At 40.2% G+C, this 72,089-nt stretch overlaps 1 protein-coding gene across 1 annotated transcript; it reads right to left on the minus strand.

Moving 5' to 3' along the window:
* Positions 1 to 48,245: 48,245 nt before the first annotated feature.
* On the minus strand, positions 48,246 to 53,628 carry LOC128068085 (protein NYNRIN-like). Its single transcript, XM_052661228.1, is given in 6 exon segments — positions 48,246 to 48,285; positions 48,779 to 49,845; positions 49,933 to 52,152; positions 52,672 to 52,785; positions 52,999 to 53,171; positions 53,283 to 53,628. Coding segments are annotated over 6 exon segments (3,960 nt in total).
* Positions 53,629 to 72,089: the final 18,461 nt, after the last annotated feature.

Below are 72,089 nucleotides of genomic sequence, written 5' to 3' on the forward strand. Positions count from 1 at the left end.
GGGCTACAGTACACGGGATAGCAAAGAGTTGAAAATGACTAAGCGAATAACCACAGCACAATGACGACTAATATTGAGCATCTTCTCACAAGTTTTTTGGCTATTTGTATATCTAGCATGGTGCTCTTGTTCAGTCACTCAGTTGTGCCCAATGCTTTGAGACTCTGTGGACTGCAGCACGCCAGTCTTCTCTGTCCTTCACCATCTCCCAGAGCTTGCTCAAACTCATGGCCATTGAGTCAGTGATGCCATCCAACCATTTCATCCTCTGTTGTCCACTTTTCCTTCTGCCTTCAATCTTTCCCCGCATCAGGGTCTTTTCAAATGAGTCAGTTCTTCACATCAGGTGGCCAAAGTATTGGAGTTTCAGCTTCAGCATCAGTGCCTTCAATGACTATTCAGGACTGATTTCCTTTAGGATGGACTGGTTGGATCTCCTTGCAGTCCAGGGGACTCTCAAGAGTCTTCTCCAACACCACAGTTCAAAAGCATCAATTCTTTGGTGCTCAACCTTCTTTATGATCCAACTCTCACATCCATACATGACTACTGGAAAAATCATAGCTTTGACTATACAGACCTTTGTTGGAAAAGTAATGTCTCTGTTCTCTGCTGTCTAGGTTGGTCATAACTTTTCTTTCAAGGAGTAAGTGTCTTTTAATTTCATGGCTGCAGTCACCATCTGCAGTGATTTTGGAGCCCAAGAAAATAAAGTCTGTCACTGTTTTCATTGTTTCCCCATCCATTTGCCATGAAATGATGGGACCAGATTCCATAATCTTAGTTTTCTGAATGTTGAGTTTTTTTTTTTTTTTATTTTTTTTTTTTGAGTCTGGAGATTGGGTTCTTTTATTTTATTTTTTTTTTATTATTATTATTTTTTTTTTTAATTTTAAAATCTTTAATTCTTACATGTGTTCCCAAACATGAACCCCCCTCCCACCTCCCTCCCCATAACATCTCTGTGGGTCATCCCCATGCACCAGCCCCAAGCATGCTGTATCCTGCGTCAGACATAGACTAGCGATTCAATTCTTACATGATAGTATACATGATAGAATGCCATTCTCCCATATCATCCCACCCTCTCCCTCTCCCTCTGAGTCCAAAAGTCCGTTATAGACAGCTGCGTCTTTTTCCTGTCTTGCATCCAGGGTCGTCATTGCCATCTTTCTAAATTCCGTATATATGTGTTAGTATACTGTATTGGTGTTTTTCTTTCTGGCTTACTTCACTCTGTATAATCGGCTCCAGTTTCGTCCATCTCATCAGAACTGATTCAAATGAATTCTTTTTAACGGCTGAGTAATACTCCATTGTGTATATGTACCACAGCTTTCTTATCCATTCATCTGCTGATGGACATCTAGGTTGTTTCCATGTCCTGGCTATTATAAACAGTGCTGCGATGAACATTGGGGTACATGTGTCTCTTAAAAATGGGCCAAAGAACTAAATAGACACATCTCCAAAGAAGACATACGGATGGCTAACAAACACATGAAAAGATGCTCAACATCACTCATTATCAGAGAAATGCAAATCAAAACCACAATGAGGTACCACTTCACACCAGTCAGAATGGCTGCGATCCAAAAATCTGCAAGCAATAAATGCTGGAGAGGGTGTGGAGAAAAGGGAACCCTCCTACACTGTTGGTGGGAATGCAAACTAGTACAGCCACTATGGAGAACAGTGTGGAGATTCCTTAAAAAATTGCAAATAGAACTCCCTTATGACCCAGCAATCCCACTGCTGGGCATACACACCGAGGAAACCAGAATTGAATGTTGAGTTTTAAGCCAGCTTTTTCATTCTCCTCTTTCACCATCATCAAGAAGCTCTTTAGTTGTTCACTTTCTGCCATAAGGGTGATGTCATCTGCATACCCGAGGTTATTGACATTTCTCCCAGCAGTCTTGATTCCAGCTTATGCTTCATCCAGCCCACCATTTCACATGATGTACTCTGCACAGAAGTTAAATAAGCAGGGTGACAATATACAGCCTTAACATACTCCTTTCCCAATTTGGAACCAGTCTATTGTTCCATGTCTGATTTTAACTGCTGTTCCTTGACCTGCATACAAGTTTCTTGACCTGCATATATGTTTCTCAGGCAGGTAAGGTGGTCTGGCATTCCCATCTCTTGAAGAATTTTCCACAGTTTATTGTGATCCTCAGAGCCAAAGGCTTTAGCATACTCAACGAAGCAGAAGTAAATGATTTTCTGGAACTCTCTTGCTTTATCTATGATTCAATGGATGTTAGGCAATTTGATCTCTGGTTCCTCTGCCTATTCTAAATCCAGACTGAACATCTGGAATTTCTCAATTCTTGTACTGTTGAATTATAGCTTGGAGAATTTTGAGCATTACTTTGCTAAAATGTGAAATGAGTGCAATTGTGTGGTAGTTTGAACATTCTTTGCTATTGCCTTTCCTTGGAATCGCACATGAAGGTATATCTATTCAAATCTATTGTTTATTTTCCATTTTTATATTGAGTTCTGTGTCTTTTCATCATTGAGTTATAAAGTGTTCTTTATATATTCTGGATTCAAGTACTTTATCATGCATATAATGCCTAAATATTTTCTCCCACACTGTTGCTTGTCCTTTCACATTTTATCAATAAAATTGGAGAATAAGTAAATTATATATATTATTATATTCTATTAATCTCTAGCCATAGGCTCAAATTACAGTTTCCTGCACCATCAGAAAATAGAGCATTTCTGTGGAACTTTCCATAAGCTGAAATGAATAAAGTGAAAAGTATACTCTACATTCTGAAAATTTACCACTTTGTTTTTACAAAGATCTGCCTTAGTATAGTAATGGCTTTTTTCATAAAATTGAAAATCCTCCTTGGCTTTATTTCAGGTAGCCAAAACAAGTAGTAAAGTATATATTCCTAAGAGTGAAGCAGCATTAAAGTGTGAACTTTTGGAAAGCAGGAAAATCTGTATTGGGAGAAAAAAATCATCCATTGTGTTGAAAGGAATGTCAGAAAATCTTTGTTCTAGTTCATTCTTCTATTGTCTGAAAAGGTGACTTTACATGATTAATTTCTCTGAAGCTTTATTTTCTCATTTGCAACATATGGGGACTAAAGGGAGTGATCCTCAAAATCCCATTCGGATAAAATTATGTTGGCTTCATATGTAGCAGAACAAAGTATGAATCCTGAAGTATAGCCATTTCACATACCAAATCCTAATGTAAACTAATTGCTCTAGAGTTGTAGATCATGCGTATGAGTCCTGACACCCGATACCATGCATTGTATACTTTCCTGTCTTCACTTCCTTTAGATTCTTTCCTGCATTCACTAGTTACTGAACTTTCTCTGTATGTACCAGCTCTACAGGAGATTTTAAAAATGAATCCAAAAAATAAAAAAATTAAAAAATAATAAAAATAAAAATGAATCCAATTTCTCTATTCCTATCTTCAGTAACAGGCTTTACTCCAGGGCCATAGTATTTGCCTTTTTAGAAGTTTCAAAGCCTAACCATTATAGCATTAACTAGGTAAACTATTTCCTGATCTTGCATACACAGCCTATTACATATTATGTAGATGACAGACTTATCTTCCTATAATGTAATCTTTTTAGAATAGAACATTGGACATAATGATACAACTAAATATACACTGAAGAAGAGCTGTTCTCTCTGGTGAATTTCCTCTTCCAATGAGGACTGATTTGGCTGTGCTTACTTCCCTGAAAACTTTTCTAGCCCTCAACCATATATTAACACTACCCATGCTAAATTGGTTTCCATGATGTATTACACCTGGATGTGAAAAAAAAGTCATTCTTCAGACAATATACTTTATACCACAGGTACTGCAGCTTTCACCAGCTTGTTCATTGGTTCAAGTCCATTAATAAAACAATGAGCAAATAAAAAGGCCTCAGGCATAAACACAACAGGAGCAAAAATCTAGATGATGGTTTGCACTCATTTGTAATATATTTTTCCAACATGTTGTAAGACTTTTACCTTAAGGAAGAAGTTGATGATTTTGTAATATAGTTTTCTTTCTAAATTTTTTCCTTTCTGCTTAAAAACTGCCAACTTTCACCGCAGGCTCTCATACAATTACTTCCCAACACACATCTCTAAATTGCAAAGCTACCTCAATAATGCTTAGTTAATTGTATGAGCACTTGGTGATAAGAAAAAGACACAAATTATTAACTGTGAAAAATACAGCATTTGAATGATATTACTCTTCTCAGTAAAATCTCATTTCAAAATTAAATGGTACTTCTTTAATTTCAATTACCTAAAAATAAATCATTTCATACCAATAGTGTCCTAGTAATTCAGAACAATTAAGAGCTTTCTGGTCTTATGTATCTAGATTCAAACTCTATCACTCTCACTCCCATTTTTAATCATGAGACTTTGTTTATGTTACTTAAAGTATTTAAGCGTGGATGCCCTTACCTTTAAAATGGAGAAGTAAAGTACATACCTCATAGGGTTATGGTGAAGTTTTCAAGATAGATCTTCAGGTGCTGTACAGGACAGATATAATAAAAACTTCACAAATTTGTGGATGGCACTTAGAAACAAGAGAGGTATAAGCCATGGTTGTGTGAAGTATGGCATGGATATTCTTGCTGTCCCCTTTATATCTGACTTTTTCTAGACTTTTGATTCTAGAAGTGACCCAAATAAAAGACAAAAAAATCTTGTTGTGTAAGATATATGATCAGATGAGATTGGGCACATTCAGGGAGGCCGTCATCAAAATGTCTACAAATAATAAATGCTTGGGAGGGTATAGAGAAAAGGGAACCCTCCTACACTGTTGGTGGGAATGTAAATTGGTGCAGCCACTATGGAAGACTGTAGAAATGTTTCTTAAGAAACTAAAAATGACATTATATGTGCTGTGCTGTGCTGTGCTTAGTTGTTCAATCATGTCCAACTCTTTGCAAGCCCATGAACAGTAGCCTCCCAGGCTCCTCTGTCCATGGAGATTCTCCAGGCAAGAATACTGGAGTGGGTTGCCCTGCCCTCCTCCAGGAGATCCTCTCAACCCAGGTTTTGAACTCGGGTCAAAGATGAAGTAATCCCACTCCTGGGCACATACCCAGAGAAAATCATCATTCAAAAGGCTTAATACATGCACCCTAATGTTCATATCAATGCTATTTACAGTAGCCTAGACATGGAAGCTAGCTAAATGTCTATTGACAGATGAACGGATAAAGAAGAAGTGGTACATATATGCAATGAGATGCTGCTCAGCCATTAAAAAGAATGAAATACTGCTTTTTGAAGCAACATGAATGAACCTGAAAATTATCATACTAAGTGAAGAGAAAAACAAATATCATATGATATCATTTATATGCAGAATCTAAAGAAAAGTGATACAAATGAAGTTATTTACAAAATAAAAACAGGCTCACAGACTTAGAAAGCAAACTTGTGTTTACCAGAGGGGGAGGAAAGGTAGAAGTGAGGGGTAGATTGGAAGTTTGGAACTGAAATATAAACCTACTGTATTTAAAATAGATAACCAAGAAGGAATTACTATATAGCACAGGGAACTCTGCTCAATATTCTGCAATAACCTGAGTAGGAAGAGAATTTTACAAAAAAAAAAAAAATATATATATATATGCATATGTTTAAGTGAATCACTTTGCTGTACACCTGAAACTAATACAACATTGTAAATCAGTTTAGTCCAGTATAAAATAAAAATTAAAAATACATGAAAATAAGTTAAAAGATATGATGTGATCAATTTGTTGTCTAGGTCCTTGCACTTGATCAGCCTCACACATAAACAGCCTTCTTGTGTTGCTAGGATCTCTCCCCACACCTTCGGGATATTGCTGTTGCTTTCTAACCCAGTTTCTTATTTCAGCTACTTAATAATCTTCCCTGCTGTCCTCTCTTTTCTGCTCATAGTCCAATCAAACACAGCCTTCATCCATCCACTTTTTTGAATCCTGGACAATACAATTTTTAAAATCCTTTATCTCACCAAAAATAAAAATGCTGGTTTTCACAATAAAAATTGGCAGTCACTGCATAACAAATATCAGTTTATTTTCCATCTAAGATTCAAGATGCATACCATGCTTCTGAAGCAGTCTTTGCATCATTTTAAGAATTAAAGTAGAGAAATGGTCATTATTGTCCAGAGAGAAAAACTTAATTTCTCTAAGAACCAGAGCTAGAGTCTTTTTTGGTGTAACGTTAGTTGCAGCAGAAGAGGACTGAGGAATAAAAATAAACAAATCCTTTTCACAGGTCAAAGGGATCAAACAAATAATGTTTACAAAAAGATGTGCCTGATTTTCATTTTGTGATGATGAAAATGAAAATGATGAGAAAGTAGAAAATTATTATAGGCATACTGTTAACTGTTTTCATAAAAACACATGCGTTTTCCCAACTCTAGGATAGAAGTCTGTCAGGATTTAAAACCCATTTTTTCTGGAAACAAATAGTCTCTAACTCTATCTGGAAAAGTTTGCATTTGTTCTTTAAAACCTGAAGTATATAAAACATTTGATAAATAGTGTATATATAATAGTAAGTTAATTAATCTCAAAGTCATAAAAACGCCCTGAGATGTCAACTAATCCAATTTCCTGACTCCACACAGAACAATAATACCTTCCTCTTTGAGTCTACCATAGTGTGTTAGAAAGTAATCAGGATCATTGAAAGGCTATGCTAAATGATAACTAGGTAAGGTATAGGATGTGTTAATTAACTTGATTGTGATCATGATTTTATACTTGTATATATATATAAAACATAATAGTTAATGTTATGTTAATAACATTAATATAATATTTATATATAACATAATAGTTCAGTTCAGTTCAGTCATTCAGTCGTGTCTGATTCTTTGTGACCCCATGAACCGCAGCACACCAGGCCTCCCTGTCCATCACCAACTCCCGGAGTTTACCCAAACTCATGTCCATTGAGTTGGTGATGCCAACCAACCATCTCATTCTCTGTCATCCCCTTCTCCTACTGCCCTCAATCTTTCCCAGCATCAGGGTCCTTTCAAATGAGTTAGCTCTTTGCATCAGGTGGCCAAAGTATTGGAGTTTCAAATATATCAGCTTCCCTAGTGGCTCAGATGGGAAAGAAACTGCTTGCAATGTGGGAGACTCAAGTTTGATCCCTGGGTCAGGGAAGATTCCCTGACCTATCCACTCCAGTATTCTTGCCTAGAGAATTCTGTGGACAGAGGAGCCTGGTGGGCTACAGTCCCCAGGTCACAAAGAGTCAGACATGACTGAGCAACTAATACTTTCACTTTTCCATATATATGAAAGGTATATATATATATAGATAGATAGATCTCAAACCAGTCATTCCTAAAGGAAATTAATTCTGAATATTCATTGGAAAGGCTGATACTGAAGGTGAAGTTCCGTTACTTTGGCCACCTGATACAAAGAGCAGACACATTGGAAAAGACCCTGATGCTGGGAAACATTGAAGGTAGGAGGAGAAGGGGGCGACAGAGGACGAGATGGTTAGATGGCATCACCAACTCAATGGGCATGAATTTGAGCAAACTCTGGGAGATAGATAGTGAAGGACAAGGAAGCCTGGAGTGCTGAAGTCCATGGGGACACAAAGAATCAGACACTACTTAGAGACTGAACAACAATATATATACATATACACACAAATCATCACATTGCATGCTTTAAATACACACCATTTTTCTTTGTTAACTGTGCCCTCAATAAAGCCAGGGAGGGAAGAAAGAAAGAGAGACAAAAAAAGAAACAAAGTCAGGAAGGAGAGGAAGGGGAGGAGAGAGGGAGGGAGGGAAGAAGAGAAGGAAGGAGGGAGGGATGGCAGAAGAAATGAAAAGAAAAGGAAAGAGAAAGAAAAGAAAGAAAGAAGGGAGGGAAGGCATGTTATGCTAACCCTTGACTTCAATCATCTGCTTCCAGAGGTTCCGCAGTTTTCAGTTTCTATTCTTCTGTGACTTGATTCTGACTTAAATCCTCCTCTGTCTGCTCAAATAAACATAACATGGCATAATAAAGTCTACTTTCCATGTGCACAAGGCCACTTATGTTAGAGATGGTCATTTAGAGGGTATGAATATTGGTTGACCAGCAGGCTGGACACAGGCAATTCAAAATTCCTTACCTCCTTTCTTGCCTTTGGAATGTGCATTCTGCTTAGCATTCCCACAGTGGGAACCATTTTCAAGGACACAGCCTTGAGAGAGCAAAGTGTTGTTGTGACCATCTGGGTAGTACACATGACTTAACCTAAGTAAGGCCTCTACTTGAACTATTGTGACTCTGGCAGGCATGGCAGAGAGCTACTCATATTGTGGCTGCCCAAATAAGCCTTGGATGTAAGTTCCCTTGCCTATTATACCTACCACATACCCATCTGGGTGGCCTGCCTCTTTCTTAGGTTCTCCTTGCCCTCTATGTAAGGAGGCCAGTTTCAGTTTTCACCCAATAAAATCCCAAGGTTTCAAACCAACAACGCAGCACCCTACATACAGATACCATTCCCCCACACACATACCAGCCCCCATGTCTGAAGACATTCCTCATCATTTTTTATTCCTCTGCATAGGAAAGTATTGAAATTTGTATTATACCCAAAAGGTGTTGGAAATTTAATTCCCTAAATTTTCAAAATTTCCAATTTTAATGAAAGTTTTAAAACTGGGCTTCCCTCATAGCTCAGTCGGTAAAGAATCTGCCTGCAGTGCAGGAGACCCAGGTTCGATCCCTGGATGGGGAAGATGCCCTAGAGAAGGAAATGGCAACCCACTCCAGTATCCTTGCCTGTAAAATCCCATGGACAGAGGAGCCTGAAAGTTTTTAAACTAGATTGATTTTAAATGAACTGCATCCTTTCTGTTTACTCTATTGGGATAAATGTAGTTTTGTTTTTTTTTTTTTTTTTTTTTTGTCTTTAGTTATGAAATGCTTTTCCCTTTCTCAGTGGCTGAATAGAGGTCAGAACTAAAGGAAGGGCTAATACCAACTGTTACTTAAAGGGCTAAGAAAACATATGCCCCATTTCCTTAGGAATGCTATTCTAGTGAATAATGTAGGAAGAAATTAGTAGAGATGCCCAGGTGCTACATTAAAATGTCAACTCTGACCTTTGAAGATCAGAATAGTCAAAGACAACTATGATTAATGGGCAAGGAGGCACATTTATAAATTACAACCCCTGGAATGAAAAGAAAGTCTGTGGTCACTGGACAGGATATAGAAAGCATTTAATTCCCGTGCTCTACCCTCCTATTAATTAATTGTGCCCATTTTAAAAAGCTGATTAAAATGTGGCTGGGTCATTTATTTATGTTTTTGCCACATTCACTTATTTTTGTTTATTCGATCTATTAATTTAACATATTTTTCTTCAATGCATTAGTGGTCATAGATCATCCATGTTTCAGAAAAAGAAAGCTAGGCAAGGATCCAGACAACTCAGCATGCACTTCTTGTTTTTATCTGAAAACCTATCAACATCCCTTCCCATCCAATTCCCAAAACAAGTTCAAAGGGATGAGGCAGGTGGTTGTGGACGTGTCAAGCACCTTTCCTTCTGTTACTGAGTCCAAGCTCGCTTCGCTTGCAGCACGACAGGCAATGAATCAGGAGACTTGATGTTGAAGCAAGGAATAATGACTTTGTTCAGAAAGCTGGCAGATGGAGAAGATGGCTAGAGTAGGCAAAAAAAATCTTATTGGGGTCTGGATGCCATTTTCTTTTATACTGAGGGAGAGGAGGTAAGGAAGTGAAATAAAAAGGCCTTTATCTTGTAAAATAAAAGCAGATGTGTTAATTTCTTCTTTTCTGCAGCCATTCACAGATACACAGAGTCAGATTGTCTCCCTGTGAGCCGAATAAAGCCACTTTGGCTTAACAGTCAGAGGGCAGGTTTCCCTAAGGCAGGCCCTTATGTATGATTATAATAACAAAAACAAAAATTAAAGTTAAAAAAAAAACAGATCCAACATGGAGTCAAAATTGGCTCTTCCCTGTTACACTCCAACACACACACACACACACACACTGGAAGCCAGAGCTTTGGTTCAAATTCTCGACTGAGTAACAGAACTGAACTGAACTGAACTGAAAGGACATGGAGTCCAAACTGGTTCCTCCCTATTACATTCCAACACACACACACACACACACACACACACACTGGAAGTCAGGGCTTTGGTACAAAGTAAAGGACAACCAATAAGTCCAAGGGTCAAAAGCAAACAAAAGAGCAACAGCAAACCTACGTCAACCACCAGGCTGATCTCATTTTCTCCTCCTTCATGATGAAAGCTCATAAGCTCATTTCTAAGGAAAGGTAATTAGGATAATGTCAATTTCAAAACCACTTTAAATGATGCTTTAAAAAATAAAGAAGACAGTTCTTCATTTGAATAGGCTTCAATGAGCTTTAATTATGCAATATGAGCAACTGAAAAGAGCTAATTAGAAAGTATATGCTTGTTTAGGTACATTCCTATCAATGTGCTTTCATAGATGGTGTTTCTTTGAACAGAATCTTTTAAATTCTGTATAAGAACTTTATGCACAAGGAATGAACAAAAATAGAGGTGTTAAACAGGAAAGAAGTGAAAGTAAATATATCAAAGTTTTGAAAAATACAAATTTAATGCTTGTCTATCTCAACTGAGCCAGTTGATTGACACTACTCTGAGCTCTGAAACTGTTGAAAGATGATTGCTTGACCCCAATTGGGAGATGTTTACAAGTTCTTTAATTTGCATTTGTCAAGAAGGAATTGATTTAGTATAGAAGCCCTAAAAGTTACAATGGGCTTTACCAGATTATATTAACTTTTGGATGAATACATATAGGAATTCAAGTTCTCTTCTACTTAATCATGTCTGAGTTTAAGGCTGAAGCATGTTTTGAAAGGAAGACTATATTTCTATACTAATATACTTATTTCTAATGTTGTTGGTAATTATATTGCTATGTTTTATGAAATTCCTCACCTGGCTGATGTGTCTGATTTTATTTTGTCTCCAAAATACCCCAGATATTATGGAGAGGTGAGTGACCCATTATGATATTTAAATCAGCTAACAAATTATGAATAACAAAAATAATACTTCCTTATATCTCTTGAACAAAGTGTGTCTGGCTCTGTACTTTGGGCTTTATATAGATTTATTGAAGCATTTCAATGTGGTTTAATAATCTGGTTTAATTTTATCTCTAAAAATATCTTTTTTTTTTTTTTTTTTTTTTTTTTGGCTAACTAGAGCTCTCAAGTCCCTATCCTCTCTTCAGATTAACTCTGCTACAAACTGAAAAATTCTCCATGGAGGAAACACCAGGGAAATCTTAGCAATAATAGCTCTGTGGTTTCCTTCCTCAATCACAAACAAAAATCATAAATTTATGCCATTATTCATGTGAATCAGACATATCTGATATCTGATCAGAGTTCTTTCCATCCTAGGGAGGTGGAGTGAGGAGCATAGTGATGAATTTTTCTGGGTACTCAAGGCTGATCTCCTGGACCAGGAAGCTACAATTTATTCTGGGGCCTGGCTCTCTATGATCATCTAGTACCTCTTCACAGGATACCTCATATATCCCAGATAATATTTCTTTAAGTGCCCCCCTTATGGCAGAAAGTGAAGAAGAACTAAAGAGCCTCTTGATGAAAGTGAAAGAGGAGAGTAGAAAAAGTTGGCTTGAAACTCAACATTCAGAAAATTAAGATCATGGCATCCGGTCCCATCGCTTCATGGCAAATAGATGGGAAAACAATGGGAACAGTGAGAGACTTTATTTTGGGGGGCTCCAAAAGCACTGCAGATGGTGATTGCAGCCATGAAATTAAAAGACACTTACTCCTTGGAAGAAAAGTTATGGCCAACCTAGACAGCATGTTAAAAAGCAGAGACATTACTTTGCCAACAAAGGTCCATCTAGTCAAGGCTATGGTTTTTCCAGTAGTCATGTATGGATGTGAGAGTTGGACTACAAAGAAAGCTGAGTAATGAAGAACTGATGCTTTTGAACTGTGGTGTTGGAGAAGACTCTTGAGAGTCCCTTGGGCTGCAAGGACATCCAACCAGTCCATTCTAAAGGAAATCAGTCCTGAATGTTCATTGGAAGGACTGATGTTGAAGCTGAAACTCCAATACTTTGGCCACCTGATGCGAAGAGCTGACTCATTTGAAAAGACTCTAATGCTGGGAAAGACTGAAGGCAGGAGGAGAAGGGGATGACAGAGGATGAGATGGTTGGTTGGCATCACCGACTCAGTGGACATGAGTTTGGGTAAATTCCGGGAGTTGGTGATGGACAGGGAGGCCTGGTGTGCTACAGTCCATGGGGTCACAAAGAGTCAGACACGACTGAGCGATTGAACTGAAGTGAACTGAACTGAAGTGCCCTCTATGATGCTTGCCAACCCTGTTCATACTGCTCTAGTCCATGTAGTCAAAAGTCCTATAGCTCTGAGTAATCGGTCTATTTGCATCAATATGCCATTCTGTGGCCGGCAATTAAGGGGCAGGATTCAATGCCATAAAAGAGGATGATGGTAAGGTCAGGGTAGAGGGTCAAGGATCCAGGGACAAAATTTGCTTTCAACAGGAAACCAGGTATAAGGCAAAGAAAACCCAGGTACAGAAGAAGCAAAGCCTGAATCAACATAGCAACAAGCTGGGTTTGAAAAGGTTGAGATTTTATGGGTACTTGGGGGGTGGGGGATGGGGTCCCAAACTACAAAACAGATGCAGTTAACTCATGCCAAATCAAAGGCAGGCATGACCTGGAGGGTAGAGGCTGCTGATGAACTCCACCACCTGGTCAGGACTGTCTTAGGAATTAGATGTTACAGATTTTGAAAGTAGAAAGCATCTAACTTCAGCTGTTTCTCTTGACTAAATATTTTGAGGTAGTAGAATCATAACCTCAGTATCCCTACACTGAGAGCTCGTTGAATATCAGACATATGTATTCTGTAATTTAATTATCTCAGGAATTCTAAGCAGTGAGCACTACAACTAATTCTATTTTAAAATAGACAACAAAGGCAACATAGGATTAATAAACGTGTCCGTGGTCACATAGATAGGAAGTGGCAGAACAAGGTTTCAAGTCAACAGCCTAACTCTAGAGACTACACACTTAACCACGAGGCTATACTGCACTTTTCTATTTTTCTGGACCACGTGAGCAAAAACCAACCTACTGGCCCCAGTGCAGAAATATGGTAACTACCCAATATGTCAAATCAAAATATATCTTTGCCCCTGAGTTTTATAGTGTTGTTTAGTCACTAAGTCTTGTCTGACTCTTTGCAATCCCATAAACTGAAGCATGCCAAATGTCCCTGTCTCTCACTATTTCTCACAGTTTGCCCAAACTCATGTCCATTGACTCAGTGATGCCATCCAACCATGTCATCCTCTGTTCCCCCTTCTTCCCTGCCCTCAATGTTTCCCAGCATCAGGGTCTTTTCTAATGAGTCAGCTCTTTGCATCAGGTGGCCAAAGTATTGGAGCTTCAGCTTCAGCATCAGTCCTTCCAATGAATATTCAGGACTGATTCCCTTTAGGATTGACTGTTTTGATCTCCTTGCTGTCCAAGTGACTTTCAAGAGTCTTCTCCAGCACCACAGTTCAAAAGCATCAATTCTTTGATGCTCAGCCTTCTTTATGGTCCAACTTTCACAGCTGTACATGACTACTTGAAAAAACACGCCATTGTGGTTATTTGGGTCATTAAGACCTTTTTTATATAGTTCTGCATATTCTTGCCACTTCTTAATTTCATCTGCTTCTGTTAGGTCCTCTCCATTTCTGTCCTTTATTTTGCACATCTTTGCAAGGAATTTTCCCTTGATATCTCCAATTTTCTTGAAGAGCTCTCTAGTCTTCCCATTTGATTGTTTTCCTCTATTTCTTTGCACTGTTCACTTAAGAAGGCTTTCTTATCTCTCCTTGCTCTTCTCTGGAACTCTGCATTCAGTTGGGTATATCTTTTCCTTTCTCCTTTACTTTCTGCTTCTTTTCTTTTCTCGGCTTTTTAAGGCCTCTTCAGACAATCTTTTTGCCTTATTGCATTTCTTTTTCTTGGGGATGGTTTTGGTCACCACCTCCTATAGAATGTTATAAACATCTGTCCTTCATTCTTCAAGGACTCTGTCTACCAGATCTAATCCCTTGGATCTATTTGTCACCTCCACTATATAATCATAAGGGGTTTTCAGTTCAGTCCAGTTCAGTCACTCAGTCATGTCCGACTGTTTGTGACGCCATGAACTGCAGCATACCAGGCCTCCATGTCCATCACCAACTCCCACAGTTTACCCAAACTCATGTCCATTGAGTCAGTGACGCCGTCCACCCATCTCATCCTCTGTCGTCCCCTTCTCCTCCTGCTTTCAATCTTTCCCAGCATTAGAGTCTTTCAAATGAGTCAGCTCTTCACATCAGGTGGCCAAATTACTGGAGTTTCAGCTCCAACATCAGTCATAAGGGGTTTGATTTAGGTCATACCTGAATGGTCTAGTTGTTTCCCTACTAATTTAAGGCTGAATTTGGCAATAAGGTGTTCATGATCTGAGCAACAGTCAGCTCCCGGTCTTGTTTTTGCTGACTGTATAGAGCATCTTCGTCTTCGGCTGCAAAGAATATAATCAATCTGATTTCAGTACTGACTATCTGGTGATTTCATGGGTAGAGCTGTCTCTTGTGTTGTTGGAAGACGTTGTTTGCTATGCCCAGTGTGTTCTCCTGACAAAACTCGGTTAACCTTTCCCTGCTTCATTTTGTACTCCAAGGCCAAACTTTCCTGTTACTCCAGGTATCTCTTGATTTTCTACTTTTGCATTCCAATCCCCTATGATGAAAAGAACATCTTTTTTTGGTGTTAGTTCTAGGACTTGTAGGTCTTCATAGAACCATTCAATTTCAGCTTCTTTGGCATTAGTGATTGAGGCATAGACTTGGATTACTGTGATATTGAATTGTTTGCCTTGGAAATGAACCAAGATTATTCTTTCATTTTTGAGACGGCACCTAAATACTGCATTTTGGACTCTTTCATTGACTGTGAAGGCTACTTCATTTCTTCTAAGGTCTTCTAAGAGTTTTATAGTAGCAGATACTATAATTTTTTTGAGTACTGCAGCATTTCAGAGATGTCCTCTGAAGATGTGGTAGCTTCTATGATGTTAGAACTTGATGACGATCTCAGAAAAAAAGCAAAGACTCTTTCGATTCAACACACTTCTGAAAGTATTATTTTTTTCTATTCACTCTCAGAAGCAGAAAAAAAAAAAAGACTATGGATGGGGGTATTATGTTTATCAATGGAGAATATCAACTGTTCTTTTAAAACATTTTTTGAGATAATTATAGTTCCACAAGCAATTGTAAGTAACAATACAGAGATATCCTGTGTATCCTTTACCCAGTTTCTCCTAATGATCTGACCATTTAAAAGCTCATATTTGGAAACAAAAGTGTTATTGAATGGTCTGTATTATGCCTGTTTTGAAATAAAATAGCAAACATTGGTCAATGGGAATCACCATAATGTTTTTTATGGTATGGCAATGAGCTGTAATTATGCTTCCTCCAGTGCATTAATACTAGATAGACACTTTTATTTAATTGAATTAAGGATTATTTTTAAATAATATTTCAAACAAATGAGAGTGTGATAAGTTACTAGTAAACACTAGCTAATAAATCTACCATATACTTTAGTCTAATTTATTCAAGTATATTTATGGTAGACAAATGACTCCTGCTTGAATTTAGCAACTGAGTGTGAAATGTAGTAGCTTACAATGGCCAGCCACTAGACTTGTTTTGGATTTGGGTTTTTCATTGAAGGCTGAAAGAAGGATGGCAATATATATATATATATATTTTTTTTTTTTTTTTGAGAGATTAAGATTAAAAAGAAAAGTTTGTGGTAAATGCATGTTAAGTACGTATTAAAGGTGAGTAGATGTTAAGAGAATGTGAATGAATCAAAAAGTTATTTTAAAAAATAATATAAATATACAAAATATTTGAATCAGAAATCACACAATTAAGTACTTTGCTTCCTGGCCAGTGGGTGGCTGTAGCAAAGCGTCTGGAGATCTGCAGAACACAGCCTGTCCCTGAGCCCCCAGCTCACCCATCAGCCCCTAGGATGCAGGGCCTGGAGGTGAGAGGTTGCAGTATACCTGTCACCTCAGGGATCAAGACCTCTAACCACCATGCTAAGGGTCCCATGCTAACGGTGGTGTGCTAATGGCCATGGGCCTGCTCTGACTCAATAACACAAGTTATTCCCTGAACAGAGCTTTAGATTCTGGATCTATAAAATGACGTTAGTGATAGTAACTCATAGGTATCCTATGAGTTACTGAGAACCTCATAGGATACATGAGAATTAAAGATGAGGATTTTTGAAGTGAAAATTGCACAGTATCTGGCACAAAGATGATAGTGATAATGTGATTATTAGGTATAAGGACTTCTGTTTGCTGTTAGGGGATGCTGCAATGATGCTTTATATCAGGAACCTATGAGCAAAATATTTATATTCAATAAATGTGAGTGCTCAGAAGTTGAGAGGAAGGAATATTTACTTTTTGACTTGGATGTTCAGAGGCAGCCTCATGAAGCAAAGACTGGTGGGGGTGTTGCAAAATGAAGTGGATGAGATGAATATAGGGGTGCTCACCCTTTGAAGGAGATATGCATTGACTTCCCCAATACTATTGAGTCAATTCCTAGGTAAGGTGATAAGAAGTCCAGGCTTCCCGAGGAGGAGAAAAGGGTCTGGGGCTCTCAAGAAGAAAAGGACAAATGTTCTTTTCTACATTGCTTTGTTTTAGTCAATATAACACAATAAACTGTGGAAAATTCTGAAAGATATGGGAAGACCAGACCACCTGACCTGCCTCTTGAGAAATCTGTATGCAGATCAGGAAGCAACAGTTAGAACTGGACATGGAACAACAGACTGGTTCCAAATAGGAAAAGAACTATGTCAAGGCTGTATAATGTCTCCATGTTTATTTAACTTATATACAGAGTACATCATGAGAAATGCTGGGCTGGAAGAAACACAAGCTGGAACCAAGATTGTGGGGAGAAATATCAATAACCTCAGATATGCAGATGACACCACCCTTATGGCAGAAAGTGAAGAGGAACTAAAAAGCCTCTTGATGAAAGTGAAAGAGGAGAGTGAAAGAGTTGGCTTAAAGCTCAACATTCAGAAAACAAAGATCATGGCATCCAGTCCAACTTCATGGCAAATAGATGGACAAACAGTGGCAACAGTGGCTGACTTTATTTTTGCGGGCTCCAAAATCAACTGCAGATGGTGACTGCAGTCATGAAATTAAAAGACCCTTACTCCTTGGAAGAAAAGTTATGACCAACCTAGACAGCATATTCAAATCAGAGATATTACTTTGCCAACAAAGTTCCATCTAGTCAAGGCTATGGTTTTTCCAATAGTCATGTATGGCTGTGAGAGTTGAACTATAAAGAGAGCCAAGTGCCAAAGAACTGATGCTTTCCCAACTGTGTTGGAGAAGACTCTTGAGAGTCCCTTGGACTGCAAGGAGATCCAACCAGTCCATTCTGAAGGAGATCAGTCCTGGGTGTTCATTGGAAGGACTGATGTTGAAGCTGAAACTCCAATACTTTGGCCATCTGATGCAAAGAGCTGACTCATTTGAAAAGACCCTAATGCTGGGAAAGATTGAAGGCAGGAGGAGAAGGGGATGACAGAAGTTGAGATCGTTGGATGGCATCACCAACTCAATGGACATGAGTTTGGGTAAATTCCGGGAATCGTGATGGACAGGGAGGCCTGGTGTGCTGCAGTCCATGGGGTAGCAAAGAGTTGGACATGACTGAGTGATTGAACTGAACTGAACTGAGTCTCAGCTGCCACTCCTGACCTTGGATGTGGGGTATCTCTTCTTAGCTCCTCCTGTACTGCACAGCCTTGTTACAAATTGCTGGCAGGTGTGTTTCAAGGTACCAAATGTCCTCTTTCTGATCCTCCAAAAGTAATGTCTTCTTGGAGTGGAAGTCAGGGCTAATGTGGAGAAGGGAAAACAAAGGTGTCCTAAAGACAAAGAAAGCCTCGGCAGCTGCTAAGGGCAGTACAGTTCAGTTCAGTTCAGTCACTCAGTCATGTCCGACTCTTTGCAACCCCATGAATCGCAGCACGCCAGGCCTCCCTGTCCATCACCAACTCGCAGAGTTCACTCAGACTCATGTCCATCAAGTCAGTGATGCCATCCAGCCATCTCATCCTCGGTCGTCCCCTTCTCCTCCTGCCCCCAATCCCTCCCAGCATCAAAGTCTTTTCTAATGAGTCAACTCTTCGCATGAGGTTGCCAAAGTACTGGAATTTCAGCTTTAGCATCATTTCTTCCAAGGAAATCCCAGGGATGATCTCCTTCAGAATGGACTGGTTGGATCTCCTTGCAGTCCAAGAGACTCTCAAGAGTCTTCTCCAACACCGCAGTTCAAAAGCATCAATTCTTTGGCACTCAACCTTCTTCACAGTCCAACTCTCACACCCATACATGACCACAGGAAAAACCATAGCCTTGACTAGACGGACCTTATTCGGCAAAGTAATGTCTCTGCTTTTGAATATGCTATCTAGGTTGGTCATAACTTTTCTTCCAAGGAGTAAGCGTCTTGTAATTTCATGGCTGCAATCACTATCTGCAGTGATTTTGGAGCCCAAAAAATAAACTCTGACACTGTTTCCACTGTTTCCCCATCTATTTCCCATGAAGTGATGGGACCGGATGCAATGATCTTCATTTTCTGACTGTTGAGCTTTAAGCCAACTTTTTCACTCTCCTCTTTCACTTTCATCAAGAGGCTTTTTAGCTCCTCTTCACTTTCTGCCATAAGGGTGGTGTCATCTGCATATCTGAGGTGATTGATATTTCTCCCGGCAATCTTGATTCCAGCTTGTGCTTCTTCCAGCCCAGCATTTCTCATGATGTACTCTGATATAAGCTAAATAAGCAGGGTGACAATATACAGCCTTGACATAGTTCTTTTCCTATTTGGAACCAGTCTGTGGTTCCATGTCCAGTTCTAACTGTTGCTTCCTGACCTGCATACAGATTTCTCAAGAGGCAGGTCAGGTGGTCTGGTATTCCCATCTCTTTCAGAATTTTCCACAGTTTATTGTGATCCACACAGTCAAAGGCTTTGGCATAGCCAATAAAGCAGAAGTAGATGTTTTTCTGGAACTCTCTTCCTTTTTCCATGATCCAGCAAATGTTGGCAATTTGATCTCTGGTTCTTCTGCCTTTTCTAAAACCAGCTTGAACATCAGGAAGTTCACGGTTCATGTATTGCTGAAGCCTGGCTTGGAGAATTTTGAGCAATCCCCTATTCTCCACAGCAGCCTCGGAGTTCCGCAGCCAAGATGGTGGACAGGGTGCAATCAAGGCCCAACATTACAGCAGGAGAACCCTGACGATCTGACCTCAGAGAAATCCTCCAACTTTCTACTTCTACCAGTCCATCCTGAAGGAGATCAGTCCTGGGTGTTCATTGGAAGGACTGATGTTGAAGCTGAAACTCCAATACTTTGGCCACCTGATGTGAAGAGCCGACTCATTTGAAAAGACCCTGATGCTGGCGAAGATTGAGGGCAGGAGGAGACAGGGATGACAGAGGATGAGATGGTTGGTTGGCATCACTGACTCAATGGACATGAGTTTGGGTAAACTCCAGGAGTTGGTGATGGACAGGAAGACCTGGTGTGTTGCAGTCCATGGGGTCGCAAAGAGTCAGACACGACTGAGTGACTGAACTGAACTGAACTGAACTGAGTCAATATAACAATATATCTTGCTCGAGGACATGTTTCTCCTTAAGAAGAACCTTCTGACCAATCCTGTCATCTTAAAAGGTATATTATGGGAGTGGGTCTGGTAAGATCTTTCTTTTGTTCATTCTAATCTTATTAATTTAAGATGCATGTTGTGGAAGTGAGTTTGAAAAAAGTATTTAAGGCCTTGATAAGACTAGCTAGGGGGGCGCTCTCTGTCCCCTTTCTGGTGTCTATGTCAGAAGCTTTCTCTGTCCCTTTTCTTACTTTAATAAAACTCTGCTACTGAAAAGCTCTTGAGTGATCAAGAGTGGTCCATGGTCCTGAAGCTAAATCTTCTTCAGAGATCACAAGTCCGACATCGTTCACCATAAGCTATCAATATGAAGAAGTGTTTTATTTGAGTTCACAAATTTGTTTCTTCTTTTTCTGTTGATGGAAAACACAAGCAAAACTTTTCTATGTGCCATGTGTGGCCATATAGGTGACATCCAATTCCACCCCAATTCCCTCATCCACATACCTAGCACACCTTTAAGAGTCTAGTCAACATCACTTTTGTTGTAAAGACCTTTGTCTCAGGCAGAATTAGTTCCCATCCCTTCAAAGACCAAAAGCACTCTCTGAATTTTTATTGTACATATCACATAACACTGTAATTACGTTTAGTTAATCCTGGAACTTAGTCTTTTAATATTCCATAAAGAGTATAGCAGTGAAGATGCTTTTCATAATAATCAAATAATCTTGAAAACTCCAGGTATGCAAGAATTAAATCCATTTTGTCATTAATAGTTGCACAGCACCTATTACAGCTCCTGCACATAATAGGGGCTTAATAATTATAGAATGAATGAGTGAATATACATAGTGAGCTGGATTGACTCTAAAGACAGATATAGAAGAGGCATATAAAAGGAATTGTACAGATCTTTCTGCTCTAAAACACAGGATAGGTCCCTAGAAGTTGCTCAAGTTGCTTCAGCTTTTATTTTACTTTTTTTTTAAAAAAAAGGCCAAAATGCTTATCATAAAGGATGATGAAGAATACCCAAAGAAAATGTAATTCTGGAACTGAGTCCTTTAATATCTCATAATGAATGTAACAGTAAAAATGCTTTTTGCACTAGTCTTTAAAGCTTTGCAGGGTTGGAAAAAACTGTCAGAAATTCATTTCCCTAGATGGAAGCCACCAATTTTCTAATAATCAAAAAGCAGATGCAGAATTATCTCTATAATGTCTGCTATTAAATAGTGTCAGCCTAATATAACTAAGATACCTACAGACATAGGAGACAGCACCTCACCCAATGCATTTCATAGATACACTGATCTGGCTCATGCTTCTCACATTAGATCATAGGTTGACCCCTGCCTAGTGCCTGAGAGAAAATTAATTAATTTGGTGAAAATTACATATAACCTTCCCACTGAAATGTCATTTCTCACGTTCAAATTTAATGTGATTTACATGATGCAAAACACATTTATGAGAGCCAGCCAGCACTTTCATGTCTTTGATTTGGGGTAATTATTTTTATGCTGAAAGACTATCCTCCTATTACTTTTGCCCGCAAGTGTGCCAAATTCTTCTTTTCTGTTCTCTTTCTGTTTAAAAGACAGAAATTTCTTAAGAAGTTATTTTCAGAGGCAAATTGCCCAAAAACTGACCAGAAAAGGGAGTGATCTGTTACTGCAGCCTAAGGAGGAGTCTCTAATCTGACTGAGCCTGGCTCAGAGGCAGAGTCACATGTATGTCTGAGTTCTACTTAAATCACCTTCCAATGTGCTGGCCAGGAGCTTTCACCAAGACTATTGCCACAGCTCCCCACTCATCTTCCTTCTTCTCCTTTTGGCTCTTTTTAATTGACTCTCTATAGCCAGAGTGAGGTTACTTAGCATAAATTAGATCTTGACATTTCTCTGTTTAAATTGTTTTAGTGGCTTCTCCTGATTTAAAATCAAAGCCATGTCCTTAGGGGTTTCCCATGTGGCACTAATGGTAAAGAATCTGCCTGCCAATGCAGGAGAGACATAAGAATTCTGGGTTCAATCCCTGGGTCAGGAAGATCCCCTGGAGGAGGGCATGGAAATCCACTCCAGTATTTTAGCCTGGAGAATCCCATGGACACAAGAGCCTGGTGGGCTATAGTTCATAGGGTCGCAAAGAGTCAGACACAACTGAAATGACTTAGCACACACCGTGTCCTTAGTGATACTTATGATCTGATTTGAACTCTTAGACTGGGACAACCTTGTGAAAGTTCTGAGAGAACAACTAAAAGAAAGCAAAGCTGACATTTATCTACATGATTATGAGCTAAGAGAGTTTTTCCTTTAAAGTGACGGTCAGCTCTCCCAGCACATCTCTCCCATCCCTCTTGAATCACTCCCATCTCTGCCCATATGCTTCTGCCCCGTATTTTAGATAAGCCTATTGCTTGTAACAATTTGTCTTTGGCACTGGACTAAGAACAAAGACTATGGAACTGAAGTGGAACTTCTGTCTGAGACTTTTGGGAAAAGTATAATTTTCATCCTAATGATCCTTGCGTTTGATCCTTTTGTAGTTCTTAATTTGGTAGCAGAAATGGACAGCCTGTGCCAACATTCAAAATCAGCCTGGCCCATTAGAGGTACATAATAGGAAGCAGAAGAAAGCTCTCTATGTGCCTAATAATGCACTTAGTGTAGAGGGAACGGTTCATTTGCTGCAATCACCACGTTTTCTTGCTCTCAGTTCTTTATCTGTAAGTGCCTATTTCCACTGCTGAGGGCAAACACGTTTTAGTGTGTATGGTGAGCAGGTAAAACTGGCACTGTTTTACTCCCCATCGGATTCCCATGGTAACCAACAGAGTGAAAATCTTAGAAACTCTCCATATTTACTATACTTACATTAGGAACTGGGAGATAGAATCTATGAGAATCCTTTGTGTTCCACAGGAAATTCAGGAAAGGAAGGACCTTGTTCAAAAACAGTAGTGGTTACAATGAAACTGCAGGGGCTGGAGCTGCTACTCAGAGTCCAAACATAAGAAAGAAGATCTAAAGAGTAAAGATGAAGCCCAATGACCAGGAGCACTGCTCTCCAAGATCCTCACAGATCCCTGTGGAAACTTCTACCCTTTCTTAGTTACTTACTCACCAAATAGCAAAGATATGGACAAAGTTAATGATTCATTCAGCTACAGAACACCAGGTACTCTAGCTCTGTTGTGTAGAATCTTTTTGTGATTATTTAAAAACATATAATATTGTAATTAGTTATTAATTGATATATGAGAACTTGAATTATTCTCCTTCTGACTCCTGTGAAAAGTCATCTTTCAGTCAGCTAACATTTTCAAAGCTAGCAAAATAAAGACACTTTATCAGATTCATCAGATATGCTGGATGATATCAATATTGCCAGATCTCACTGACACACTATCTATAGTAATATGAAGGTATTACATGTATTGTTGTGTGATTAACCTAGCTATGAAATAAGTGATGGAGATAGTGATTTCAATAGTTTTGGAAACATGAGTTGATGGAAACTTCTATCACGTAAAGGGAGATGTTGCTCAAGCATAATTATTTGGTTGCAGAAGAACAAAAACTTTGAAGCTATATTTTTTTAAAAGCTATAACTTCTCAAAGATATACATGCAGTGTCAACAAATGAGCAATTTATAGTGCTGAGTAAGGAAGGTGGGAGTTCTTATACACTTTTCCAGCAAAAGTAAGAAAATGAACACTTTCATAAAAGAAAGGAAATCCCAAATTCATCACCCTTATGGTTAAGCCAGTGGTCACTACAGTCTGAGTTTGAAATGTTTCATCTTAAGTAAATGGTGAAATCTCAGCCTTCAGCTCTGGGACTCCCAACAACTCCCTCTCTCTCTGCAGGATATAATCCCTTCTTGAATTCAAAATGGTGTGCTTCCTAAAAAATAATCCTTGGGAAAATTCTGGAGTACTTTTGGGGAAAACACCAAAGAAATTATCATGGTCCATTGAGCCTATTCATCAAAGCTAAAGCACTAGGCTTCTGATTATATTACTGTTTTGCTTCTTCAATACTTACTAATTTTGAAGAGTAGGGCAACCTATTTAAACTCTGCTTATTTTCCATGTCCTTGGAATTTGTTAATACTACTTCTTCCTTGGTAGTAGTTTTGGAGATTAAATGAGTAAATAAAATACACACTTAAAGAGAAATTTTAGTGATAACTATCACATTATCTGGAGAAGGAAATGGCAACCCACTCCAGTGTTCTTGCCTGGAGAATCCCAGGGATGGTGGAGCCTGATGGGCTGCCGTCTATGGGGTCGCACAGAGTCGGACACGACTAAAGCGACTTAGCAGCAGCAGCAGCAGCCTCACATTATCATCATCATAACCACCATTATCATTGTAATGATCATTCATCATCATCTATGGATTCTGAGCTATTCAGTTTGATTTCATGGTGGAGGAATCCTTAATGATTCAGAAAAGTAGCACTAATTTTATTTCCTAGATGTTTTGCTATGGTGTGTTTCATGTTCTAAGTAAATAAAACCATCTTTACAACTGTGATCACATAGAGCTGGACCGGGGATTGGCCATGAGCTGAAAGCTCATCCAATCAGTTAAATGCGCTACATAGAACAAAAGGTTACCTTCCCTCACACAAAAGCAAGTCCTGCCAGCAGACAGCCTGCAGTCTCCATCTGCAGGCCTCCATCTGCAGCATCCTCTCTTCCTGGTTGGCCAGCACTCTGCCTTAACTGCAACTCTTTCCTGAGTCTCCAAACTGCAAACCTCCCTTTCTTTCCAAGCCTCCACAATCACATGAACCAACGTCTTAAAACAATCTCTTTCTACATATATGGATCCTATTGCTTCTGTTTCTCTGGGGAACTCTGACTAAAAGAGGCCCTGATCTATGACCTCATTTAACCTTAATTATGTCTTTAATGGCCCTATCTCAAAATATAGTCACATTTTGAGGTACTGGCAGCTAGGACTTCAGTGTGTGACTTGGAAGAGAGGGAAATACAATGCAGCACATAAAAGGCAGTATTCTAAATGAGGACAAATCAGAATTCTTTCTTGTCCTGTACGTGGGTGAAAGTGAAGTCGCTCAGTCGTGTCCGACTCTTTCCGACCTCATGGACTGTAGCCCACCAGGCTCCTCCATCCATGGGATTTTCCAGGCTAGAATATTGGAGTGGGTTGCCCATTTCCTTCTCCAGGGGATCTTCCTGAGCCAGAAATTGAACCTGGGTCTCCCACATTGCAGGCACACACCTTACCCTCTGAGCCAAACTGGGAGACAAACATTTGAACTCTGACACTAGAATGACAAGCTTTAAGAATCCTGTGAACCTGGAACCTGCTGCCTGATAGGGTACCTATTAAGAAGGAATCTGGCTCAAAGGGAATCAAGTCAAAGTATAGAGAAAAGCCCTCACAACATTACAGGGAAAATGGAGTCTAGGTACACTAAAGTTAAATACTGGACATGCAGATATGAGAGCTAAAACAGGAAACAGAGCTCTTTCTTTGATACTCCTAGTTCTAATGAATCAAACATAAAAGTCATTTCAAGTATACTTTCAAAATACCTTTTGACTATCGCTATTTCCTCTTCATCTCAGTTTGGCTTCCTTCAGTTCAATTCAGTTCAGTTCAGTTGCTCAGTTGTGTCCTGACTCTTTGTGACTCCATGAATCGCAGCATACCGGGCCTCCCTGTCCATCACCAACTTCCAGAGTTCACTCAAACTCACGTCCATCGAGTCAGTGATGCCATCCAGCCAATCTCATCCTCTGTCATCCCCTTCTCCTCCTGCCCCCAATGCCTCCCCAGCATCAGAGTCTTTTCCAATGAGTCAACTCTTCACATGAGGTGGCCAAAGTACTGGAGTTTCAGCTTTAGCATCATTCCTTCCAAAGAAAACCCAGGGCTGATCTCCTTTAAAATGGACTGGTTGTATCTCCTTGCAGTCCAAGGGACTCTCAAGAGTCTTCTCCAACACCACAGTTCAAAAACGTCAATTCTTCGGTGCTCAGCTTTCTTCACAGTCCAAACTCTCGCATCCATACATGACCATAGGAAAAACCATAGCCTTGACTAGACGGACCTTTGTTGGCAAAGTAATGTCTCTGCTTTTCAATATACTGTCTAGGTTGGTCATAACTTTTCTTCCAAGGAGTAAGCGTCTTTTAATTTCATGACTGCAGTCACCATCTGCAGTGTTCTTTGGCTTCCTTAGTGTATATTTTTTATTGTCCCTTCACTGGACAATTGTAACAGCCACTTGTCTCTAGTCCTCTTCTCTCCCAAGACCTATTTTCTATACAAACTTCTGATAACATGTCTATTTTTATTTGGGAATCCATTCCCTTTCCTTGCCTTTCATTTCTAGAATTTTTACCAAGCTTTTCCTATTTCCCCCACATACCATCCCCTGGAAAACATTATCTACTTTCTGTTTCTGAGTTTGATTTTATTTAAGATTCCACACTTAAGTGATACTAAGAGGGGGAAAAAAAAAAAAAGCTTTGTATAGGTTTTCAAATTTAGTCCTATAAAGATAGTATAGACATTACTATCATGAACATTTTATATATGAGGGAAACAAAGGATCAAGGGATGCAGTAACTTGCTTAATGTAACACAGGAAGTGCTCAGATAAGACTTAAATTCAGCTTTGTTTGATAACATAGTAGGTGCTTTCATTCATTTCTCCTTTTTAAAAAATACTGTAGCAAATGCTGCTGATGTCCCCCAGATCTCCTTTATCAACTCTGCAGGTAAATCCTGCATTTCTGTGAGCTTCTCCTAAGCGTTTGCACCTGCAAACTGTTTAGAGGCCCACCTTTGGCCTTTTAGATTTACTTTGATCACACGAGAAGTCAGAAATACCTGGGAGTTTAATTCTAAAGGGAGAATCGTGAGGCTCTCCTGAAGGGGTATGAAAGCCAAGCTACAAACTTTGCAGGTTAACTGTGCACCAGTGCTCCTGTAGCACTAGACCAAAGTGAAGTGAAGTCGCTCACTCATGTCTGACTCTTTGCGACCCCATGGACTGTAGCCTACCAAGCTCTGAGGAGCCTCTCAGTCCATGGAATTTTCCAGGCAAGAGTGCTGGAGTGGGTTGCCATTTCCTTCTACAGGGGATCTTCCCAACCCAGGGATTGAACCCAGGTCTCCCACACTGCAGGCAGACACTTTACCGTCTGAGCCACCAGGGAAGCCAGCACCAGACAAAAGGCTAATGCAAAGCCTAAAACCCAGCTTGGCTTCGTCCCCTTCTCTTTCCTCCTTCTATAACCCCCTTCTTAGATTCTCCTGGGAGTATTCCCTTAAGAAATAGCACACAAATCCTTGTCTTTGTGCCCACATCTGGGGAATCTAAACAAAGACAATTGTGCTTTGGTATTAGTCTAAACTTGACACCGCAAATGGGCCCACATTAACGGAAGGCTACAAGAAACCATAATTGAACACAACTAATGAAGAAATGGCAACCCACTCCAGTACTCTTGCCTGGAAAATCCCATGGACGGAGGAGCCTGGTAGGCTACAGTCCATGGGGTCGCAAAGAGTCAGACACAACTGAGCGACTTCACTTTCACTAAAGAAGAAACCAGAGAGAGCTGTGGAATCCAAAACTAATGGATATTGTCAGTTACCCACAATCTGAAAATTAATGGGATTATCTTCAGCAACTTGAAAGTCCCGTTAGAAAGCAAAAGTAATAAAACTTTCTGGTAGCAACAAGGCTGGGATGATCAGGCTTTCTTAAAGGGTAAAGCAGAGAGTGGCAAAGCAGAACATTCAATGCTCGCAACCCCCAAAGGTCTTGGGTACCTGTAGAATCTTTGAGGCATGATTTCAAATGTCTTTTATCAGTTGTGATCTCTGGTTCCTCTGCCTTTTCTAAAACCAGCTTGAACATCAGGAAATTCACAGTTCACGTATTGCTGAAGCCTGGCTTGGAGAATTTTGAGCATTACTTTACTAGCATGTGAGACGAGTGCAATTGTGCGGTAGTTTGAGCATTCTTTGGCATTGCCTTTCTTTGGAATTGGAATGAAAACTGACCTTTTCCAGTCTTGTGGCAACTGCTGAGTTTTCCAAATTTGCTGACATATTGAGTGCAGCACTTTCACAGCGTCATCTTTCAGGATTTGAAACAGCTCAACTGGAATTCCATCATCTCCACTAGCTTTGTTCATAGTGATGCTTTCTAAGGCCCACTTGACTTCACATTCCAGGATGTCTGGCTCTAGATGAGTGATCACACCATCATAATTATCTGGGTCATGAGGATCTTTTTTGTACAGTTCTTCTGTGTATTCTTGCCACCTCTTCTTAATATCTTCTGCTTCTGTTAGGTCCATACTATTTCTGTCCTTTATCGAGCCCATCTTTGCATGAACTGTTCCATTGGTATCTCTAATGTTTTTGAAGAGATCTCTAGTCCTTCCCATTCTGTTCTTTTCCTCTATTTCTTTGCATTGATCGCTGAAGAAGGCTTTCTTATCTCTTCTTGCTATTCTCTGGAACTCTGCATTCAGATGCTTATATCTTTCCTTTTCTCCTTTGCTTTTCACCTCTCTTCTTTTCACAGCTATTTGTAAGGCCTCCCTAGACAGCCATGGAAGAAACACAAGCTGGAATCAAGATTGCCAGGAGAAATATCAATAACCTCAGATATGCAGATGACACCACCCTTACGCAGAATGTGAAGAGGAACTAAAAAGCCTCTTGATGAAAGTGAAAGAGGAGAGTGAAAAAGTTGCCTTAAAGCTCAACATTCAGAAAACAAAGATCATGGCATCCGGTCCCATCAGTTCATGGGAAATAGATGGGAAAACAGTGGAAACAGTGTCAGACTTTATTTTTTTGAGCTCCAAAATCACTGCAGATGGTGATTGCAGCCATGAAATTAAAAGATGCTTACTCCTTGGAAGAAAAGTTATGACCAACCTAGATAGCATATTCAAAAGCAGAGACATTACTTTGCTGACTAAGGTCCATCTAGTCAAGGCTATGGTTTTTCCTATGGTCATGTAGGGATGTGAGAGTTGGATTGTGAAGAAAGCTGAGTGCCGAAGAATTGATGCTTTTGAACTGTGGTGTTGGAGAAGACTCTTGAGAGTCTCTTGGACTGCAAGGAGATCCAACCAGTCCATTCTGAAGGAGATCAGCCCTGGGATTTCTTTGGAAGGAATGATGCTAAAGCTGGAGCTCCAGTACTTTGGCCACCTCATGCGAAGAGTTGACTCATTGGAAAAGACTCTGATGCTGGGAGGGATTGGGGGCAGGAGGAGAAGGGGACGACTGAGGATGAGATGGCTGGATGGCATCACTGACTCGATGGACGTGAGTCCTGAGTGAATTCCAGAAGTTGGTGATGGACAGGGAGGCCTGGCGTGCTGCAATTCATGGGGTTGCAGAGTCAGACACGACTGAGCGACTGAACTGAACTGAAGTCACATCTGACTCTTTTTCAACCCCATGGACTGTAGCCCACCAGACTCCTTTGTCCACAGGATTTCCTAAGCAAGAATACTGGAGTGGGTTGCCATTTCCTTCCTCACCAAGTGCCTGAGACATCCATTAATTTCTGATTAATGTAAGAAAGCATGAGAAGACCAGTGTGTTTTCAGAGGAAATTATCCTTGGCATTTTCAGTACTGAGCAAACTGGAAACAGAAAGCTTGAACTTTCAAAATTCCCACAAGACTCTCAGGTTTGTCATTAGTCTTACCTGAAAAGGTTGGGAAAACAACCTATATTTTTTTGTTGTTGTTTGGAAAGTCAAGAATGTCCACATTTAACAAGTTAAAACCATTCCTTGGGTTTTCTGTCCTTGTTCTTAATCATAGGAAGGCCTGAGCTGTAATTATGAGTGTTATGCTTAATTAGGGCTTCCCTTATACCTCAGTTGGTAAAGAATCCGCCTGTAATGCAGGAGACCCCAGATTGATTCCTGGGTCAGGAAGATCCACTGGAGAAGGGATAGGCTATCCATTTCAGTATTCTTGGCCTTCCCTTGGGGCTCAGCTGGTAAAGAATCTGCCTGCAATGCAGGAGACATGGGTATGCTTAAATTATGGACTGTGGAGTGTATGCTGAGTCATGTCCAATTCTTTGCAACTTCATGGACTGTAGCCTACCAGGTACCTCTTCCATGGGATTCTCCAGGCAAAAATACTGGAGTGGGTTGCCATTCCTCCTCCAGAGGATTTTCCTGATCCAGGGAACAAAACCTTGTCTCTTGCACCTCCTACACAGGCAGGTGGATTCTTTACCAGTAGTGCCACCTGGGAAGCCCTCCTAATTCATATGCTTATCTTGTATTCAGTTTTTCAGTTTTCAAAAGTCATTCATATATTTTGGTTAAAAATCTACTGTAAGATACATGTAAGTACCTGACAAGTATGACAGATTCTCAGAACCTATCCCCAGCATTTAAGTCAAGGATTCCAGTGAGGAACCGGGATGACTCAGCAGGGAAAACATAGCCTTTCCACATTTGTTATTATTATTGCCAACATGGCTAATGATGTAATAATTTGAAGATAATGGGAATGAAAACCAAATTATTCACATCTGTAGAGAGACCATGTTTCACGGTTGAAAGCAAAAATTAGTTTATTCTGTTTTTCTCTCATTCAATTAATCTATTTAACAGAATCACCAGTTAACCTAAAATGCCAATTAAACACAGACTAAAGATTCTTTGTTGAGAAACTCTTCTTGGAAATATGCCAATTGAATATGTATTGGATTTTATGTGACAATTTTATTGCTATTTCTTTGCTTGTCTAACATTCCAACTTGGCAAAAAAGATCCCAGGAAATAATCACACTTACACCAAACTGCCTTAAGTCTTGAAAGTGATAGCACTAGAACTTGAAGCCCCTACAGGCACATGGCTCCAACCAGTAAATGCGGGAGAGCATTAAATGGATAATGCATAACAGCACAAAGTATTCAGCATATTGTGGATTATTTGTGGCCATGTGAAACAGGGAGGGTGGGAGGCATCCTCCATTTCATAAAATTTAGCTCTATACCTCACCTCACAAGGTGAGAAACCAGTGTAGCTTCACTATGGTAAACACTGCAACCTAGCCTTTGGCTTTCTCACTGACTAAATGCAAAGAGGAAATGGACATGAAGATTTAAATTTATGATACTGATGTTTTATTGTCCTTGTATAAAATCTGATAAGAGAAATTAAGAAAAGAAAAAAAAAAAAAAACAATAATGCCAGTTATTTTCCAAGACCAGTGAATCAAGGAACCAAAATGTCTTCATTTTGTTACAACTATTATGCCTCCCACACTGTGCTTAGTGTAACAGGACAAGACTGTTTTCAAAGGGGAATAGTCTAGCAGAGAAGACAAGACTATAATATATGCAAGACAGAAAAAAAAAGACTCAAAATAATGGAAAAGAACACAAGACATGCTGAAGTCATCAGAAAACATCTTCAATGGAGGAAGATATAAAGCAGAACACTCTTAAGTCAGATAAGTAAACATACTTGTCTGAAATAATGTCATACAAAAGATGATTATATTTCTGATAGAAAAGGTTGATTGTGCTGGCACCTAGGTACAATAGAGGCAACCCCAACTTTCAACCCCCACATTTTTAATTTTAACTTCAAGTGGCCCTCTGGAAAATGGGGGATAAATACATCAGTTTCTACCTAGGAGTGACATTGCTGTGTTGCTCATGGTATAGATTTATCTATATTACACTTTGAGTTTTGAAAGTCACTTATATATTTTGGTTAAAAATCAAGTGTAAGACATATGGAAGTACCTAACAAGTACAATAGATTCTCAGAACCTGGCCTCAGCATTTAAGTCAAGGATTCCAATGAGGAATGATGGATGCCTCCCACCCTGCCTGTTTCACACAGCCACAAATTATCCACAGAATGCCAAATATTTCGTGCACTGTGCTAGTGAGTGGGTATTGCCCAAGTGAGAAGTGAGACTGCCACTTCCAAGAAAAGCTCAGCAATCTCAACTGCCCTTCATTTTTGCCCAAAACCCTAGTCTCAGTTCCTTACCACCTAAATGAGATAAGGTGAAGGCCAGGAAGAACATACCATGGGGGGGGGGGGGGGGGGGGGATGGGAAAATTTAAAATGTAGCAGCACATAGAGGTCAAGTATACAAACACTGGAGTTAAGGCAGAATTAGATATGAAAAATTACTTCATCATTTATTCATTTGTAAACTAATACTCTGATTCATAATTTTTTACTGTCTGCACATTATTTCAGAGTGCAGCTATTCTGTAATTAAGTTGTTATGCCATTGGGACAAGTGGCTGACTATAAAGTGGATATCACAAGGGAGTGTTTTGGGAGAGCTCCATTTATAGACACTCACTGTGTTCAGTCATTTACCACTAAGTACAATGCTGTGATAAACATCCTTGTACGGATACCATCAAAAACCTGAAGCTCTTTTTTTTGTGGAAGAGATTCAAATAGTGGGTCTTCTGGGAGAAAGGGTTTATGTAGCTTCAAGTTCTAACATCTGTTACAAGATTGTTTAAAAAAAAAAAAAAGAAAGAAAGAAAACTCCATGACAATTTATATGTTTATCAGCAATTTAAGAGCATCTTTTTTTACTCAAATTCCTGCCAACAATAGGTGTTGGCCTCCTTGATTTTGTTTGCTTTCTACTTTTGAATATATGCAAAACAAAGAAGATTATGTAATAAGTCCTCAAATGCCCATTGCTCGGTTTCATCAATTGGGAATATACCACCTCTGTAACCTTATATGTTAATTCAAACTATTGATATATCATTTATATCTAGAAAATGCATCTGTTTTAGGTTCTATAAACCTTAATCAATGAATATTGCTGTAACCATCAGCACAGTCACACAGAGAGCTTTCCATCACATTGCCAAGTTCCCTTTGCTCTTCTATAATCAAACATTGCCCTCACACCCTGAAAGAAAGTGAAGGTGAAAGCTGCTTAGTCATGTCTGGCTCTTTGAGAATCCATGGACTTACACAGTCCATGGAATTCTCCAGGCCAGAATACTGGAATGGGTAGCCTTTCCCTTCTCCAGGGGATCTTCCCAACCCAGAGATGGAACCCAGGGCTCCCGCATTGCAGGCGGATTCTTTACCAGCTGAGCCACAAAGGAAGCCCAAGAATACTGGAGTGGGTAGCCTATCCCTTCTCCAGCAGGTCTTCCCGACCCAGGTATCAAACCGGTGTCTCCTGAATTGCAGGTGGATTCTTTACCAATCTCACACCCTAGTCCCTAGCAAGCACTGGCATATTTTTCCCCTATGTGTTTGATTTTTCCAGAATATCATATAAATGCAATCATACAGAATGTAGTAGCCCTATGAATCTGACTTTTGCATTTAGCCTAATACATTTGAGATTTATCCATATCATTATTTGTATCAGTAGCATGCTCCTTTTTATTGCTGAACAGTATCCATCTGCATGGGTGTGCCTGAGCTTATTTACCCATTCACAAGTTGAAATTTGAGGTGGTTATTAACATACCTGAATGAAACATTGATGCCCAAGTGTTCTTGGGAACATAAGTTTTCATATTTAATTTTGGTATTATCAGAACGTATTTTTCAGATTAAAAATTTAGGAATGGAATTACTGGGTTATATTGGTTACTATATATTTATCTTTATAAAAAAAATACAAACCTATTTTCCAGAATGACTAAAATACTTTATATTCCCACCAGCTGTGTATGAGAGGTCTAAATTCTCTGCATTGTCATAAGTACTTGGTACTGTGTTTTTATTAAACCATTCAAATAGAAATGTTCTAATCATGAAGGATGTTGAGTACATTTTCATGTGCATATTTGTGTTCTTTGTTGAAACATTGCTCAATCTTATTTTTAAATTGGGTAGAATATTTTCATATTATAAATTTTGAGAAGTGTTATATATTCTAGGTACATACTCATTATTAGGCATGTGTTTTAAAAATATTTTCTTTCAGTTTCTGCCTTGTCTTATCTTTCTTTAACAATCTCTTTATTTTATTTTTTAAATTTATGTAAGAAAATTGACTTGGCTGCCTATAGTTCAGTGAATTTTAACATGTTTATAGATCCATGTAAAAACCACAATAATCAGTGCATGAAATGTTCATGCATAGAAAGTTCTTTATATTCACCCTATTTTCTCAGTAATAATTCCTAGAAACAACTGGTATATTTTCCATACCTACAGCTTTATCATTTTTGGATATTATGTAAGTGTAATCCCTCAGCAGTAACCTTTTGATACCAGGTTCTTTCACTCAGTACAATGCCTTCAAGATTCATGCAAGTTGTGCGTATCACAATTCTGATCTGCTATACTGTTGTATACATGGCTTGGCTATCATAAACCACTCACATATACTACAGATGATTACTCATAATAATAACAGTTAACATTTATATGGTGCTCATCTTGTGCCAGGCATTGTTCTAAACAGCTGTATCTTGTTCTTGCATATTAAGTCATTTTGCCTTCAAAACATTATGAGGGAAGTAATATTGTTATCCATTTTTTACAGCTAAATAAAAGCACGGAGAAATAACTGACTTACTCAAGGTCATAGAACAACTAAAGGACAGAACTGAGACTTGAACCCAGGTCACTTGGCATCAGGGTCTTCATCTTTAAACTCTATTGATTTAAACTCTTCTTGATTTTTAAGTCTGGAGTCAATGCTCAATGGAGAAGTAAACCAGATAATTTAAAGCAAAGCGAGGAAAAGACCTCAACGCACTAAGTTCTTTCACTCTACTGTTTTATTTTATATACTAAGGTTTTCAAATCATTAACACATCAGAAGAAAATATATGGTCTCACTTTTACTGAAGGCTTGAAGATAAACCCACATATATGTACAAACAGAAACACAATATTCTTTAATGATTCAGAAAATGAAATTGGAATTTTGAAGTCTGATTTCTAAAACTCCACAATCTTCTCCAATATTCTGAGACTTTGATGCTGGTGCTATCAAAAGATTTCTTCTCTTTTTACTAAAAAAGTTGAAATTGGTAAGATCAGTAACATTGTGTCAATTGAAGTCTCTCATGAAAATGTTGAATACAGCCACATAATTGGGGTCTTAGCAAAGCAGAATAAGCATTAGACAGTGACAGTAAAATGAAATACTACCATTTTCTCCGTGCCTGTAAACCCAGGCATTTCATGCTAGAATTGTTTTTATCAGTCACAAGGGGGAAGAAGAAAAAGAAGTCTCAGACAGTGTGTCTGTGTGTCTGCAATAGCTGAGATGTCAGTACCCTTGAGGGTGTGCCACATTAGTCAGGGTTCATTCCACCTATAGCATGTGCCAAGGACACACATGCAAAAAAAAAAAAAAAAGTCAAATAAAATTTTATTGGGTTGGCCTTTTTAGGCAGATGTCCAATAGCAGAGCTGATACAAAAATATAAATAATAATCTCTTACCTTTCTAGCAGCAAGTATTCATTATAATTATGACCTTAATTTTGTAAATGCTATTCAAATTAAAAGTTGTATTTATATGTGGACACAATTATACTCTTACCCTTGATCCCAAAGCTCAAGAATAATTATTCTTTTCTTTAAAAACTGTTTATCTTCATGGCATTTCAAGTCATTATATAATGCATCATTATATTCAACTTATTTTATAATGATTACCTTTATAATAGAATGAAAGCGAAATCTCCAAAGACCTTAAGTAATCAGTTTGAGATGAAATATTTTTAAAATTCTTAGTGCTAAAAGATCTTCTCAAAGTCATTTCCATATCCATGTAAATCTTTTCACTTATAACCACCTCTATGAGTCTTGGAGGGCAGAGTCAGCAAATGTTTAGAAAATAAATGTTAGAAAACTGCAGTACAGATGGAGATAGAATGATGAAGGAGGACAGTATTATGTTGAAAGCTGCATTTTAATATGAGATTATAAAAAATTTATCTAGCACCAAAAAGAGAAGAACAGTTGCAAAGTAACCTTGATTTTTATTTCTCTAATATTGTTTCACACATAGGAATAACTTCTATAGGATGGGGAGCAAGAAAAGACCTCATTTTTGAAGGAGAGAACCGATGACTTGTGCAGGAATTTTATTCCTTGCATAGAATCCAAGGAAACTACAGGTTGTATTATCATAGCTTGGAGTTCTTATCAAAGTAACTCCATCGGCATTTAAATCTATTTGAAGGAAGGAAGGAAAGAAACAAAGAAGGAAGTGAGGGAGCGAGAGAAAAAAGAGGGAGAAAAGGAGGGAAGGAAGGAGGAAAACATTACATGAGTCTCTAGTCTTAAGATGTCAGCAAATGAAAAGAGAAAAATTTTTACAATAAATTATATTTGTAGCAAATATACATTAATTAAAACTGTGCTAGAAAAATAATTCTAAAATTTACACAGAAACGTAAAAGACTCAGAATTGCCAAAGCAATCCTGAGGAAAAAGAACAAAGCTAGAGGCATAAACCTCACAAACTTGAGACAATACTATAAAGCTGCAGTAATCAGAACAGCATGATATTGGCACAGAAACAGACATATGGGTCAATGGAACAGAATAGAGAGGTCAGAAATAAATCAACACACCTAAGGTCAATTAATCTTCAACAAGGGAAGCAAGAACATATAATGGAACGGAGACTCAGATATACAAAATGGACTTGTAGACACAATGGGGGAAGGATAGAATGGAACAAATGGAGAAAGTCACATCAACATATATACATTACCATCTACAAAACAGATAGCTGATGAGAAGTTGCTATACAACACAGGGAACCTAGCCTGGCACTCTGTGATGACTTAGAGGGGTGGGGTGGAGGGGAGGGAAGGAAGCTCAAGAGGAGATATGGCTGATTGGTGGTGTTGTATGGCAGAAATCAACACAACATTGTAAAGCAAGTATCCTCCAATAAAAAATAAACAAATACATAAAAAGACATACACACACACAAAGAATATATAATAGAAAAAAATTTTTCTCTTCAAAAAGTCATCCTTGTAAAACACAGGAGAATTTTCTGTATCTAGACGGTTCAGTTAAATACTGAAAAGATGTAGGAAAAACAATGAGGTGAGAAAAAGCTGCATAACAAAGTCCATTGTGAATATATTTGCTCAGAAGGCGCTCTGAGGAATAAATCAAATCATGTAATTTCTCTGTTCCAAAATCTCCAATGGGCTCCCCAATTCTCAGAGAAAAAGAATGTCCTTGAAGCCTTTAAAATGGGCAACAATGCTCTACACAATCTGATCTTCTGTTAGCTGCTGGATGCAGCTATTACTAGTTTTCTTTCTGCTCATTCAGTTCCAATTAAGCTGGACAGAATACACATCACTGCCACCTGTTCCCTCCGGCTAGAATGTTCCTCCTACAGACATCCTTGAAGCTCACTCTGTGGCCTTCCTCAGGTCTTAGCTTAAATATCACATCTCAACATGGCATTTCCTGAATCACCTATAATAGATGCGACACCTTCACAAACCAGCATTGCTGATCCCTCCTTTTTACTTTTCCATTTTGCATTATACACATTGTATAACGCACATATTTACTGTGTTCCCATCATTCACATCTGTCTCCTGTCACCGGAACATAAGCTGCAGGAGAGCAGGGGAGTTTTGTGTGTTTTATTTTGTATTCACTGTTCTATCTGCAGCACTTAGAACCGTTAAGTTTACTGTTATTAAGTTTACTTAATCTGAAACAGATTAAGCATTTACTAAATATTTGTTGAAACAATGAATGAACATGAAAAGAATCAATATATATGAAAAGTCCTTTTAAGGTATTTCACATTGAGAGACCAATTGTAGATTTGTATCCTAAGTAAACACCATTTATAAGAGTTAAGTGATACTTCACCCTTAAAGATTTACAAAGATAAGAATACAGGCTGTTCCGAATCATATAGATGAGGATCTGCCTATAAAGAGTATAAACAGAGAATTTTTAGGATCCTTTCACTATTTTTCTGCCTTAAGAGAAATGAGTGTGTGCTCAGTCATGTTCAACTCTTTGTGACCCCATGGACTTTAGACAGCCAGGTTCCTCTGTCCATGGAATTTTCCATGCAAGAATACTGGAGTGGGTTGCCATGTCCTTCTCCAGCCTTAAGAGAAAGGACAATTGCAAAATAAGTGGATATTGAATACTTTAGTGATTATACTTTTTGAAGAGGGTATCTTTGTGCATTAGGATGCAAAGAGATGTCCTTAGAGATTGTTTCACTTGTACATGTCCAACACCTACAATGCTATACTGATTTCTTGCATTATTTAAATTTTCTACCTATATTAATGACATTCTATTTAGAAAACAGGCATAATTGGAGTTATCAGTATAATAGAAACTTAATTATCTTATATTGAGGTCAATATGATGTAGAAAAGAAAAAAACAGGATTTGGAGGCCTTGCAGACTAAAGATGAAGTTTCAGCTCTACTATTTATTGTTCATCTGGTCTTGAATGAAAAAAATCACTGAACTTCTTTATGTCTTCCATTTTCCTTTCTATAAAATGGGGAAGGCTAGCAATAACATTTACTTTCATGTGGTGGGAATTAAATAAGCTAATGTATGTAAAGCATTGGCAGAGTATTCGGGACAGAAGGTCATTAAAACAATAATAACTACAATTAATTAAAGATGCTCTATAATTCAAGCACTCAGGTGACAAGTGCCCTCTGTGCATAATCTCCTTTTATCACAATCCTGTGAGATAGAAACTATTAGGAGCCCCATTTCATAGATGAGAAAACCAAATCTAGTTAGGATTAACTTGCCCACAGTTTACTCAGGTAGAAAGCAGCAGAGCTAAGATGTCATCTCTAGTCTTTCTGAGTCCAGAAATAGAAAATATAAACACAAATCTATTCTATATTCCATATACTAGTATACTAATTCCCTTACCTTTGGATTTAAGAAAAACTTACTGTCTTGAATTTGCTCCATAAGAGATTTTGTTACGGTAAGACTCCAAAATATTACCCATCTGCTAGCTTGCTGCATTTTCAAATTTCTCCTAATCATTCTCACTAAACAATTTCTCTCAGGCCTTTGGCACTTTTTTTTTTTTTTTTTTTTTTTTTTGGTGGTGCGGGGGACAGGGTAAGATATTCAGAGAACTTTCTTATCCGATTTTTCTTTACCATCCTTTCCCCCAAGCCATCAATATTTAATGGCTTTACCCAGAGGGGTCACCCTTCTGACCTGGTACATAATTTTGCTTCCTCCTTCCTTAGTCAGTTTTCACTCCATTTGTTGACAGCTTCCAGGTACAAGGATGCTCAGATATAAAGTTATATTCTAAACAGAGGCTCATAGGACCTCCATTTCTACCCAAGCGTAGCCACTGATTTCTAAATCCGGCCTCCTGGTGCTTTCCACAACAGGAGCAAAATGTTCTAAAATTCAGTTCAGTAGTTATAGTGATGATCACAGATGTAAGCTTGCTTGCACTCCAAACAAAGTGGGATACAGAGAGGGCCTGAGGCATTTTTCAGATGAGAAACAAAGAACAAACAAACCAAAGGGCTGCAGATATCTAACACTCCCATTATTAGCTGCAGAAGACAAATATTTGAATCACGACTGTTGGATAGAAAATGCATATACACACATTCCCCTCACATAAATCCATAAAGCTGAAAATACCCAAAAAATTGTGCTGAGCATTCAAAATGAAACACCAAATGAAAAAAAAAAAAGCAGAGAAGCTGCGTTAGCACACAGTGTATAAACGCTGTCTTTTTCAAAGTGAAAGTGATGTCGCTCAGTCGTGTCCAACTCTTTGCGACCCCGTGCACTGTAGCCCACCAGGCTCCTCCACCCATGGGATTCTCCAGGCAAGAATACTAGAGTGAGTTGCCATTTCCTTCTCCAGGGGATCTTCTGGAACCAGGGATCAAACCCAGATCTCCCACATTGCAGGCAGATGCTTTAACCTCTGAGCCACCAGGGAAAAGACTCCATATATTCTTTGAAACTACACACAACAACAACAACGAAAAAACTATAGGTAGCCCAGACACGGTTAAAATCAGAAAGAAAACGGAAAAGCTAACAGGAAGGACAAGGGTAACTGAGGGATGTAGCCCCAAGTCAACGAATGTCCTAAGTACAGAGCTAATTAAGCTCCTACTAGCTGTCAGATGGGCTTCCCAGGGGGCTCAGTGGTAAAGAATCTTCCTGCCAAGCAGGTTTGATTGCTGGGTCTGGAAGATCCCCTGGAGAAGGAAATGACAACCCACTTGCCTGGGAAATCCCATGGACAGAGGAAACTGGCAGCTACAGTTCAGGAGGTCGCAAAGAGTCAGACAACAATAACAAAGCTGGCAGATACAGTTGATACTCTGTGTTCATTATCTTAAAACAACTCTCTAAGAGAGGAATGTTGACTGAAAAAGGATGTACAACTTGAGAGCTGTGAGTTAAGTTTTATTTGGGGCAAATGAGTACTGCAGCCCAGGAGGCAGCATCTCAGATAGCTCTGAGAGACTGCTCCAAAGCGGCAGTGGGGGAAAGCCAATATATAAGGTTTTGGTAAAGGGGGAGTTCAATTCCACGAAGCACTCAATTTACAAAAGGTTTCTGTGTTAGCCATGAGGGTCTGATGTCACCATGAAGGGATTTAGTGCTTCTCTAGATATGAGGAGATGCAAGGACTGAGATCTTTTAAATCTGTTTCTAAAAACATCCAACTATCTAAAGACCTGTCCCACCAGATTCCCTGGAGCACAGAGTGCCTCACTCCACCCTGAACTCCCTCAGGGACTGTTGAAGGTCAACAGCTATGGCAGCATGGGGTTCAGTCTCCGCAGAGGCAGATGGCAAATGCCTTTGTTTTTCAGGCATTGGCAGTGCTCTTGGTAAGTGCCAGTTTGTACTTGACAGGAATTATTGTCCACTTCATAGATTAGAAAATTATTGTGCAAACTATTTCTTATACATTATTTCTAGGCACAGGATTCAAACCTGGATCTAAATAAACCCTTTCTTTCAAACACACTGTTGCCTTCTTAAGAAATATTTGTGACCCTGCTTCTTTCTTGGAATTATTGCTTGAGCCTCCCAACTCTGATGGGAGAAAGGAGAGCTCCCACTCCAGGAAGAGGCAGCCACAGGCAGCAACCTGGAAAGCATGAACAGTCCAGTGAGTTGTTTTCAACCACTTTGCTCTTTATAGCCTCATAATGTTTAGCTACCATGATTCCCGGAACTGGGAATCCATTTAAATATGCAATGGAGCTTTATTTTTATTTTACTTCTGCTGGCCCCATCAGCACACTCTGCATCATAAAGCAATAAGGAAAATATCATATTTAGTACACTTCTGAGTATAGGAAAATATCTTTGTTGGCAGGAGAATCTAACTAGAGCAAGCTGAGAAAAAGATATTTTCTGTGACGACTCCAAATCTCTCCCTAGAATGGGTTGGAAAACAATGATTGTTTGGGGCTTTTTGGAATTATCGGAGAATGAAAAAAAAAAAAAAAAGATCTGTTGATTAGTTATACAATTCAGCCAAATTGGAACTCTTCTGATAGAGAAAGGGGATGCTATTAGGACAGGTTGGGTCAAAGAAGAATTAAACTAGTAATTTCCTGGATAAACAAAAATTTGTGTCATGCTGGTTACTGATAATTTTGCCTCTAATGAAACATTAAGAGTTTTCAGCCAAATGAAAGATGTTAGAATTCATCTGGGCAACATTATTTGGAGACCTTTAGTTTGCTCAAAAGAAAATGATTGCTCAAATCTGGAGCAAACAAACTCTGGGTGTCTGTGTATTATTTGAATAATAATTTTAAAATAGCCATTGAGGTTGACACAAATCCTTTCAACCCTGCACTATTGACAAAAATACGTAAAAGATCTTTCTTTATGAAAAAATGTAACACCAGTGCAAGCTTTCCTATCTCTGTGATTGTTTTAATAAGCCTAAGAACTGCGCAGAAGATATTAAGAAGAGGTGGCAAGAATACATGGAAGAACTGTACAAAAAAGATCTTCACGACCCAGATAATCATGATGATGTGATCACTAATTTAGAGCCAGACATCTTGGAATGTGAAGTCAAGTGGGCCTTAGAAAGCATCACTATGAACAAAGCTAGCAGAGGTGATGGAATTTCAGTTGAGCTATTTCAAATCCTGAAAGATGATGCTGTGAAAGTGCTGCACTCAATATGCCAGCAAATTTGGAAAACTCAGCAGTTGCCACAAGACTGGAAAAGGTCAGTTTTCATTCCAATCCCAAAGAAAGGCAATGCCAAAGAATGCTCAAACTACTGCACAATTGCACTCATCTCACATGCTAGTAAAGTAATGCTCAAAATGCTCCAAGCCAGGCTTCAGCAATACATGAACCGTGAACTTCCTGATGTTCAAGCTGGTTTTAGAAAAGGCAGAGGAACCAGAGATCAAATTGCCAACATCCGCTGGATCACGGAAAAAGCAAGAGAGTTCCAGAAAAACATCTATTTCTGCTTTATTGACTATGCCAAAGCCTTTGACTGTGTGGATCACAGTAAACTGTGGAAAATTCTGAAAGAGATGGGAATACCAGATCACCTAACCTGCCTCTTGAGAAATCTGTATGCAGGTCAGGAAGCAACAGTTAGAACTGGACATGGAACAACAGACTGGTTCCAAATAGGAAAAGGAGTATGTCAAGGCTGTATGTTGTCACCCTGATTATTTAACTTATATGCAGAGTACATCATGAGAAACGCTAGACTGGAAGAAGCACAAGCTGGAATCAAGATTGCCGCGAGAAATATCAATAACCTCAGATATGCAGATGACACTACGCTTACGGCAGAAAGTGAAGAGAAGCTAAAAAGCCTCTTGATGAAAGTGAAAGAGGAGAGTGAAAAAGTTGGCTTAAAACTCAACATTCAGAAAACGAAGATCATTGCATCCGGTCCCATCACTTCATGGGAAATAGATGGGGAAACAGTGTCAGATTTTATTTTCTGGGGCTCCAAAATCATTGCAGATGGTGACTGCAGCCATGAAATTAAAAGACGCTTACTCCTTGGAAGAAAAGTTATGATCAACCTACATAGCCTATTCAAAAGCAGAGGCATTACTTTGCTGACTAAGGTCCATCTAGTCAAGGCTATGGTTTTTCCAGTAGTCATGTATGGATGTGAGAGTTGGACTTTGAAGAAAGCTGAGTGCTGAAGAATTGATGCTTTTGAACTGTGATGTTGGAGAAGACTCTTGAGAGTCCCTTGGACTGCAAGGAGATCCAACCAGTCCATTTTGAAGGAGATCAACCGTGGGATTTCTTTGGAAGGAATGATGCTAAAGCTGAAACTCCAGTACTCTGGCCACCTCATGCGAAGAGTTGACTCATTGGAAAAGACTGGTGCTGGGAGGGATTGGGGGCAGGAGAAGAAAGGGATGACCGAGGATGAGATGGCTGGATGGCATCACGGACTCGATGGACGTGAGTCTGAGTGAACTCCGGGAGTTGGTGATGGACAGGGAGGCCTGGCGTGCTGTGATTCATGGGGTCACAAAGAGTCAGACACGACTTAGTGACTGAACCGAACTGAACTGAAGAACTGTGCATAAAAAATGAAAGAAATGGATTACTTCAGACACATGGAAAAGAACCACTGAGCCAAAGCACCTAAGTCATCCTTCTCTAATATTTAAAATATCTAAACCAAGGAGTCAAAGCTTTCATTCAAATTTGAGATAGAAGACTTAAAATGAATACCCCTAAGAAGAGGAAAACATTTACTGAATTTTGTCAAATAATAATATCTATTATGTCTGCAAAGAATAAATAGCTTTACTTGGGATCTTAAGAACTCCAGTTCGGAAGACACAGACTCACATCAAACCAATAGAGTGTTCTAGGGAAGAGAAAGATGCAGTGACTTATAAAGACAAAAGCCACAAATTTGTTAGAGTTGCCTGGAAAGAATTATGATTGACTTTAACATGAGAAAAGAATGATTTGTCCTTATGGAGTAGCCTAACACAAGTCACTTAGGGTAAGGGTCCAGTAAGCATCTTAAGAGTCTGGAATATTGTAAACATGCTCTTTCTGAAGCCTGTGTTAAGACAGTAAATGGTAAAAAGTCAGATTTTATCAGAGCTGAGACATTTATGCCACCCTTCCTCCATGGCCTCCAGCTCCATTCTGGAGAGCTCTCTTATCAATATCGACTCCATTTTGACTTTCACACTTGCGTGATTGGATATTAACATCTGAGACAATGTCTCTTCTGAAAATAAATTTTAATTGTGGGAGTGTCATGAAAAAAGAAAGTATACAATGTGGACAAAACACAGACTTTATGATTAGGCAGAAAATAGTAGAGATTTGGGGCTGGCTCCGAATTAGCTGTGTAATCTAGGGAAGTCTTTTAAACCTTTCTTAGCTGGGAAGAGAGAATGATTACAATGTATCCAGTAGAGTTCAAGGCGTACAGTGGTGATAATTCCTGGGAGAAAGCAGCAGGATCCTGAGGGCTAAGGGGAGGAGGGACATAGAACTGGGAAGGAGGCACAGGAGAGGGAGAGCCTGGGAATACTGTACAATCAATTTTTTATCCCTGTCTTTGCCAAGTCCAGCCCTGGATGGGGCACTGCTGCTGCTGCTGCTAAATCGCTTCAGTCATGTCCGACTCTGTGCGACCCCATAGACAGCAGCCCACCAGGCTCTGCCGTCCCTGGGATTCTCCAGGCAAGAACACTGGAGGAGGTTGCCATTTCCTTCTCCAATGCATGAAAGTGAAAAGTGAAAGTGAAGTCGCTCAGTCGTGTCCGACTCTCAGTGACCCCATGGACTGCAGCACATCAGGCTCCTCTGTCCAAGGGATTTTCCAGGCAAGAGTACTGGAGTGGGGTGCTATTGCCTTCTCCAGGATGGGGCACTAGACCCCTCAAAAAGCCTTAGAGTTCTTGGTGGTCTCACAGTTTGGCTGAAAGAAACTTTATCCAATTAAAATTATCTTAGTTGGATTCACTGTCACTCTATGACAGCCATCTTTCTTTCCTCCTATTGGGTTTTTAATATTTATCTTCATTAACTTTATCCTGAATGCACACACAAGGTTTTTTTGGTTGAAGATGGACTTTTTATTAATTACTTCACATTAAGTAATGTGTACTGCCTCTCCCTTCCCCACTTCTTACCCCAGTCCTTATACCTGGGGTAAGCCAGTGAATGTTTTTTCTTACATAAGTAAGAAAGCCAGTGAATGTTTTTTCTTACATAAGTAGCCAGACACTCCACAGGAGAAGAAGAAGAAACAAATTATTTTTTCTTGATTTATGAGAGAGGATGAAGTTGTAACCTTCCCCTCCTGAAAGGGTCTACTTGGAAATGTAATGGGTTTGATTTCTAACTCTAATTCTTTCTAATGTAAAGAAAAACTCTCTAGGAGACAGACAACCACAAAACTCTTGGATTTTGTCAACTAAAGATGTCTCAAAATCCCCAGGCCTCATACTTTCTTAAAATGTAGTACCTAGGAAGAAAGGTCTCCAGCTTACCCTGTACATGCAGAAATAACCTAGGTGCCTATATGTGAATGAAATCTTCTGGATTTTGGCTCCATAAGAAAAATTTTAAATGAATAACTACAAATGTAATCATTGTGATATAAGAAAATGTTTAAAGGAAAAGAGAAAGCAAACATTTTCTAATTTCATAGTGTATATGTTTCTGTAGCTTAGGAGGCCTTAGTGAGAAACACACAAACTCAGGGAAATTCTATTTCCCAACACCTCCCTTCTTTACACTTTAATTATTTGCCAATATTAGAGACTTCATCTGGCAGACCCAGTACTCTGGTACTAATCCAAGCACAGGTAGAGACAAGTTGTCTTCCATTGCCATGGAAGACAAATTAGAAGATCAGTTGTCTGTGAAATCAAAGGTAAAGTTGGGATTCAAGAGTGGATAAAACAGCTGTTTAGGAGAAACTCTTAATGGTCAAACGTAGAGCAAAGCATTAATTCTATCCCAAAGTAATCAAGGGACATATACAATCTTATCCTCATTTCTTAAAATGTATCTGTCATTCCAGAGAATTCTAAAACAGCTTTCATTATTATGATCTATTAAATAATAATGATGGTACAATGGTTAAGAATTTGTGTTTTGGAGTCAGAGAATCCAAGTTCAAAGTAGAATATCAACCATCCCCTAGCTGAATGATACTGAACAAATCACTAAACTTCGGTAACAATTGGCAAAATATTCTTAAAAGCATGAAATAACAATTTTTTTATAATGAGGACTAAGTCAGATACTGAGTGAAAACAATTTAGCACAGTATGTAGAGCATATTAAGAATAAAATTGTTGTCATTCTCATTAACATTTTGATACGTAGGGGTTAAGAGTCAAGGGGATTGAATGTAGATGAATGATACATAGCTAGTGAGCACAGACTAGAACCAAAAAAAGAAAAAAAATTTTCCCCTAATTTCTGGATTTTATTCATCTTGTCTCCATTAAAGAAAATTTAAACCATTTCTGTGCCTAGTCATTCTATAGGATCTTCTTAAAACTGTTATGCACCGAGCCCGTATCTCCAAACCAACCAAGAGAGCGAACAAGTCCACTGTGGTAATGCAAAGGCAAGAAGGGAATTTTTTATTTCTAGCACACTAGGGCTCAAGCCTCATCCAACGCAGCAGAATCAGACGAGAGCCCCGAACAAAGCAGTATGGAGGTTTATATACAGTCAGCTCTTTGTCTCAGTTACAGGGTACTTGGTGATACCTGACTGGACAGGCAGAATGAGCTCATGCAACGCCTTCCTTATGCTATCGCATATAGAAATTTTTCCTTATTTGGTTAAGGAATGTTCTTCAAGAAAACAGCAAACATGACTCAGGTCCCCGGTGCTGTTATGTACCTCATTGAGCCGATCAGCCTGCCTAACATTCCCCCCTGTTCTTAGATCATACAAAGGAATCCTCCTCTGGGTCCTGAGATACTGTTTGATATTGCTGCCGAAACACAAACAGCTGTACTGTATTAATGTGCTCTTTTACAAAGGCTACAAGTCTATTGATAATACAAGGGCCGAACGTAAGCATTATTAGAAGGATTATCAGGGGTCCTAGCAAGGTAGAGATTAAAGTAGTCAGCCAGGGGGATTGTTGAAACCAGGACTCAAACCATCCCTGTTGAGCCTCACGCTCTCGTTTATGCTGGGCTAGCCCCTCTCTCACTTAGGCCGTGGATTCCCTAACTATTCCAGTATGGTCTTCATAAAAACAACATTCTTCTCCTAGGGCGGCACAAAGTCCCCCTTGTTGCAAAAATAGCAGATCTATCCCTCTTCTATTTTGCAAAACTACTTCAGACAGGGAAGTTAAAGATGACTCTAAATGACTAATAGACTGTTCTATACGAGTGATGTCTTCATCTATGGCTGCTCTTAAAGAGTTAAATCCTTGACTTTGCATGGACAAAGCTGTTATTCCAGTTCCGGCCCCGGCTATTCCCAGACCGAACATAGTTGCTATGGTTATGGCAGTAATGGGCTCTCTCTTAACTTTATAAGCTCTTCCTTGTTGATTAACAGTCAATTTGTGGGCCCAATAATCATATACAGCTTCTTCTGGTCGATACAGTATCTTTGGTATCACAGCCACCATAACACAAAATTCTTTTTTAGGATCAAAAATGGAGCTATGTACACAGGGAGTCAACCCAGTGTGAGAGCACACCCACCATCCTCCCATCTGTGGAACTGACCACCTGGCTACAGGCAAACTCATGAATTCAACAGTAAGGGCACACAATGAGGATCTGTCTGGCGGCACTTTGCCCATACATAGTCCCTTTCCCCACACTTCTTTCATTGTAAGACCTACTTTTCGTTCTCCCCATCGACATTGGGGAGGATCGGTGCCGTTGGCCAGGTCGTAAGAGGCGTTGAGGCCTATTGCCTCGTAATAAGGGGGAATTAAGTTGTAACATAACCAACAGGATTTAGTTGCCTCAGGATGGGTTTGTTTTAAGGTAGCATAAGCTGCCTTTACTAATTTCCATAGTGGATCTGTTTGTCCAGGTTTAGCAAGGGGGCCCGCCTCTGGGTCTTTTGTTGGTCCCTGGGATGTAGGTAGGGAGGTTGTCGGGTAGAGAATTGCATGGACCTGTTCAACGGGGTTTGGACCGATACTATACATTTGTACCGGTTCTAAAACTTGACTCACAACAATGATCCCATTATAAGTAGTCAGGTCATTTCTGGTCTGAAGTCCCCATGATATCCCATTGACCCAGGCCTTCTCTTTTTTGCTTTGTCAATGTTAAACCTTATTTTTACCTGGGCAAAGTTATGATCCTTTTCCCAATCGGAGTACGGAGGTACAGGTCCTACAAATGAGAAGTTAAGCAAGTCCCAATTTCCTACATCCCACCGTCTATACCCTGGAGTCTCCGACCCATCATTAGAAGTTATGCAGTCCCAAGATTTACAATAAGAGTCCTGTATCCCCCCACAGATCTTCCAGTTGTGCCTGGGTGCACCTGGACATGCCCAGAATGCATGATTCCGGAGGTAGCCCCTTTTCCAAGGTACATTTACCACCGGCTTAAGGTCAAAGTATAAGTCTGGCCACCAAGTATTTGGTGGATGTATTGTGGTGGTGGAGTTAAGCATCTCACGTGTTAGTCCATTTTGCAGTTTCCAGGTGATTTTGATGGGTTGGTGTGGGTTCACGCTGACAGCTTCGGAGCAGAGTAACATGGTCATCCATAAGATGGTCCAGACGAGTTGCCTTGGTCCTGTCGACGACGCCAGAGCTTCAGCCTCAGGGGTTTGGACGGGTGCAGAGACGCTTCCCATTCTTTTTTAGCGTCTTCCTGCTCTGCTGAAGTAGCTGGGCGTATGTGGTTGCAATGCACCCAAGGCCCGATACCGTCGACCTTTAGGGCAGTTGGGGTGGTAAGAAGAACAACATAAGGACCCTTCCATTTAGGTTCTAGTGCCTTGGTATGGTGCCTTTTGACCCACACCCAATCTCCAGGGCTGATGTTATGTGAGGGGATAGTCCCCTTGTTTTGACCCTCATGTATTTCCCGGAGCAGTTTCCAGACGCGAGAATGCACTTTGCCCAAAGCCATCAAAGCCTCCTGGAATTGTCCCAAAGTAGGAGGTGGAAGTTTCTTTCCTTCAAATATTGGACATACAGGGGAAGGTCGCCCATACAGAATTTCAAATGGGGTCAGATTAAGCTGATAAGGAGTATTACGTGCGCGAAAGAGGGCAAAGGGAAGGAGAGTCACCCAGTCCCCGCCAGTCTCTATAGCCAATTTAGTTAAAGTTTCTTTTAGGGTCCGATTCATTCTTTCAACTTGCCCCGAGCTCTGTGGGCTGTATTCACAATGTAATTTCCATATGGTCCCTAGAGCCCGGGCAAGGTTCTGAACTATTTGGCTCACAAAAGCAGGTCCATTATCAGAGCCAATAGTCACCGGCAGGCCAAACCTGGGAACTATTTCTTCTAAAATCTTTTTAGCCACTACCATTGCAGTTTCTCCCTTAGTAGGAAAAGCTTCTACCCACCCTGAGAAGGTATCTACCAACACTAACAAGTACCGGTAATCATACTTGCCTGGCCTCACCTCGGTGAAATCGATTTCTCAGTGCTGCCCTGGCCCTTCTCCCCGATACCTCAGTCCTGCGTGTTGCCTCTTTCCTGGCCTCATCTGTTGACATGCCTTACAAGCATGTACTATGTTCTTCACAGTTGTTCGGTGCCGGGGGAATCGCAGGTGCACAGTTTGAAAAAGCATCAGAGTCTTTTTCTCTCCCAGATGAGTAGACGAGTGTAGATGCTCACACAGTTGCCATCCCAACTGAGCAGGGAGTATCAAGGAACCATCGGAGTCTCGGTACCATCCATCCTCTCCTTGTTGGAGGTTGGGACGTTCCTGGATCCAGGCAAGGTCTGTGGATGAATACTCAGGGGTTGGGGGCAAAGTTCCCATACTTGGGGGTGGAAGTCCGATCGCCAACACCGGAGCGATAAAATCTTCATTAGCCGCTTTTCAAGCTGCCAGATCTGCGGCACGACTTCCTCGTGCCGTGGGGCTGTCCCCTTTTTGATGTCCAGGTATATGTATTATTGACACAGCCCGAGGCAACTGCACAGCCTCCAGAAGTCGACAGATTTCTGGCAAGTTTTTAATCTCTTTTCCTTCAGCTGTCAAAAACCCCCGTTCCTGATATATCGGGCCCTGGATGTGTACCGTGTCAAAAGCATAGCGACTGTCAGTAAAAATAGTTATTCTTTTTCCTTTAGCTCTCTCTAATGCTTGAATCAGGGCAGTTAACTCTGCTCTTTGTGCTGAGGTGTCTGGGGGAAGAGTCTCCGCCCATATAGTCCATCCAGAATCATCTACCACTGCGGCCCCCGCCCGTCTCTGTCCATCTTTTACATAACTGCTTCCATCTGTAAACCATATTAGCTCAGTGTTATCCAGTGGCATATCTGTTAAGTCCTTCCATATTGCCATTACCCCGGCCAGTATCTCATCACAATCGTGGAGGGGGCTATCCCCCTCCGGATTGGGCAAAAGAGTAGCCGGGTTTAGAGTGTAGGGCATTTGAAAATGAATCCGTGAGGTGTCAAGTAGCAGGGCCTGGTAGTGTGTCAAGTGGGCATTGGAAATCCATTTACCCAGGGGTTGTTTCAGAACTCTCTCTATAGCATGAGGAGTGTAGACCAAGAGTCTCTGTCCATAAGTCAGTTTATCAGCATCATGGACTAGGAGCACGGTGGCCGCGATGATTCGGAGGCAAGGTGGCCTTCCGGCTGCCACTGGGTCCAATTTCTTGGAAAGGTAAGCTATGGGACGCTTCCAAGGTCCCCACTTCTGTGTTAGTACCCCTTTTCCTATCCCTCGCCTTTCATCTATAAATAATTGGAAAGGCTTAGATAGGTCAGGAAGGGCAAGGGCAGGAGCTTCCAGCAAGGCACGCCTGAGCTCCTGAAAGGCCGTTTTCATTGATTCAGTCCATTTCCAGTCTTTGTTTTCTTTGGTCCCTTCATACAGGGGCCTGGCCTTTTCTGCAAACCCCAAGATCCATAATCGGCAATATCCCACAGTTCCCAGAAATTCTCTCACTTGTCTAGGGTTAGCCGGCTCAGGGATCTGGAGGATGGTTTCTTTCATAGCCTGTGTTAGCCACCTCTGGCCCTGTTTTATCTTATAACCGAGGTATGTAACCTCTTGCTTGGCAATCTGGGCCTTTTTGGCACTGGCCCTGTAACCTAAAGTCCCCAAGGTTTGGAGAAGATCACCTGTTGCCTCTTGGCACTCTTTTTCCATAGTCGCTGCCAGCATAAGGTCATCAACATATTGTAATAAAACAATGGTAGGGTGTTCAACCCGATGCTCACGGAGGTCTTCATCCAAGGCCTCGTTAAACAACGTGGGTGAGTTTTTGAAACCCTGTGGTAAGCGAGTCCACGTCAGCTGCACAAGAGTCTGACCACCATCTTCCTGCCATTCGAAGGCGAAGATCTCTTGGCTTGCAAGGGCAAGAGGCAGACTGAAAAAGGCATCTTTTAAATCTGAAACAGTATACCAAACGTAGCTTGGTGGCAAGCTGCTTAGCAATGTATAAGGGTTAGGAACCGTAGGATGAATGTCACTCACCCATTTGTTGACTTCTCGCAGGTCTTGAACCGGTCTAAAATCAGTTCCCCCAGGCTTCTTTACAGGAAGCAGGGGAGTGTTCCATGGGAACCGGCACTTTCTCAAGACCCCAGCGTCTATGAGGCATTGTATGTGAGGAGTAATTCCTTGCCGAGCCTCTTGACTCATGGGATACTGCCGCACTCTCACCGGTGTGGCACTGGCTTTCAGTTCCACAATAATAGGGGGCCTCTGTTTGGCCAGTCCCATTCCTGCTGTTGCAGCCCAGGCCTGGGGGTATCTCCGAACCCATGGCTGTACTTCGGGATTTATTGTCACTGGGGCCTCTGGCAAGTACAGTCTGTATTCATCCTTTAATGCCAGAGACAAGACCTGAAGAGGACGCCCGATTCCATCTAAAACTGACACTTGCCCATGGTCAAAATGAATTTGGGCATTTACTTTAGACAGTAAATCTCTTCCCAGCAAGGGCGCTGGACACTCCGGTATCACCAGAAAAGAATGGGTCACTTGGTGGGTCCCCAAGTTCACATGCCGTTTTGTAGTCCACCCATATTGCTTAGTCCCGGTTGCTCCCTGCACCCAGCTATTTTTCTTAGACATGGGTCCATCTCTTTGGTTTAAGACTGAGTATTGAGCTCCTGTATCCACCATGAAGCCAACCGGTTTCCCCTCCACATTTATAGTTACCCAGGACTCGGGGAGGGGTGTCGAGCCCTGACCCCCCTAGTCACTATCCTCACCCGCGTAGAGTATATGACGGTCAGGAGAGGGAGTCTCGTTCTTTGGATTTTGGGGCCCCTCTTTTAGGTTTTTCTTGGGGCATTTATCTTTCCAATGTCCAATCTCCTTACAAAACGCACATTGGTTTTTTTCAAGCTTGCGCCTTGCAGGTTTTTTCTCAGTCTTTGAGTCTAGCTTTTTCCCTTTTTGGAACCTATTTTTGTTTTCAATTCCGGCGAAAAATATCTGAGCCAGCTCTTTTTGGTTCTTACGGTTTTCTTCAGCTCTAAATTCTCTTTCTTCCCTTCTAATGCGGTCCTCTCTCTCCTCTGGGGTCTCTCTATGATTGAAAACTCTCTCTGCTGCCCTCACTAGATCTTGCAGGGACTGTTCACCCAGCCTCTCTATCTTTTGTAACTTTCTCCTAATATCGGGGGCTGCCTGATTCACAAATGCTAGCATAACTGCTGCTCGAGACTCATCTGCCTGTGGGTCCATAGGAGTATACTGTCTAAAAGCTTCCATTATCCTTTCAAAGAAGGCTGCCGGGCTCTCATTTGGCTCTTGCCTCACTGAATTTACCTTGGCCAAATTAGTTGGCTTTCTGGCGGCCACTCTAAGGCCAGCCATGAGAGTCTGACGGTACACTCGGAGACGCTCCCTGCCTTCAGCGTGTCCGAAGTCCCAGTGGGGTCGCACCAAGGGGAACCCCTCTTCAATGAGGTGAGGCTGTATTGTGGACCTCCCATCCACCCCTGGCACATTTTTCCGGGCTTCTGACAGGATCCGTTCACGCTCTTTTGTAGTAAAAAGTACCTGTAACAGTTGCTGACAATCATCCCAAGTGGGATTGTGAGTAAAGAGGATAGATTCTAAAAGATCAATAAGACCCTGCGGTTTCTCAGAGAAAGAGGGAGTTTGAGTCTTCCAATTGTACAAATCACTAGTGGCAAAGGGCCAATACTGATATGTCCGTTCCCCACCCTCTCTGGCTGGCCCCGCCCAGACCGGAAACACATGAACAGTGGAGGAGGGAATTTCCAGGCCTTCTTCTTCCGCTGCGCTGGGCATTTCCCTTGCTCTTCCCCGAGTTCCCTGGGTGGGGCCCCCTTCCCTAGGAGGAGCCGAGGGCTTGGCCCTCCTCCGGGCTTCTCCCAATGAAACTTGTGGAACCTGTGGAAGCAAGGGTGGATGTGGATCCGCGTATGGGGGTGGGAACAACTCGGTTTCCAGGTCAATCAGATTAGGATACAGAGAAGAAGATTCCTGGAACACCGGCTTAGGTCGTTTTTCATCCTGTTTTTCTTCTTTTTCTGCAGAAGCTTTCATGACTAGCACCTGTGGGTTTAGCGAGGTTAGAGTCGGGGAAGAGGGACGGGGAGGTTTAGGAGGTTTAGGAGGAGCGAGAACAAAGGGTTTAAGCCATTCCGGAGGGTTTCTCACTAGATCCTGCCAGACCAGAATGTAGGGAGTCTGGTCTGGGTGCCCGGCAGGACTAGGGGTAAGCACCCTCTCTTTAACTGCCTGGATAATTTGGGGATTGAAGGTTCCCTCTTGTGGCCATCCAATGTCAAAGGTGGGCCTCTCGGCGGAACAGAAAGTCACCAATTTGCTCTTCTTCACCAGTAACGAAAGATTCTGAGCTCTAGACTTAAAATCAGAAAAATGGTCAGTCATCAGAGACAGTGGAGTAGAAGTAGATTGCCCCATGGGTACAGAGAACACGGACAATGACAACAAGACTCACACAGACAGTGCCGGCACACAGAGTCACAAAGATTACACAACAAACAGATTCCAACTCTCAATATTACTTTCAGTCTCCTTTATAGCACTAGAGACCCCTTCTCTACTTGCAAGTGTCTTACCGTCAGGACGTCCTCAGTGCCAGCTGCCCTCCCGGTTCGCTACCGGGGACCCGGCCTTACGCTGGACTTGCCTCTGCACTTTACACCTAAATGCCTCCCCAGTACGATACTGGGCCCTGGACTTAATCTAGGCCTCTGCACTGCTAGCACTGGTGCTCACAGCTCTCAACTCCTAACGAGATTATTCCCTTCTACCAGGAGAGTTGTCCTCCCCGGTAGGCCGGAGATCCCAGACGAGCCCCCAAATGTTATGCACCGAGCCCATATCTCCAAACCAACCAAGAGAGTGAACAAGTCTACTGTGGTAATGCAAAGGCAAGAAGGGAATTTTTTATTTCTAGCACGCTAGGGCTCAAGCCTCATCCGATGCAGCAGAATCAGACGAGAGCCCCGAACAAAGCAGTGTGGCGGTTTATACACAGTCAGCTCTTTGTCTCAGTTACAGGGTACTTGGTGATACCTGATTGGACAGGCAGAATGAGCTCATGCAACGCCTTCCTTATGCTATCGCATATAGAAATTTTTCCTTATTTGGTTAAGGAATGTTCTTCAAGAAAACAGCAAACATGACTCAGGTCCCCGGTGCTGTTATGTACCTCATTGAGCCGATCAGCCTGCCTAACAAAAACAACATTTATATAGCTCAACTCTTCCCCTTAGCTTTTAAAAATAAAGTTTGTCTTCTGGCTTTAGCTTTGACATGTAAAGATTTTGGAAGCTATCACTCTCATACTTGTCAGGTACCAGTTTTATTAGCTCCATCAAAATACTAAAGTCATAAGGTAAATGGCCCACCTAGAAAATCTGGAGAGACACAGCTTCTGGGATCCACTTACCTGGAGCACAAACTTGTGGAGCCATAAACTGGCAAGAATATGTAAGTGGTAACTTTGACAAAATGCTGGAACTTAAGAATGGACTAATTTGAAAATGAGGAACTCCTTGTGGATTCAGTCTTAGGGGAGTTCGTAGGCTTTTCCACCAGGAACCTCACAGAGTTCTCACGGTGAGAATCTAAGAAAGATTTCTTCTTGACTCAGGCAAGAGACAGGAAAGTGTAACCATTATGCAATACATGCAGAACCTTCTTCATAACAAAACTTAATGTCCACGAAAAAAGATTTTGCCACAGTGTGCAATTCTGAAACCCAACCTTAAGTGGGGAAAAGGAATCCCTCCTACTGTAACTTTCTTATGCTCTTCTTAACTCATATAAAAGAGGAAAAAACTCAATAAACAGGAAAAATACATTCAAATAAGTACAGAAACACTGCAGCCAGAGGCTATACCACTGGATACCAGCATAGAAGCCTTTGGAAGGTCACAGCCCTGAGACACCCACCCACTGAAAGGCTGAGAATTAACCTGAGGCTATACACTATCAGTTCAGTTAAGTTCAGTCACTCAGTTCTGTCCCACTTTTTGTGACGCCATGAACCTTAGCACACCAGGCCTCCCTGTCCTTCACCAACTCCTGGAGTCTACCCAAACCCATGTCCATTGAGTTAATGATGCCATCCAACCAATTCATCCTGTCATCTCCTTCTCCTCCTGCCCTCAATCTTTTCCAGCATCAGGATCTTTTCAGATGAGTCAGCTCTTTGCATCAGGTGACCAAAGAATTGGAGGTTCAGCTTCAACATCAGTATTTCCAATGAACACCCAGGACTGATCTCCTTTAGGATGGACTGGTTGGATCTCCTTACAGTCCAAGGGACTCTCAAGACTCTTCTCCAACAACACAGTTCAAAGCATCAATTCTTCTGTGCTCAGCTTTCTTTATAGTCCAACTCTCACATCCATTTCAGCAATCTCACATATTGCTGAAGTCTGGCTTTGAGAATTTTGAGCATTACTTTACCAGTGTGTGATGAGTGCAATTGTGCAGTCGTTTGAGCATTTTTTGGCATTGCCTTTCTTTGGGATTAGAATGCACACTGACTTTTTCCAGTCCTGTGGCCACTGCTGAGTTTTCCAAATTTGCTGACGTTGAGTGGAACACTTTCACAGTATTATCTTTTAGGAATTTAAATAGCTCAACTGGAATTCCATCACCTCCACTAGCTTTGTGCATAGTGATGCTTCCTAAGGCCCACTTGATTTCACATTCCAGGATGTCTGGCTCTAGGTCAGTGATCACACCATCGTGATGTTTTTTGTACAGTTCTGTGTATTCTTGCCACCTCTTCTTAATATATTCTGCTTCTGTTAGGTCCATACCATTTCTGTCCTTTATTGAGCCTATCTTTGCATGAAATGTTCCCTTCGTATCTCTAATTTTCCTGAAGAGATCTCTAGTCTTTCCTATTCTGTTGTTTTCCTCTATTTCTTTGCATTTATCACTGAGGAAGGCTCTCTTATCTCCTTGCTATTCTTTGGAAGTGAAAAGTGAAAGTGAAAGTGAGTCATGTCTGACTCTTTGCAACCCCGTGGGCTGTAGCCTACCAGGCTACTCTGTCCATGGGATTTTCCAGGCAATAGTACTGGAGTGGAGGCCATTTCCTTCTCCAGGTGCTCTTCCCAACGCAGGGATTGAACCTGGGTCTCCCACATTGTAGACAGACATTTTACCATCTGAGCCACCAGGGAAGTCCTAATGATCCCATGGTCACCACTGAAACAAGGATTCCTTGGAATTGGCTGATTCTAGACGTGGGGAACCCTGAAGCATTGTGTAAAAAGTAAGGAATACACAGGACAGGAACATTTCAAAGAGACATCAGTTTAGTTCAGTTCAGTCACTCAGTCGTGTCCGACTCTTTGTGACCCCATGAATCGCAGCACGCCAGGCCTCCCTGTTCATCACCAACTCCCGGAGTTCACTCAGACTCATGTCCATCGAGTCCATGATGCCATCCAGCCATCTCATCCTCAGTCGTCCCCTTCTTCTCCTGCCCCCAATCCCTCCCAGCATCAGAGTCTTTTCCAATGTGTCAACTCTTCACATGAGGTGGCCAAAGTACTGGAGTTTCAGCTTTAGCATCATTTCTTCCAAAGAAATCCCAAGGCTGATCTCCTTCAGAATGGACTGGTTGGATCTCCTTGCAGCCCAAGGGACTCTCAAGAGTCTTCTCCAACACCACAGTTCAAAAGAATCAATTCTTCACCACTCAGCCTTCTTCACAGTCCAACTCTCACATCCATACATGACCACTGGAAAAACCATAGCCTTGACTAGACAGACCTTAGTCGGCAAAGTAATGTCTCTGCTTTTGAATATGCTATCTAGGTTGATCATAACTTTTCTTCCAAGGAGTAAGTGTCTTTTAATTTCATGGCTGCCATCACCATCTGCAGTGATTTTGGGACCCAAAAAAATAAAGTCTGACACTGTTTCCACTGTTTCCCCATCTATTTCCCATGAAGTGATGTGACCAGATGCCATGATCTTCATTTTCTGAATGTTGAGCTTTAACCCAACTTTTTCACTCTCCTCTTTCACTTTCATCAAGAGGCTTTTTAGCTTCTCTTCACTTTCTGCCATAAGAGTGGTGTCATCTGCATATCTGAGGTTATTGATATTTCTCCCGACAATCTTGATTCCAGCTTGTGTTTCTCCAGTCCAGCGTTTCTCATGATGTACTCTGCATATAAGTTAAATAATCAGGGTGACAATATACAGCCTTGACGCACTCCTTTTCCTATTTGGAACCAGCCTGTTGTTCCATGTCCAGTTCTAACTGTTGCTTCCTGACCTGCATACAGATTTCTCAAGAGGCAGGTCAGGCGGTCTGCTATTCCCATCTCTTGAAGAATTTGCCAGTTTATTGTGATCCACACAGTCAAAGGCTTTGGCATAGTCAATAAAGCCGAAATAGATGTTTTTCTGGAACTCTCTTGCTTTTTCCATGATCCAGCAGATGTTAGCAATTTGATCTCTGGTTCCTCTGCCTTTTCTAAAACCAGCTTGAACATCAGGAAGTTCACGGTTCACATATTGCTGAAGCCTGGCTTGGAGGATTTTGAGCATTACTTTACTAGCATGTGAGACGAGTGCAATTGTGTAGTAGTTTGAGCATTCTTTGGCATTGGCTTTCTTTGGAATTGGAATGAAAACTGACTTTTCCAGTCCTGTGGCCACTGCTGAGTTTTCCAAATTTGCTGGCATATTGAGTGCAGCACTTTCACAGCATCATCTTTCAGGATTTGGAATAGCTCCACTGGAATTCCATCACCTCCACTAGCTTTGTTCATAGTGATGCTTTCTAAGGCCCACTTCACTTCACATTCCAGAATGTCTGGCTCTAGATGAGTGATCACACCATCATGATTATGCGGGTTTTGAAGATCTTTTTTGTACAGTTCTTCTGTGTATTCTTGCCACCTCCTCTTAATATCTTCTGCTTCTGTTAGGTCCAGATCATTTCTGTCCTTTATGAAGCCCATCTTTGCATGAAATGTTCCCTTGGTATCTCTAATTTTCTTGAAGATAACTCTAGTCTTTCCCATTCTGTTCTTTTCCTCTATTTCTTTGCATTGATCACTAAAGAGGGCTTTCTTATCTCTTCTTGCTATTGTTTGGAACTCTGCATTCAGATGCTTATATCTTTCCTTTTCTCCTTTGCTTTTCACCTCTCTTCTTATCACAGCTATTTGTAAGGCCTCCCCAGACAGCCATTTTGCTTTATTGCATTTCTTTTCCATGGGGATGGTCTTGATCTCTGTCTCCTGTACAATGTCACAAATCTCCGTCCATAGTTCATCAGGCACTTATCTATCAGATCTAGGCCCTTAAATCTATTTCTCACTTCCACTATATAATCATAAGGGATTTGATTTAGGTCATACCTAAATGGTCTAGCGGTTTCCTCTACTTTCTTTAAGTTTGAATTTTGCAGTAAGGAGTAGAGCCAACTAATAAAGCTCCCAATGGTCAAAGTTCAAACAATTTGAGCACAAAATTAAGTAGCATTGGATTATAAAGTATAAAATAAATACTCTTAAGTCCATACTTACTTAAGTGAATGATTAAATAAATAATGGACAAAAGAGACAAATCTCCCATCAGAAGAATGCCAAATAATTTTTCCAGACACCTTACCCTAAGAAGACAGATCATAATTCCCATCTCCTTAAATGTGGGCAGTATATAGTGACTCCCTTCTAAAGAGTACAACATGGAGAAAGGAGGGGGAAATTACTTTGACAGTGGAGAAACCTAATAAATACAACTTTGTTAGGTGATCATGACTAACATCAAGAGTGATAAGGTATATTAATGGAATACATCTTTGATGTGATATAATGAGAGTGGCAGGCTTCCCAGGTGGCACTAGTGGTAAAGAACCCTCCTGCCAATGCAGGAGACATATAAGATGTGGGTTCAATCCCTGGGTCAGGAAGATCCCCTGGAGGAGGGCATGGCAACCCACTCCAGTCTTCTTGCTGGAAAATCCCATGGACAGAGGAGCCTGGTGGGCTACAGTCCTTGGGGTCACAAAGAGTCAGATACAACTGAAGCAACTTTGCATGCATGTACACAGTGAGAGTGGCATTTTACATTTGTGGCTTCCTCCACAAACCCACATCCATAAGTTTATCCTAAGAAGAATATCAGACAAGCCGTAGTTGAGGGACATTTTACAAAATGTTGTTGTTTAGTCACTAGCTTGTGTGTGATCCTTTTGCAACCCCATGGACTGTAGCCTACCAGGCTCCTCTTTCCGTGGGATTTCCCAAGCACAAATAATGGAGTGAGTTGCCCTTTCCTTCTCCAGGGGATATTCCTGACCTAGAGATTGAACCCATGTCTCCTGCATTGGCAGGCAAATTCTCATTACTGAGCCACCAGGGAAACTCTATTTTTACAAAATACCTGACCAGTATGCTCAAACTTCTCAAAGTCTTAAAAAGTCTGAACATGTATTAGAGCCAAGAGGAACCTCACTCAGGGAACATGAGTAAATGCAATATGGGGTCCTAGGTTGATCCTGAAAAGAAAAAGAACATTAATTAAAAACTAAGGAACTCTGAATAACATTGGAATTTAATTATAATAATGTAAAAATATTGGTGCATTAATTGTGACAAATTCACCATACTAATATGAGCTATAACAGGGGAAACTTGGTATGAGTATATGAGAAGTCTGCACTCCCCTGGGAAATTTTCTATAAATCTAGAACTACTCTCAAGTTAAAAGTTAATTAAAAAATAAAATGTTTCTTAAGACTGACATCTTATTCCTAAACATATACACAATGGAAATGTGTTGAAAATTAACATTCACATTAAGACATCATTTTCCTTGCTGAATAGCCTGTCAATTGTGGTTGTTTCTTGGGAAGCATGATTACTCCGCCATCATTCATACATTTAAGCAGGCAATCAGTGCCACTAAGTCAGAGCAACTCAGTCAAGAATATAAACTTTAAGTTTATCTGAAGGAACTATAAGATGCCAAATTTGATTCCCTGTTGTACAGCTGGTATGCTGTGAAATTAAGACAATGTCCTCTAACCTTATGTTTAACTGCAATGATGGATAAGAAAACTCCAGGGTTCCACTTACCTAGAAACTAAGATAAGATGTAGAACTAACAAATGAAGTCAAAGAATACCAGGCCAGGACTGCCAGAAACTGTACACAAAGGTCTGAGAGAGAGAAAGACCAGGTGGAGTATTCCAAAAACAAACAAAACCAATTTATATAGTCAAAGGACACACATAGAATCAAAATCTTTATCTTTTAAAGTACATTGCTTTGGGTTTTTTAATATCAATATATATTTATTTAAAGAATTCAAACCATAATCCCTTGTCCCAGAATATAAAGAAAAAGAAAACACTGATACTCAATACCACAACTCAGTGGTAATTATTAACTCTGACTATCCTTAGACAGTTCTCCGTACTTAGAAGTACAAATGGAACATTATATAGTACATGCTATTTATTCTATCTGCTTTGTAAAGTATCAGTTATCCATGAATATCTTTCCAGATCAATAAATAAAATTCTGAACTATTTTAATGGATTCATAATATTTCATTACTTTATATACTGTAATTTATATTTGAAATCTTATGCTAGGAAATGTTTGTTTTGACATTAAAATCTACACTAAGTGCTGTTAAAAAATAGAATTTGATGAGTGAATTTGAAAATCTAATTGGCTTTATTCAACAATTCATGAATTTGAACATGTTCTCTTACTTGTTTTTTCTGACAGAGCTTATGAAATGTTCATATTATTTTTTCTTTAAATATTTGATAGAATTCAATTAGAGAGGTCCTCTAAACCTGGGCTTTGCTTTGTAGGAGGACTTATAATTACTAATTCATGTACTTATTATAGGTCAACTCAGATCTTTTTTTCTTCTTTTGGCAATTTATATCTGCTTAGACATTTGTTTATTTCATCTCAGTTGTCTAATTTTTGGTATAAGATTGTTCAAACAATTTCCTTATTATCTTTTTAATTTTTATGGTATTGGTAAGGACGTCTCTTTATTGATTTGAGCGTTTTTTTTTAATGTTTTCCCTGTTTTTCTTTGTCTGTAAGGTTTGTCAATATTGCTGGTTCTTTTCAACTCTCTCAAATTTTTTCCAGTCTTCTCCCAATGTGAAGCTAACTAGAATAAGTGTTTTACTAACCCAAGTAATGTTATTGATGTTTAGACATGGCTTTGCTTATTTGCCAGTGAGAGATAACTGAGCATAAACAGAGAGCGGGACATATGCAATTTACCATGAATCAGATCCTTAGATTATTTGGTTGTGCTCCAGCTGACCTCTTTTTTTGTTCCACTCTTATGGTACCAAGAAGGGTTAATTATGAAATCTTATTTTGTCAATTTCTTATATAATCATTTTACAGTTTATGTGACTTTTTCCCTAAATTTAATAATATAATTTTATTTATTTCTAGTTATCAACTTTGACCTTTTTCTCTCAACTGGGATAATGCATCTTATTTCTGATCCATATAGCCTATGAAATTTTTTTTTGAGAGGTAAAACAAAATTTCTCATCATTCTTTTTACATGTCCTCCACATCTATGTACCTACTTAAAGTTCTACTTTTATCACCCAAATGATCTTTCAATTTAACCTTCTAAAGCATGAATAACTTTGTAATAATTTTCCAAATAGATGCTTTAAACATGTTTACATCGCTTCATCATAACATTGAAACATTTCTTCACTTAGCAGATATATTGAGAAGAGCTTTTGATTGCACATTTTGAAAAATATTAAAGGATCTGACAAGCAAAATTGGCCAACATGACAGTATATAGTGGATGATGATATAATAGAGTGTCAAGGTTTATGTGAAAATAGCAAAAATAAAATGATAAATTTCTAATATAAGAACTATTTTTAGTTAAAATTTTTAAAATAAACTTTAAATCATCTAATCAAAAATGTTTTGACACCTGCAAGCATATGAAATGAAAACACAGATGTCTATCTTAAGACCAATTTAAGGCCATGAGAGACCTATTTTAATTCATTCTAATAACTGAGAATTATCCCCAAGTGAAACAAATCAGTTTATCACTAGAAACACTTCATCAGAGACTGGAAGACTTTAGTAACAGATGCTATAGGAAAGATTCCTCTGCTAGATAGACAGTGATATTTTAGACTATCTCATATCATAGAAGGGAGAATACCGTAGTAAAAAGCTGAGTTGCCACCTGCTTCCTTCCCTGAAACGTAGAAGTGTGAGAACCATCTCCTATTGGAGGTACAATATCTATCATATGATATTCAATTAAGGCTCCTGAATACTAGGGTATGATATGGCAATAGTGAAAAGCAAAGAGGACAAGGCCAAGAACCAGAAGGCCTGAATTATTCTACCACTGGAAAGCTATATGACCTTGAGTAGCCATCTCACATCTGTGTACCTCAACTGTCCTTCAGGAATATGGGAATAATCACAATAGTTATAATTAAACCTGCCTGGCTTTCTTTTCAGTATTATTGCTGAAACACTCTTAAAACTATATAGGGGGATTTTAAAGTATAATTTTAAAGACTATAATTTTATAATTTCTGCAAAAGTCAGTTCAATGAAAAGTATGATATTTCCTACTAAATTTATTTTCAGAAAGCCAGCTTTCCCAGAAGCAACAAGACCACCTTCCCATACCAGATGATAAGTCTGTACTTTCAAAAACTCATAATTTCTGAGTTTAGGAAGCAAAATGCCTCAGTTGATATACAGACTATATTTGTTTCCAAACAGAGAATAATCAACAGAAAAAGACCACTTTCACTAGCTGCTGCAATCCATTGTTGGCTTATTTTCTGTATTTCTCTATAACAGCTGCAAAAGTAATAAGCCAATTATGGAAGCCATCTGGAACAAAGCAGAGAGGAAGATTTATCTTTAGAAGATTCTACTCTGAATAACTGGCATTTAATTGATAACACATGAGAAGAACAAAGATATTAAGAAGCTCATAATCATTAAGGGAGGGAGAAGAGAGATTTTCATAAAGAAAATCATGATTGCTCATTACCAAATATGATGGAGTCACATGACAATCTCACTGATAAAACAGGCTGAGCATCCATCTCCATTGCTTCCTGAGCCACAAGCCAGGGCTCTGAGTTAATTTATCCTAGGAAACTGGCAACCATAATGGCCTGAGTAGAGCCAGCAGGCTCATTCAGACACCTTGGGCAAAATACATCTGCCCTTGAGACACTGGAATCATTAATACAAATAGGGATTTTTACCATCAACTCACACCACAGAGCCACAGATTATGGAAGGAACACAGTTAGAAGATTGCTTTAGGGCTAAACCAACTAACGCTAGCCAATTCCAACCTAACCTCACATATCCAGAGGCACAACTGATCCAGGAAAGAAACGAGACTCAAAGCTGAACCTCATCATCCCCCCGAGGTTGAGAAAAATAAAATAAATGTAAAATCTACAACCCAGAGTCTGCCCTCTTTAATTTCTTGGCTGTCTCTAGCCTTATGAACTGTTTTCTTTCAATCAAGATGTAACGGTTGTTTTGGACCGACGTCAGCAAGATGGCAGATTAAGACATCACTTGTTCATATTAACAGCAATAGTTTGGCACCCTTTCATAGGCAGAAGTGCCTCCATGGGAGCTTTGAGATCTTGGTAGGAGATTATGAAAACCAATGGACTCTAAGACCATAGAGAGATGTCTGAGAAGGCAGACTTGCACTCCAGTAACTGACTAGTCAAATGGGATCCTGGCTTCATATACATAAACAACTCTATACTCCTGAGGACTCAGCAACAGCCCAGTTTGTCTTTGGTTCTGTCACCAGCACCATATGCCAGGGTTTGTGGGAGCAGTCACTGCTACACGTGTCTCAAATAATATGTGTACAGACCTCTGTCCCACCTGGGGATGCTAGAGGGGCCTGTGAACTGACTGCATCTCCTTAAATGTGGTCCATGAGCCCATGGAGGTAGGCCCACCAAACTGAGGATAGATTCAGAAAGGGCCCAGTAACTGGGCTCTAGCCTATCCCAGCCACAGTCCATGAATTGTTCAACTGACATAGTTCAGTTCAGCTCAGTTCAGTTCAGTTGCTCAGTCATGTCCTACTCTTTGCGACCCCATGAAACAGCACGTCAGGCCTCCCTGTCCATCACCAACTCCCAGAGTTTACCCAAACTCATGTCCATCGAGTCTGTGATGCCATCCAGCCATCTCATCCTCTGTCGTCCCCTTCTCCTCCTGCCCCCAATCCCTCCCAGCATGAGGGTCTTTTCAAATGAGTCGACTCTTCACATGAGGTGGCCAAAGTATTAGAGTTTCAGCTTCAACATCAGTACTCCAATAAACACCCAGGACTGATCTCCTTGGGATGGACTAATTTGATCTCTTTACAGTACAAGGGACTCTTAAGAGTCTCTCCAACACCACAGTTCAAAACCATCAATTTTTCAGTGCTCAGCTATCTTCACAGTCCAACTCTCACATCCATACATGACCACAGGAAAAACCATAGCCTTGACTAAATGGACCTTTGTTGGCAAAGTAATGTCTCTCCTTTCTAATGTGCTATCTAGGTTGGTCATAACTTTCCTTCCAAAGAGTAAGCGTCTTTTAATTTCATGGCTGCAATAACCAACTGCAGTGATTTTGGAGCCAAAAAAATAAAGTTTGACACTGTTTCCCAAGTTTCCCCATCTATTTCCCATGAAGTGATGGACCAGAAGCCATGATCTTAGTTTTCTGAATGTTGAACTTTAAGCCAACATTTTCACTCTCCTCTTTCACTTTCATCAAGAGGCTTTTTAGTTCCTCTTCACTTTCTGCCATAAGGGTGGTGTCATCTACATATCTGAGGTTATTAATATTTCTCCCAACAATCTTGATTCCAGCTTGTGCTTCTTCCAGCCCAGCGTTTCTCATGATGTACTCTGCATAGAAGTTAAATAATCAGGGTGACAATATACAGCCTTGACGTACTCCTTTTCCTATTTGGAACCAGTCTGTGGTTCCATGTCCAGATTTAACCGTTGCTTCCTGACCCGCACACAGGTTTCTCAAGAGGCAGGTCAGGTAGTCTGGTATTCCCATCTCTTTCAGAATTTTCCACAGTTTATTATGATCCACACTGTGAACGGTTTTGGCATAGTCAATAAAGCAGAAATAGATGTTTTTCTGGAACTCTCTTGCTTTTTCCGTGATCCAGCAGATGTTGGCAATTTGATCTCTGGTTCCTCTGCCTTTTCTAAAACCAGCTTGAACATCTGGAAGTTCATGGTTCACGTTTTGCTGAAGCCTAGCTTGGAGAATTTTGAGCATTACTTTACTAGCATGAGAGATGAGTGCAATTGTGCAGTAGTTTGAGCATTCTTTGGCATTGCCTTTCTTTGGAATTGAAATGAAAACTGACCTTTTCCAGTCCTGTAGCCACTGCTGAGTTTTCTAAATTTGCTGGCATATTGAGTGCAGCACTTTCACAGCATCATCTTTCAGGATTTGGAATAGCTCAATTGAAATTCCATTATCTCCACTAGTTTTTTTCAGAGTGATGCTTGCTAAGGTCCACTTGACTTCACATTCCAGAATGTCTGGCTCTAGGTGAGTGATCACTCCATCATGATTATCTGGTTCATGAAGACCTTTTTTGTACAGTTCTTCTGTATATTCTTGCCACCTCTTCTTAATATCTTCTGCTTCTGTTAGATCCCTACCATATCTGTCCTTTATGGAGCCCATCTTTGCATGAAATGTTCCCTTGGTATCTCTAATTTTCTTGAAGATAACTCTAGTCTTTCCCATTCTGTTGTTTTCCTCTATTTCTCTGCATTGATCGCTGAGGAAGGCTTTCTTATCTCTCCTCGCTATTTTTTGGAACTCTGCATTCAAATGCTTATATCTTTCCTTTTCTTCTTTACTTTTCACTTCTCTTCTTTTCACAGCTATTTGTAAGGCCTCCTCGGACAGCCATTTTGCTTTTTTGCATTTCTTTTCCATGGAGATGGTCTTGTACCATCCAGGTCTCTTGTACAATGTCACAAACCTCCGTCCATAGTTCATCAGGCACTCTATCTATCAGATCTAGTCCCTTAAATCTATTTCTCACTCCCACTATATAATCATGAGGGATTTGATTTAGGTCACACCTGAATGGTCTAGTGGTTTTCCCTACTTTCTTCAATTTAAGCCTGAATTTGGGAATAAGGCATTCATGATCTGAGCCACAGTCAGCTCTCGGTCTTGTTTTTGCTGACTGTATAGAGCTTCTCCATCTTTGGCTGCAAAGAATATAATCAATCTGATTTCGGTGTTGACCAGTTAGTGATGTCCATGTTGAGAGTCTTCTCTTTTTTTGTTGGAAGAGGGTGTTTGCCATGACCAGTGTGTTCTCTTGGCAAAATTCTATTAGCCTTTGCCCTGCTTCATTCTGTACTCCATGGCCAAATTTGCCTGTTATTCCAGATGTTTCTTAACTTCCTACTTCTGCATCCCAGTCCCCTATAATGAAAAGGACATCTTTTGGGGGTGTTAGTTCTAAAAGGTCTTGTAGGTCTTCATAGAACCGTTCAACTTCAGCTTCTTCAGCATTATGGTTGGGGCATAGACTTGGATTACTGTGATATTGAATGGTTTTCCTTGGAGACGAACAGAGAGCATCCTGTCGTTTTTGAGATTGCATCCAAGTACTGCAATTCAGACTCTTTTGTTGACCATGATGGCTACTCCATTTCTTCTGAGAGATTCCTGCCCACAGAAATAGATATAATGGTCATCCGAGTTAAATTCACCCATTCCAGTCCATTTTAATTCGCTGATTTCTAGAATGTCATTCACTCTTGCCATCTCCTGTTTGACCAGTTCCAATTTGCCTTGATTTATGGACCTAACATTCCAGGTTCCTATGCAATATTGCTCTTTACAGCATCGGACCTTGCTTCTATGATCAGTCACATCCACAACTGGGTATTGTTTTTGCTTTGGCTCCATCCCTTCATTCTTTCTGGAGTTATTTCTCCACTGATCTCCAGTAGCGTATTACTTGGGTTTCTCTTACCTTGGACATGGGGTATCTCTTCACAGCTTCCCTAGCAAAGTGCAGCTGCTGCTCCTTACCTTGGACGAGTACCCCCTCCTGACCTTGAATCTGGAGTATCTCCTCTCGGCCCTCCTGCGCCCCTGCAGCCGCTCCCCTTGGACGTGGGGTTGCCCCTCTCCTTCGCCTCCCCTTACCTCAGACATGAGGTCGCTCCTCTTGGCCACTCCTGAACCACGGCAGCCTGGCCCTCTCGGTCCCCGCCCCTGACCTTGGGCATGGTGTAGCTCCTCTAGGCCACCGCGCTTCCTGCACTGTCTGTCGCAGCCACAGCCACCCCACTTCCCAACATAGTGACCCTGCAGACTCTCCTGTCTGTGCCCCAGGGACTCTGAAAGGGCCTTATTCTTGGCTCCAGCTCCCCCACAGATGTATTAATGGCTCAGGAGAATTAATATTGTTAAAAATATTCAATCTTCCTAAAGTTACCTATAGATTTCAAGCAATCCTTATCAAAATTTCAATACTATCTTTCACAGAAATAGATAAAACAATCCTAAAATATATCCCCAAATAGCCAGCTTGATCTTAAAAATTAAGAACAAAGCTGGAGGCACCCTTCTTTTTTTCCCTCCTTCTCCTTATAAATGAACAGTACTATTATTACTTAGTAAGTTTGTTCTGTTGTTGTCTGATGATGTTCACCTAAATTTACTGATACAAAAGTACCAATCATTCCTCCTTTGCTCTCTTTCCTCTAATATGAGGAAATAAATACTGAATTGTTAATAATATAAAATACAAAGTAATCAATGAAAGTAAAAAAAAAAAAAATAAAATAAAATTTAAAAAAAAAAAAAAAAAAAAACAGAAACAAGCTCCTTATTTTCCCCAAGCTGAGAAAATCCCTAGACCAGCAAAAACTTATACAACTGACTCTGCTTCTTGTATTTCATCTGATTTTAAACAGCCATTGAATCATCTTAGCCTCAGTTTTTCTATCTATAAACTGAAGGAACTATGTATTTTTTACCTTCAGGACATTTTGAGTGTTAACCTCTAAAACTTAGAGAACATTCTTTGTCAATTTAACGTGTTTTATTTATGTTCATAATCTTTGAAGCAGAAATCTTTTTTACCCTAATGATTTTTTTAAAAGGAATTTACCCTAATGATATTAAAAATAAAATCATGAAGCCATGAATTGAAAGATATACAGTGACTATTTTAAAAATCAAATAATTATAATCAAATAAAATATATAATAATTTTATTAATCTCTTAAATAAAGCTGTGTTTTCACATACATCATATACTTTAAGAATCACAACAACCTGTAGGGAAAAGAGGGTAGGTATTTTATTTACCAATGAGAACACTGAGTCTTACAGTGACTGTGTGACTTATAGACGATCACAGGCTTCTCTGGTGGCTCAGTGGTAAAGAATCTGCCTGCAGTGCAGGAGACCTGGGTTCAATCTCTGGATTGGGAAGATCGTGGAAGAGCACATGGCAACCCTCTCCAGTACTCTTGCCTAGAGAATCTCATGGACAGAGGAGCCTGGTGGGCTGCAGTCCATAGGGTTGAAAAGAGTCAGACACAACTGAAGTGACTAAGAAGCAGTGGCAGCAGAGATTACACAGCTATTAGCACCTCCATCTAGTACTCACATCATTGCACTACTCTGATCTGACTGCACTGACACCATTGTAACTTTGTGGCTTCTCTGTGAGTTAAAATGGAAAATCAACAATTCACAGAGCATCTAATTGAGTAGGACAAAGAGTGAAAACCGATCACTTTCTAGGAAGCACTCCTAAAGTTCTTAAGAGAGCTGCAACCCAACTAGTACTGTGACAGTCATCCTCCAAAGGAAATAGTCAGACTTCAAATGTATGTCCATTAGTTTCTTGTATAATATGGATAAACACATTTCTTCCCAAGCTACTTCCAAAGCACCTTGATATGCATTTTCCCCAAATGTAATGAGTGACATACTTAGACCATTAGCAGGTGAAGACATCAATAGAAGCCATTCAAGTGCAGGAAACCAATGAATTAGCTAGTAGCTGTTGACATATCTTAACTATGTGGTGTAGCTATTTCAATCCTAAAAGATGATGCTGTAAAAGTGCTACACTCAATATGTCAGCAAATTTGGAAAACTCAGTAGTGGCCACAGGAGTGGAAAATGTCAGTGGAAAATGTCAGTTTTCATTCCAATCCCAAAGAAAGGCAATGCCAAAGAATGCTCAAGCTACTACACAATTGCACTCATCTCACACCTAGTAAAGTAATGCTCAAAATTCTCCAAGCCAGGCTTCAGCTACATGAACTGTGAACTTCCAGATGTTCAAGCTAATTTTAAGGCAGAGGAATCAGAGATCAAATTGCCAACATCTGCTGGATCATTGAAAAAGCAAAAGAGCTCCAGAAAAATATCTATTTCTGCTTTATTGACTATGCCAAAGCCTATGACTGCATGGATCACAATAAACTGTGGAAAATTCTTCAAGAGATGGGAATGCCAGACTACCTGACCTGCCTCTTGAGAAACCTGTATGCAGGTCAGGAAGCAACAGTTAGAACTGGACATGAAACCACAGACTGGTTCCAAATAGGAAAAGGAGTACATCAAGGCTGATATTGTCACCCTGCTTATTTAACTAATATGCAGAGTACATCATGAGAAATGCTGGGCTGGATGAAGCACAAGCTGGAATCGAGATTGCTGGGAGAAATATCAATAACCTCAGATATGCAGATGACACCACTCTTATGGCAGAAAGTGAAGAACTAAAGAGCCTCTTAAAGAAAGTGAAAGAGGAGAGTTGAAAAAGTTGGCTTAAAGGTCAACATTCAGAAAATGAGGATCATGGCATCTGTTCCCATCACTTCATGGGAAATAGATGGGGAAACAGTGGAAACAGTGGCTGACTTTACTTTTTGGGGTTTCAAAATCACTGCAGATGGTAATTTCAGCCATGAAATTAAAAGGTGCTTACTCCTTGGAAAGAAAGTTATGACCAACCTAGACAGCATATTAAAAAGCAGAGACATTACTTCGCCAACAAAGGTCCGTCTAGTCAAGGCTACTGTTTTTCCAGTAGTCATGTGTGTATGTGAGAGTTGGACTATAAAGAAAGCTGAGCACTGAAGAACTGATGCTTTGGAACTGTGGTGTTGGAGAAGACTCTTGAGAGTCCCTTCGACTGCAAGGAGATCCAACCAGTCCAGGATCAGTCCTGGGTGTTCATTGGAAGGACTGATGTTGAAGCTGAAACTCCAATTCTTTGTTGACCTGATACGAAGAGCTGACTCATTTGAAAAGTCCCTGATGCTGGGAAAGATTGAGGGCTGGAGGAGAAGGGGACAACAGAGGATGAGATGGCTGGATGGCATCACCAACTCATTGGACATGGGTTTCCACGAACTCAGGGAGTTGGTGATGGACAGGGAGGCCTGGTGTGCTGCAGTTTATGGGGTGGCAAAGAGTTGGACTGAACTGAGCGACTGAACTGAACTGAAAAAAACGTGAAATGAAACAAGCTTTAACCTGCTAAAATATTAATTAGGTAAACTCCATCTTCGGAGAAGGCAATGGTACCCCACTCCAGTACTCTTGCCTGGAAAATCCCATGGATGGAGGAGCCTGGAAGGCTGCAGTCCATGGGGTCGCTGAGGGTTGGACATGACTGAGTGACTTCACTTTCACGCACTGGAGAAGGAAATGGCAACCCTCTCCAGTGTTGTTGCCTGGAGAATCCCAGGGATGGGGAAGCCTGGTGGGCTGCTGTCTATGGGGTCGCACAGAGTCGGACACGACTGAAGCAACGCAGCAGCAGCAGCAGCAGCCAACTCCATCTTATTCTTCAAAGCAGTTCATGTATCTTACTCTTTAAAATAAGTATGTGCTGTGAGCTAAGTTGTTTCAGTCATGTCTGACACTTTGCGACTCCATGGACTATAGCCCACCAGGCTCTTCTTCCATGGGATTCTCTAGGCAACAGTACTGGAGTGGATTGCCATGCCCTTCTCCAGGGAAGATCCAGGGGATCTTCCCAACCCAGGGATTAAACCCACATCTCTTTTGTCTCCTGCATTGGCAGGTGGGTTCTTTACCACTAGAGCCACCTATTTACAGATAATATACAGATATGAGTTCAAATTCCAATAGATACTTAATAGTTGTGTGTATGCATATACATGTATATGTATAATATGTATGTGTGTCCGTGTATGAATACATGTATACATGCATATACATATATGTATATTTATTTAAATTTTATTTTGTTCTCAAGTAATAGTAATCATTTCAAACAAATAGGAAAAGTTCTTCCCAGCTGGAGATGTGGCTCAAGGTGTGTTAGCTTTTATTGATGGACTCAGTGGAATTTATATGAAGGGTATATTTACATGCTCAGCTCCCTAATAACAGACTTGTTGAGTT

The sequence above is a fragment of the Budorcas taxicolor genome, chromosome 23, assembly GCF_023091745.1.
Source record: "Budorcas taxicolor isolate Tak-1 chromosome 23, Takin1.1, whole genome shotgun sequence".
Classification (NCBI taxonomy): Eukaryota; Metazoa; Chordata; class Mammalia; order Artiodactyla; family Bovidae; genus Budorcas; species Budorcas taxicolor.